Source organism: Triticum aestivum, chromosome 5D (genome assembly GCF_018294505.1).
Source record: "Triticum aestivum cultivar Chinese Spring chromosome 5D, IWGSC CS RefSeq v2.1, whole genome shotgun sequence".
NCBI classification, from domain to species: domain Eukaryota; kingdom Viridiplantae; phylum Streptophyta; class Magnoliopsida; order Poales; family Poaceae; genus Triticum; species Triticum aestivum.
The window spans coordinates 430,724,881-430,796,969 of record NC_057808.1 but is presented as its reverse complement, the minus strand read 5'-3'; positions in this window follow the sequence as shown (position 1 = coordinate 430,796,969).

The window sequence follows — 72,089 nt, the reverse complement described above, 5'->3', positions numbered from 1 at the left end:
CGCAACGCCCTCCACAACTAGTAGTTGAAGCCGAGGATGACCTGTCCGTACCCGAGCCAGTTCAACCACGTCGTCCTACGCCTCAACGCTGCACTCCAACTTAGACACCGTCCACCGCATCGTAGTTGTTCCTACTACGGCGTCCTTTGCCACCTCGGATCCCCTCCGCTGACATATGGCCGTGGCAACACAGTCAACAATTTGGCCATGGGTTCGTCCAAGGCTGCACCCTCCTCCAAAACATCGGTTCCCCCGGTAAAAAGAAGAAAATCGCCGCGACATCTAGAGGACACAACACTGGCAACCGGAAAATGGTACTCCTCTTCCCTTATTCATGCAAATCTTATGTGTATGCTTGCACGGTATTCATCCCACAGAAGACACTAGTTGACCACTTCTTCATGATACTAGATGTTCCTAGTAACTCGCGCACAAGGTTTCTCCTCATATACTATTTCACCTTAGCTAGAGGTCCGTCGTCCCCCTAGATTTCAATTCCGGGTCAGTTGATTCCCAATTAAAGGAAGCATTCTCCGGCGTAACAGGCGCTAGTCCGCCTATTACGCTGGGGAAGCAGTGCCTCAGTGTTTATCTTAGGGGTGTGTGGGGCCTAGAGCTATTGGCACCTAATCTGGAGGTCGGCTGGGATTAAAGGGATGGCCGAGGGACGCTGCCAAGCAGGGAGGTGGTGTGAGGTCGAGGGGAGGGTGGGGCGGCGGAGGCAGGGGTCTGGGCCGGTGGTCGTTGGCGGTTCGAGAAAGATCATCAACAATGACTGGCGGGAGGTAGAAGACGCCCATCTGCCCATTCCTTATAGATCGGACGATTCATAAAAAAATTGACTGACCTATTTATTTTCAGTCAACTATTATTTTGATAGGACCACATGTGGGGGGTGCTGGAGGAGTACCTACATTTCCTAGCCATCCCTTTGCTCATGTATTACAAAATCATACGGAGTAGAATCTAATTTTATTTTTCCATGCAATGTTGTTGAGCTATCATATGTCTCCTGTCATTTATTTTTCAGCCACCTGCTATCTGCTACTTTTACAGTGCACAAGTTCTAGACACACTTCACCCATACTCACTAGAAGCAGAAATGAAAAGGGAGAAGTCACTCCAGCTTTGTACGCGGCTAGGCCTGACATGTTTCAGCACTTTAAAGGGTGTAGAGTCAGGCGATGGAGACGGTAAACGTAGCTCTTGAGTTGATGATCTCGCTCGCTGAGAACCACCATCCCAGGTGCTTGCTTTAACTTCACGGTGTCATATGTGGTTGCATGTTACATATGGTGTCTAGCTTGTATTTGAAAGGCTGAAGTCGGTCTTTATTAAGATAAGTAAGATATTTTTTACATGAACCACCATCCCAGGAGCACCAGAAGACAAATAGCTAGTCAGGGCACTGGCCGAGCCAGTGACAAGCCCAGCACAGACTGGCATCACCTGGAACACAACTAAAAAGCCACGATGGTGGCGAAGCAGCCCGCCTCCCACCAGGCTCTCAGGTCCTAGATGATCATGCTCACCACTCCAGCCGGATGTCTAGCTTGTATTGCTTCCAATTTGGTTAAATTGCATCTTCTTAGCTTACACATTATACCTTTGAAATATGACATGCCTTCCTGTTTTTGGTACATTCTAGTACATCTGTCTATTAATCATGTTCTTAGATCAAACTAATGTTCTTGTGTATCCCTCATCAATCACTTATGATGAGGCAGTCAGGCCAGTGGACTACTGTGAGTAAAGATCCTCATTTAAAGAATGCAGCGTCAGCCTCCCCACATGATTCTCAAGAAACAGAAAGGCTAGATGAAGATAGTCAACATAGCTCTGTATTTTATTACAGCAATTCCCCTACACGAGCATCGCAGGTGCTTGCTCTAACATGGTAGCGTGATATGTAGTTGCATGTTGCATATGGTGTCTAGATTGTAATTCTTCCAATCTGGTTAAATTGCATGTACTATTCTTCTTAGTTTATACATTATACCTGTTAATGTGACATGTCTTCCTATTTTTAGTACATAGTACATCTGTCTATTAAGCATGTCCTTACATAAAACTACTATTTTTTTGTATCCCGCATGAATCAATATGACGAGACACCTTTAGTATATGCAGTGCGATATTAGTTGCATCTTTCATATAATTTATAGCATGCACTCCTTCTAATTTGTTGAAATGCCTTTTATGATGGGATGCTTTTAACTTGGCAGAGTCATATTGGTTGCATCTTTTATGTGATGTCTAGCATGCATTGCTTCTTATTTATTGAAATGGCTTCTACTTAGTTTACACAAATAGTTGTGAATATGCCATGCCGTCCTGTTTTTCATACATATTCCATCCTGGTATCATGTGTTTGCCTTACATAAAAGTAGTGATTGTCAGTATCATGCACGAACGTGTTCTAAAGAGTGAATTTTATTGCTGTTTCTTCTCGGTTTTACTTGACTATTCAAAATCAATAAAGTGGAAGGAAGTTAGCAAGGCAGCGGATAAAGGTGCTCCTTCCAAATGGATGGACTCTGCAGATTCTCCTCCTCCAACCCCCCAAGATGACTTGCAAGACAACACATGCATAGACACTCCACGTAGCTGTGTTGATGATGAGCACGTCTCCCCTAGTGCACCATCACAGGTGCTCCATCTAACTTGGCACTGTTGTATGTGGTTGCATGTTATGTATGCTGTCTAGCTTGTATTGCTTCTAATTTTGTTGAATTCCATCTGCTTACTTTACACATTATACTTGTGGATAAGACATGTGTTCCTGTTTCTAGAACATACATTATCTGTCTATCACACCATGTTCTTACATCAAAGTACAACTGTTGTGTAACCAGCAACAATCATTTATCATAAGACACATTTGACTTGGGAGTGTGATATAGGTTACATCCCGCATTCTTTTCTAGCTTGTAATACTTCTAATTTGTTGAAATGGCACTTATGACAAGACAATTTTAACTTGGTAGAGTGATATTCGTTGCATCTTTCATATGGTGTCTAGCTTGCATTGCATCTAATTTGTTGAAATGCCTTCTCCTTAGTTTACACATCATAGCTGTGAATATGCAATGATGTCCTTTTTTGTCACACATTCAATCGTCCTATCATGAGGTCACCTTACATTAAAATAGTGCTTGTCAGCATCCTGCATCAGTGAGTTCTGAAAATCGAATTTTTATTCGGTTTTCTTGTGGGTTTGAATTGACAAGGCAATAAAACTAAGAAGTAGGAAGGAAAAACATAAGGCAGGGACTGATGGCGGTGTTCCGGCAAAATCGGCATCCCAGGTGCTTTCTCTAGCTTGGCAGTGTGATATTGTCTTGCATGTTGCATACGGTGTCTAGCTTGCATTGCTTCTTATTTGTAGAAATGGCTTCTACTTAGTTTACACAAATAGTTGTGAATATGCCATGACGTCCTGTTTTTATACATATTCCATCCTGGTATCATGTGTTTGCCTTACATCAAAGTACTGATTGTCAGTACCATGCACGAATGAGTTCTGAAGAATGAATTTTATTGCTCTTTCTTGTCGGTTTTACTTGACAATTCAAAATCAATAAAGCGGAAGGAAGTTAGCAAGGCAGCGGATAAAGGTGCTCCTTCCAGACGGAGGGCCTCTATATATTCTACTCCTCCAACCCCCCAAGATGACTTGCAAGACAACACATGCATAGACACTCCACGTAGCTGTGTTGATGATGAGCACGTCTCCCCTAGTGCACCATCACAGGTGCTCCATCTAACTTGGCACTGTTGTATGTGGTTGCATGTTATGTATGCTGTCTAGCTTGTATTGCTTCTAATTTTGTTGAATTCCATCTGCTTACTTTACACATTATACTTGTGGATAAGACATGTGTTCCTGTTTCTAGAACATACATTATCTGTCTATCACACCATGTTCTTACATCAAAGTACAACTGTTGTGTAACCTGCAACAATCATTTATCATAAGACACATTTGACTTGGGAGTGTGATATAGGTTACATCTCGCATTCTTTTCTAGCTTGTAATACTTCTAATTTGTTGAAATGGCACTTATGACAAGACAATTTTAACTTGGTAGAGTGATATTCGTTGCATCTTTCATATGGTGTCTAGCTTGCATTGCATCTAATTTGTTGAAATGCCTTCTCCTTAGTTTACACATCATAGCTGTGAATATGCAATGATGTCCTCTTTTGTTACACATTCAAACGTCCTATCATGCAGTCGCCTTACATTAAAATAATGCTCGTCAACATCCTGCATGATGAGTTCTGAAAAGCGAATTTTTATTCGGTTTTCTTGTGGGTTTGAATTGACAAGGCAATAAAACTAAGAAGTAGGAAGGAAAAAAATAAGGCAGGGATTTATGGCGGTGTTCCGGCGAAACCGGCATCCCAGGTGCTTTCTCTATCTTGGCAGTGTGATATTGTATTGCATGTTGCATACGGTGTTTAGCTTGCATTTCTTCTTATTTGTTGAAATGGCTGCCGCTTAGTTTACACAAACAGTTGTGAATATGCCATGTCATCATGTTTTTCGTAAATATTCCATCCTGGTATCATGTGTTTGCCTTACATCAAAGTAGTAATTGTCAGTATCAGGCACGAATGAATTCTGAAGAGTGAATTTTATTTTGCTTTTTCTTGTCGGTTTTACTTGACAAGTGAAAATCAATAAAGCGGAAGGAAGTTAGCAAGGCAGGGATAAAGGTGATCCTTCCAGACAGAGGGCCTCTAGAGATTCTACTCCTCCAACCCCCCCCCCCCAAGATGATTTGCAAGACAACGCATGCATAGACACTCAATGTAGCTCTGTTGATGATGAGCACGTCTCCCCTAGTGCACCATCACAGGTGCTCCCTCTAACATGGCACTGTTATATGTGATTGCATGTTATGTATGATGTCTAGCTTGTATTGCTTCTAATTTTGTTGAATTCCATCTGCTTAGTTTACACATTATACTTGTGAATAAGACACATGTTCCTATTTCTAGAACATACAATATCTATCTATCACACCATGTTCTTACATCAAAGTACTATTGTTGTGTAACCTGCAACAATCATTTATCATAAGACACGTTTGACTTGCGAGTGTCATGTAGGTTACATATCGCATTCTTTTCTAGCTTGTACTACTTCTAATTTGTTGAAATGGCACTTATGACGAGACAGTTTTAACTTGGTAGAGTGATATTCGTTGCATCTTTCATATGGTGTCTAGCTTACATTGCATCTAATTTGTTGAAATGCCTTATCCTGAGTTTACACAACATAGTTGTGAATATGCAATGCTGTCCTTTTTGTTACAGATTCAATCGTCCTATCATGCGGTTGCCTTACATTAAAGTAGTGCTCGTCAGCATCCTGCATCAATGTGTTCTGAAAAGCAATTTTTTCATTTTTCTTCTGGGTTTGAATTGACAAGGCAATAAAACCAAGAAGCAGGAAGGAAAAAAATAAGGCAGGGATTGATGGCAGTCTTCTGGCGAAACCGGCATCCTAGGTGCTTTCTCTAGCTATGCAGTGTGAAATTTTCTTGCATGTTGCACACAGTGTGTAGGTTGCATTGCTTCTTATTTGTTGAAATGGCTTCTGCTTAGTTTACACAAACACTTGTGAATATGCCATGTCGCCCTGTTTTTCATACATATTCCATCCTGGTATCATGTGTTTGCCTTACATCTCGCATTCTTTTCTAGCTTGTACCACTTCTAATTTGTTGAAATGGCACTTATGATGAGATAGTTTTGACTTGGTAGAGTGATATTCGTTGCACCTTTCATATGGTGTCGAACTTTTGTTGCTTCTAATTTGTTAAATTGCATTCTCCGTAGTTTACACATCATAAGCTGTGAATATGCAATGGCACTACGACGAGACACCTTTAACTTGGTAGTGTGATGTTTTTTTGAGTGTGATGTCGTTTGCATCTTGCAAATGATTTATTTCTTATACTGCTTCACATTTGTTTAAATGCCGGTTATGACGAGACATAGTTAACTTGGCAGAGCGATATTTGTAGCATCTTTCATATGGTGTCTACCTTCCAGTGCATTGCTTCTAATTTAGTGAAATGTCTTCTGCTTAGTTTACACATCATAGATCTTGTTATCTCATGCCGTCCTGTTTTTTGTACATATTACATCCTCCTATCATGTGGTTTTCTAACATCAAAGTTCAGTTCGTCTGTATCACGCAGCAATTTGTTCTGAAGAACTAAATTGTTATTCCTTTTTCTTGTCGGCTTGACTTAACATGGCACAGAGAAAGAGGAAGGAACACATAATGACATAGGGTGGTGTTAGTACTAAGGACACACTGAAAGGGAAACGGAAGAATCCTGCAGATTCTGCTAGTACTGATGGTGCAATAGAAGGTCAAAGTCCAGCGGAAAATTGTACAGACGGGTATCCCATGCTACACGAGCTGCAGAACAAGCCAAACAGAAACCAATGGCTGCCACCAAACAAGCAGAGACAGCCCTAGTTGTTGCAACACCTTCCACAGTACCACCAGCTGCACGAGTTACTCGTTTGTCAACTCAGCTAGCAGCATGTTCCCAAGCTCCCTTGCCACTTGACACTACTTCCGAAGCACTCTTGACACAAGACGAGTTGGCAAGATCAGATGAACTTTGTGAGCTTCAACAACAAGAAGGTAGTTGATGGAGTCAAGTTACAGTTGCATGCTTCTTTATATGTGGTATCACAGTTTGATGTACACTAACACTTCCTATGTTCGTTGTTGGACTAGCACCTAGGCGCAAGAGGAAACAAGCATCAGGGATAATGCTTCATAGGTTAACTAAATCTAGAGGAGGAAGAATGGAGATCCGTTTTGAGGCGGGTTTAAAAAGGCCACGTGATGCTACAGAGTCAGCCAAGTTAGTATGAGAGACAGCGGTTGCCGTTAGGTGTCATGTACGTATCCTCCCAACATGGATTCAGTACAGGAATGACAAAGACAAAACCCAGTTCAACACCTTCCTCGACCATTTATCTGTAAGTATGGTTATGTATGGAAACTAGTAATATCGTCTTGCTTTGTCCCATACTTTCTAGGTTACTGGTAATGAGACTCCCATAATTTTCAACAGATGAGGTTCAAGTTGGACAGCCAAGATGGTGCAACCAGACAAGCTTGCACCCATGTTTTCAAGTCTGCACTGCAACAGTATCGGTATAACTTGAGGAAAACTCACTTTGAAGGCAAGGCTAACAGTGAACTTGCCCAAACATCTCAAGTGGAAAATATATTGGATGAAGACTGGAGAGGCCTTGTTAAACATTCTGATCCAAAGTATCAGGTACATTATATATATGTGATCAGATCTGTAAGTGCATGTAGTGCTACCCCTAGTTGGTTTTGGAGTATTGACGACAAACTTGGTTGAGGGACTAATGTGTTTGTGAGAATTGCAGGATAACACAGGTAGTAGTCCCACGTTGATTCGGTTTACCCACTAGAGATGACCCCTAAAAATGTCTGAAGACATTGAAGACATTGGTGGTCTGTAAACAGATTCACATTGAAGACTATGACACGAGAAGACATCGCATGAAGACTATGGAGTGCAAAGACATAGTTGTTTCGTAGTTTCCTTTTCTTCTTTGTTGATTCATAGGAACCAACGTACTGTTAAGTGGGGTCCAAGTGAACAAAGTCAGAGTGACTGAAGTGATGCTCAACCAAATCCTATGTCTTCGAGCGAAGACAATGAGAGCAAACCTTATCCAGAGCTAGATGAGTCAGCTTTACTTGTAGCCCAAGTCAAGCTGCGGCGTGTCTTTGAAATCTGGCCGTTGGACACGTGTCAGTTCCTTAGTGACCCAGGGTCATTTCGGAAAAATCAGGTCGAGTTTCCTCCTGGCTATAAATAGCCCACCCCTACACCATAAATTGGTGGCTGCTCAGAGTTAGTGCACGGCTTTTTTCGTTTGAGAGCAACCCACCTCCGAAGCATTTGAGAGAGAGATCCTTGCGAGGACAAAACCCAAGACACCTAGAGCCAAAGAGTGTTAGGCATCACTGAAGTGTTTCGCTACTAGGGAAAACCTTATACATAGAACTTTAGCTATAGCGCTAGACAAAACAGGGCGCTATAGCTATTTAGTAGTAGCGTTTTTAAATAAACCGCGCTACTACTACTACTTTAGCAGTAGCGCGTTCTTCCAAAGCACGCTGCTGCTATATTTGTACTGGTGCAGATGGCTAGCCCCACTTAGCAGTAGCGCGTACCACTGACAAGCGCTACTGCTACAGAACGTAGCAGTAGCGCGTTTCTCTAAAACGCGGTACTACTTACTTACCTTATCCTGGAGCGGTTCACCCTCTCACACTCACTCCCTCTCACTCGCTCTCGCCCGCGCCTACATCGTCCGCCGCTGCCGCGCAGCTCCTCGCCGAGGTACTCCCTCCTCCCCCTCCTCCTCCGGCCGCCCTCCTCCCATCGCCCCTCTCCCTCCTCCTCCACCGGCCGCCCCCTCCCTCCTCCTCCTCCGGCAGCCCCCTCCCCCTCCACCCCGCCCCTCCCTCCTCCTCCTCCGGCTGCCCCCACCCCCTCGTCCCCCCGCCCCCTCCCTCCTCCTCCTCCGGCCGCCCCCTCCCTCTTTTTTTGTTCTGTTTTTCACTTTAGTTTTTTACTATTGTATAATGTAGTTTTTTTACTGTTTTTAGTAAGTGTTTAAAATAATTAGTAAGTAAATTAATAAACTAGTTGAACTAGTTTAGTTTTAGTAAGAACTAGTTGAATTAATAGAACTAATGTATTTTTAGTAAGAAAATTAATATAACTAGTTGAATTAGTTTATTTTTAGAAAGAACTAGTTTATTTCTATTTATAGTAAGTTTATATTTAGTAAGGACTAGTTGAATTAATAGAACTAGTTGAACATGTCACATTTGTTGTTATTTTTTCAGTTTAAGCAATTATTCCCGCATTGACGTCGATGATGCCTATCCCGCATCCTCGCCGTCGATACCCGTCGTTCGCTAGGGTTTTAGTTGTATTAGTGATGTTATATGTATGATACTATTCGGGATGTATTACTGATAACTTATAGGGTTTTTGTTTTTGCAGAAATCAAGGAGCCCCTCCATCATCCTCGCGGTCGTCCCCGTCATCGACCCCCTCCGACCTCGAGGTGAGACTAGCCAAATCTCCATGTCAATATGAGTCCTATAAGATATGATGTAGATAAACTTGTGTTGCTCAAATAGGATATGTGGTTGCCCAAGTGGCCGGTCATGTTTAGGTTACACCTTTGAGTGGCCTATGTTTTGCCAGAGTGTTGATTAATTTCCGTTCCGGAAAATTTCAGAAGCTCGATATGTCCTGTTTTAGCAAAGGTCACGCTGGAATTTTCCGTGAATTTTGGCATGACTTGTGCTAGAATATGTAGGAAATATCGAGTGGCCTGGATTTTCTAGAAAGATAATTAAATGATATTTCGGGTTGACTCTAAGTCTGTCGTGTCTCCACCATATATGAGTGGACAAAGAATCCCGACTGTTGTCGTGGAGGTAGCTTCTCCTTCGTTCCCGTGTGCTAGACAATTTGGTGTAATGCACTCGGGAACGAAAGGAGGAGCTACCATCACCGACGGTAGAATCTATACACCACGTGAGCTGAGAGTTTTCAATAAAAGACTCGACAGACCAATAGTCAACTCGTGATGAATAATGAACAAGCTGAGAGTTTTAATTGTACAAGTTTAATCTTTGAATTATGAACATAGGAAATGTCGTCGGACGAAGAATGTCCGGGGAAGTACTCCTGGTGTGGCGACAACCGGGGTTTCTGCGACAGGCCTCACCTGGACGAAGGTCGGCGCTTCAGCATTAAGCTCGAGGAGGCCTTCGATTGTGATATGGTAAGCTACAACGCAAAGTGTTTTTTCGTAATTAAGCTCGACTTCTACTACTTCAACGTGTAATTTTCGTCTTTTACAATTTGACTAGCTTATCCCATGCCATGCAAGGCGCTATGTCTTGGAGAGGATGGGTTTTGAAGATCATGAGAGGAATGAAACAAAGAAAATTAACCTAAGGACCCATCATGGTATGGATTTTGAGGTAAATCTATACAATTCTGAGAGCGTATCCCATTTTGGTTGCCCGGGTTGGGAAGCACTTTGCAAGATGTATGATTTTCAAGAGGGTATGTTTGTCACCGTGGATCTTGGTGATCCTGACATCGACCAAGACAATTTGGACATTTGGGTCCTTGTTGATACGCTTCCAATTCTATCGCTATGTGAGTTCCTCAAACATAGTTATTAAGTAATTTATATTGTTTATTTCAAAATAGTTGATAGCTTATTTCCATTGATAGCTTACTTTCATTCTTCAAAGAATGTGTGGAACATGGTAGACAGAACCAACTACACCGATGGCTCTGAGTTAACTTATTAGGAGAAAAATCATTTGGTCGCATATTGTACTTATCTTGAGAATTACAATGCATTTTATCGAACTCCTCCAAATTATGGTCAATACGTGCCACTAGTGCACATGTTGAACCACGATAACTTCCAAGGAGATATCCTGGTAAGATTTTTTACTATTACGACATCCGTGCAACTTTTGCATACTTCTAAAACTAGTACATCATTGCTAACTACGAAGTTATTACTATGTTTTTCAACAGAGAATCCCGATGGATTGTGTGCCTCATTTGATGTATCAGAATGGTCTCGTTGATGTTTTGAACATACAGCCAGGTCATCCTACGAATCTCACCTGTACGTACCAGATTTCTAAAACCGGTGAAAACATGCTAATCTTAGAATGGAAAAAATGTATGGAAAGTCGTAAGGAGGTTCTTGGAAGCAACATTGTGCGAAAGGTAAGAATTGGAGACAGGATAATCTCCATTCTCCATAATGGAGAGTCAGGGGCTATCTTGTTTTATGCTATTTTACCTCAGATAATATAGTAGGTCCTAAGAGAATGTAGCAGGTCCTGTGAGGTACAATATGTTTATGAGAGTTGATGATGATGAGTAGTTGTGATTATGTCTAGTGACAAACTTGTATGTGATGTCTCATTGATGAAAACGATGATCATGAGGAGGTGTTCTATGACAATGATGTATTATGATGATAAGTTGTTAATGATATGATGATGATGACGATGATGATATATTATATCAATGGGATAAAGAACCGCTGATTAGTATCAAGTGGATGTCCATCCTCTTGAAACTAGTCCACGGTTCTTTCTCCCAGTGATGTAATAACTCATTATGATGTAAAATCATTCTCTAAATTGCTGCGGTATGAAAACTTGTATAAAGGTGTATGAATACAACATGAAATGAAAAAGAAATACGGAATAATAGTAGTAGCGCGTGCTAGGAGAAGCGCTACTACTAATTAACAGTAGCGCTCATTGTATAAAGCGCTGCTACTAAGTCGACATAGCAGTAGCGTGGTCCAACCCACGCTACTGCTAACCTTTAGCTGTAGCGCCTTACTAGTAGCGCCGCACCATGCGCTACTGATAGGCTTTAAACACGCGCTACTGCTAGGGTTTTCCCTAGTAGTGTTTCTGTCGGCGTGATCTGAAGACTTATTACACTTGAGGATTGTGAATCCTCCGGCCGGTTAGGAGTCGCGTTCTGAGCATCCAAGAGTCATTGTGGATTGCTAGTGAACGAAGTCTGTGAAGGTTTGGAAGTATATCTTGAAGACTTACCAAAGTGATTGGGCGAGGACTAGGTGTCCTTAGTTCAAGGGGAATAAGGTGAAGAAGCAGTTTTCTGAGTTAAATCTCAGCCTCCCTAACCAGACGTACAGTTGTCACAACAACTTGAACTGGTCCAACAAATCCTTGTCCTCACCAAGCAACTGGTTCTATCTCTTACCTCTCCTTACTTACAGTTTGTCTTTGTGAAGTCATTGCCTGCTTGCATGATCTTATTGGCTTCACTATGTGAAGACTGCTATTGTCATACTATATATCTTCCATCCTGATCCATACTACCTAGCTGCTAATAGTCTTCGTGCTTTCACTTCATTGCTTACTTTACTATGGCTTGTCTACTGTAGTCTACCTTCCGCTGCATATCAATAGGTTCATTTCTATTGTTTGTCTTTGAAACTCCCATGTTTGGAAGACGTTGATAAAAATCGCGTATTCACCCCCCCTCTAGTCGATAACTAGCACTTTCAATTGGTATTAGAGCAAGGTGCTCCCTTGTTCTGTGTGATTCGGTTTAACCACCTAGAGTTTTAGCCATGTCGACTCCAGGGATAATCAAAGTCTTCGCTGCGTGCCCTGTCTTTGATGGCACTGATTACCCCTACTGGAAGAATAAGATGCGTATGCATCTTGAAGCCATTGATGTCGACCTCTGGTATGTCGTCAAGAACGGCATTCCCAAGGCCGGTGAAGGTCTCAATCCTGCTGATGTCATGAAGTTCATTCAACTCGATTCGACAGCCAAGAACATCATCTGTGGTCATTTGACCAAAGGACAGTATGGTCGTGTGAGTGCTATGGAAACTTCGAAGCTAGTCTAGGACTAGCTCTCCAAGGTCAACGAAGGCGTCTCAACCCAGAGAGACTCAAGGATCAGTGTTCTTCGCAACCTCTTCAACCGCTTCAAGAGAAATGACAATGAGAATGTCCATCTCACATTTGATCGCCTCACTGATATCACAAATGAGCTTCACGCACTCGGCGCCACTGAGAGCACGAAGCATGAAATCGTTAAGACACTTCTGAGATTGCTTGACAGCTCATTTGACACCCTCGCCCTGATGATTCAAGAACGCTCTAACTTCAAGACTCTCGATCCGTCTGACATTCTTGAGAGGCTCAACACACATGAGTTCCAGCAATCTGAAAAAAGAGATATCTATGGTCCTAACTATGGCCGAACTCGTACTTTGAAGGCAAAGGTCGTTTCCTCTTCTGAAGAAGAATCTGACAGCTGCTCTGAGGATCCTGAAGACATTCGAAAGGAGCTTGCTATGCTTGTGTAGAAGTTCCAGAAGTTCACCAAGAACAAAGGCTTCAGAAAGTCTTCAAGATCCAGCTCAAGAAATGATGAAGCTTCCCCTCATGATCACAAGAAGAGAAGATGCCACAAGTGCAAGAAACCTGGTCACTACATCTCTGAGTGTCCACAGTGGGACAATGAGACCAAGAAGGACGAAGAGCAAGGAATATGATTCTGATGACAAGAAGAAGAAGAAATCCTCAAAGTCTTCTTCCAAGTCTTCGTCCAAGTCTTCATCATACAAGAAGAGCTCACCCGGCAAGGCTCTGTGTTTGTTGGCAAGGAAATGGATTCAGAGGAGGAGTGTGCATCTGAGGAGGGAGAGGTCGAGTCTGAAGAGGAATCTGATTCAGGCGTGGCAAGCCTGGCTCTAGCGTCAGCATACGTCGCCAAGTCCATCTTCAACACTAAAGACAATGGCCTCGTCACCAACACTGATGCTAATGCTGAGGATGACTCTGCACCCACCTACTGCTTCATGGCATGCGGTGCCAAGGTCAACTCACGTGATGCTTACTTTGAGACATCAAGTGAAGATGACTCTGAATGTGAATCCAAACCTAGCTACAAAACAAATGCTAAAATTGCAACTGAACAACAAAATGCTATGGAACATATTCAAAAACTGTTAGACAAAAGCGATGACCTGTTGGACGCGGAGATGACCCGATCTTAGTCCTTAATTGAAGACATAAAAAATCTTCATGCTAAGTACGAGGAACTCGAAAGTCGTCATGAGATGCTCTCAACTACACATGAAAAGCTCTCCTATGATTATCTTCAAAGGAAGCAAGAGCTTGAGAACTTGAGATCAGCTCATGAAGATCTTCAGAAGGAGAACGAGTCACTCCACGCTCAACAGATCAGTTTCGCTCAGGAACGATTTGAACCACCATGCCTAAAACGTCTTGAGCGTGATAACGTTGTCTCTATAGCTGAATGTTCTACTGTTGCTACTGTTGGAATATCTTCAACTGTTGATGTGGTAACTAACCCCTCTACTAAGAATACCACTACTATTGCTGATGAGAACGCCAAGTTGAAAACATTGCTTGAGACAGGAATGTAAAAAATTCTCAAAGGGCATCAAACACTATGTGATGTCCTCAAAAAGCAGATTTTGAACCGAATCCCTAGGAAAGAGGGTGTTCGGTTCGAGAGGAAAATCAATGTTGATGGTTCCTACTGGAAGCCTGAGAAGTACCCCAAAACCACATGGGTTGCTGCAAAGGAACCTTCAGTGGATCCGTCTACCTTGTCTGGCTTCACTTGTGCTAACCCAATTATCATTGATGAATCCTTTGATGCAAACTATAAATTGTTTAAGAATCAGAATGGTGAAGTGTTTGCCAGGTATGTTTGTACTAACTATAGGAATGGGCCACCTTTGAAGCAGATCTGGGTACCCAAAAGTTGTCTTGAGAATCTTCAGGTGAATGTCATCATGACACCACCAGGGAAGAAGACAAACCCCAGACCAAAGGCTTCATACAGACAGAGGACTCACCACAGTCACCCTAACGCCAATGTTTTGCAGGGAAATCATACTCGGACTTATGAATATAAGCGTGTTTCTTCAAACCGATATGTTCATAAGACAAAGAACTATAGAGCTTATTCTTATGAGTATTATTCACCTCCTGCAAGGCTATTTGCTAGGGCTCCATAGCCGAAGTTCTCAGATGCTACACTTAGACTCATTGCTTCAAAGCCACCCCTGAAAATGTGGGTGGTTAAGAAAACTTAACTCTCTTTTGCAAGGGAAGGTCTCGAGCCGGAAATCAAAGGCGTCTGATGCTTATGCTGGGGACCTTAAACATCTTGTGGGGCGCAAGATAAAATGCCCAAATTGTCTTACTATGTATTTTGTTCCTGGTTTCCTTGACAGTCATCCTATCTACCCTAACCAGGATCTGAACTTTGATAATATGCTTGTCCGTCAAATGTTTATGCTTCACATTTCCCATGGTGAAGCCTATCCCCCTAACTGCACTATAGGGTACGATACCAAAGGCTTCTGAGTGGATTATGGACAGTGGATGCACTAACCACATGACTGGTGATCGAAGTCTTCTCATGGACTCAACCTTACGTCCATCTGACAAGAGTCACATCACATTTGCTGACACTGGTTAAAGCAAGGTATTGGGTCTAGGTAGAGTTGCAATCTTAAAGGATTAGCACATGGATAAAGTGATGCTTGTCTAATCATCCCTTGGTTTCTACTTACTGTCTGTCTCAATGCTTTGTGACTTGAACATGATTGTGATATTTGGCAAATATCGTTGCCTTGTGCTTATGGAGTCTGACAAATCTCTAGTCTTTGAAGGATATCGAAAGGACGATTTGTACATGGTAGATTTCTCAACAGGACCACAGCTGGCCGTATGTCTTCTAGCAAAAGCTTCAGAGTGCTGGCTCTGGCATCGGAGGCTAGGGCATGTTGGCATGAGGAACTTTTACACTCTCACGAAGAAGAAACACGTCGTAAGCATCGAAGGCGTCAAGTCCAAGAAGGATCATCTGGGTGGTGCCTGCGAAGGTGGAAAGATGACAAGGGCCCAGCATCCCTCGAAGACAATCATGACAACATCTCAACCCTTTGAGCTGCTTCACATGGACTTATTTGGACCTACTCACTACTCTACTCTTACTACACATGGGTGCATATAATCCTTTACAAGAATGAAGTGCAGGATGTCTTCAAATGATTTGCCAACCGTGCCATGAAAAACTATGGCAGCAAGATCAAGCACATCAGAAGTGACAATGGCACAGAGTTCAAGAACACAGGCCTCGACACTCATCTTGATACATTGGGCATCACTCATGAGTTCTCACCTCCATACACACCTCAGCAGAATGGCATCGTAGAGCGCAAGAACAGAACACTCATTGAGATGGCTCGGACGATGCTTGATGAGTACAAGACTGCAAGGAATTTCTGGCCTGAAGCCATTGATACTGCATGCCACATCATCAACCGTGTTTATCTTAACAAGCTTCTAAAGAAGACATCCTATGAGCTTCTAACTAGTAAGAAGCCAAACGTCAGTTACTTCAGAGTATTTGGTGCCAGGTGCTGGATCAAGGATCCACATCACACTTCAAAATTTGCACCGAAATCACATGAATGATTTATGCTTGGTTACGGAAAGGATTCACACTCCTACAAAGTCTTCAACCTCTTTCACTATAAAGTGGTTGAAAATGTGGATGTGCGGTTCGATGAGACTAACGGCTCGCAAAGAGAGCACCTTCCAAATGTGCTAGACGAAGTCCCACCTAGTGAATCGATCAAGCTTATGGGAACTAGAGAAATCATACCTTCAGAGGCACAGGCTGAAGAGGAACTTATCATTTCTGTGCCTAATCAACCTGAAGACACTGCTCAGCCTGCAGCCAATGCTGAAGAGGAAGACAATGGTCAGCAAGGCCAAAATCTTCGTCCAGTTCATCCTCGTGTCTTAAATGAAGTACAGATTGAGAAGATAATTGATAGCATCAATGCACCTGGTCCACTCACTCGTTCAAGAGCAACACAGCTAGCAAATTTCTGTGGGCACTTTGCATTTGTCTCTATATCTGAACCCAAGAAAGTTGCTGAAGCCTTCATGGAACCTGAATGGACTCAAGGTATGCAAGAACAACTTCAACAGTTCGAGCTGAACAATGTGTGGGAATTAGTCAAGCGTCCTGACCCTCACAAGCACAATATCATTGGCACCAAATGGATCTATCGCAACAAACAAGATGAGCATGATAAGTTGTCAGAAACAAGGCTCATCTCGTTGCTCAAGGACACACTCAAGTTGAAGGGATTGACTTCGATGAAACATTTGCTCAAATGGCTAGTCCTGAAGCCATTCGCATACTGCTAGCCTATGCCAACCATCACAATATCCTCCTGTATCAAATGGATGTGAAGAGTGCCTTTCTTAATGGCAAGATTGAAGAAGAAGTGTATGTTGCACAACCACCTGGCTTTGAAGATCCAAAACATCCTGATATGGTATACAAGCTCAACAAGGCACTGTATGGCCTCAAACAAGCCCCTCGTGCTTGGTATGACACACTCAAAGACTTCCTGAAGAGCAAAGGCTTCAAACCTGGTTCCCTAGATCCCACTCTCTTCACTAAGACATACGATGGTGAACTGTGTGTGTGCCAGATCTATGTGGATGACATTATCTTCGGCTGCACTGACAAGAGATACAGTGATGAGTTTGGGCACATGATGCAAGAGCAATATCATATGTCCATGATGGGTGAGCTGAAGTTCTTCCTTGGTCTTCAAATCCGTCAGCAGGGCAACGACATCTTCATATCTCAAGAGAAATACCTCAAAATTGCCTGAAGAAGTTTGGAATGCAAGACTGCAAAGGTTACACGACGCCAATGCCAACCAAAGGTCAATTGGTTCCCGACGACAACGGTAAATAGTTTGAACAAAAGGTATACCGCTCCATGATTGGTTCTTTACTTTATTTACGTGCATCTAGGCTAGATATCATGCTTAGCGTTTGCATGTGTGCCCGATTCCAAGCGGCACCAAAGGAATCGCATCACTTAGTTCTGAAGTGAATTCTTCGATATTTGGCTTACACCCCAACACTAGGACTATGGTATCCAAAGGGCTCAGAGTTTGATCTAGTTGGATTCTCAGATGCTGATTATGATAGTGACAAGGTTGATCGCAAGTCTACATCAGGCACATGTCACTTTCTCAAACGATCTCTTGTTTGTTGGTCTTCAAACAAGCAGAACTGCGTATCTCTCTCCACTGCAGAATTTGAATACATTGCTGCTGGATCTTGCTGTGCTCATCCTCTATGGATGAAGCAAACTCTCAAGGACTATGGCATCCATCTGAAGCAAGTGCCACTATACAGTGACAATGAAAGCGCCATCAAGATTGCCAACAACCTAGTTCAGCACTCGAACACAAAGCACATTCAGATTCGTCATCACTTTCTCAGAGATCATGTCATGAAGGAAGATATTGATATCATTCACGTCAACACTGAAGAGCAATTGGCTCATATCTTCACAAAGCCCTAGGAAGAGAAAAGGTTTTGCTAGTTGCGGTGTGAGCTAAATATCTTAGAATCCTCGAATGTCCTGTGATTGGACACACATCCTAAATCTTATGCATGTTGATGACTTAGATGTGCAACACACGAAGTAAAGTATATCTTCAATAAATGAAGACATACACTCTAAGTGTGAATACATTAATACGGAATTTGACTTCGGAGCGCCACGATAATTGTGCGTCGTGTCTGGGTCTAATACTTCCTATACGGTGGGTAACGCCACCACCAAACTCTTGTTTGAAGTGTTTTTATTGGTGTGACATTTGCATAATCTTCGCATTTGGTTTGTCTTCAACATTGATTTGACTTCATGTTTATCTTCACGATGTTGATTTAGTATCATACTGATATATACATATATTTGTGTTTTGTCCTCTACAGCATTCACTTATAGCTATGTCTTCATGTTTAAATCTTTTGATCTAAGTGAATGTGATTGGACCCTAACCCCCTCTATGCTTCTACCTCAGATTCTATCTATCCAAATCATATCATTCTATCGAAACCTATCAATTGTCTTCTCTGAATCCTTGTCAGCAGATGACACAGAGACAAAAGTTGAATCTTTTTTAATGCTATATCCTTATTGCCTGAAACCCGGAGAAGCCGGAACGACCACCCGACAATCCAGGTGTGTGTGGGAACATGGAACAACTTCCAATATTTTGCATGCACGCCATGTGTCCTTCAGATGTGAACCGCCAAGGGCATCTGCATAATTATGCTGTGCTGTCCCTTTCCTTATAAATACTCAACTCACCGCGGCCACAATCTCTTCTTCCACCTCTCTACCTCGCACAAACCCTAGAGCCTCCGCTAGCTCGTGACGATGCCGGAGACGAAGCGGTTAGCTGCCGCGGACCTCGTCCTCTCCGCCACCGCCGTAGGTGTCTTCTGTCGCCAAGTTAGTGCGCGGGAGATTGAACTGCTCGGCCTTTTCTAGCAGTTCGTCAAGGGTAATTAAAACTTACTTTTTACTGCCTTTTTGATCCGTCAGATCCATCCACTTCAACCAAAAGTGGTTTCTAAATTTCCATCTTGTTATGCATCTCATGCCAACTATATTCACTTATGCTTCGCAACTAGTTAGATTCCTCACTTGTACTTATTCGTGGATTCGTACAAATCTGGAATGAACTCTCTCCAAATAAGTGAATGTCTTTGCACTATGAGGTCAATGTCTTCAAACTGATTTATCTTCAAAATCTTCTGAGAATGCATATGACCCCTTCCCCTTCCCTCGCACCTCTAATGCTGTCACAGGTACATGTCCGTGGGAGAATCCCTTGGTTCTCATAGTCTGCGTTCATTTGCAGAGTTCTTACAATGACACATCAATTCTCCTAAAGCTAGTTCCTGTCTGACCAGCAGAAGGAAGCCATTCACAGTCTTGAAGCCATTCAGCTTGAATATAATGGCCACTAAGAAATCAGCTAGAAGGGGCGGCAGGTAGCGCCGTGGGGATACAACCAAGGACTTGACACCAGATCTCTTTGAAATGTACAAGACAGATCCTGAAGAGAATTACAATCAGCGCAAGACCCGAATCCAATGGATTCGAAGATATTGGGCAGAAGAGTGGTTCAAGAACAGATTTGTAACTGCTGAATATGCTGAAACAAATGCAATCAAGCCCCATGGGGATATATTATATATAGAGGTCTGTAGCCCAAGTCCCAGTCTGAAGCCATTGCTCAAGGCTTCTACCCATGCATGGTCTGAGGGCCACAGCCAGAAAATGCCGACCCATCATCTCTGTTATGGTGTCGTGACGAAAATCTCTTCAAACGCAATTTTCAGTTTGCGAAGGAGACCGCGGCTAAGAACAAGAAGGCATTTGGACTCGACTTCAACCCTGGTCTATCTGCTCCAAGGGCTGATGGCACCCGTGGTGCCAATCCAAATGTCATCGGCCCCTTCTATAACCTCGATGGCCTTCTCACTCACATAGATGTATAGGGGGCCACCGTGGAGCACTCAGCTGATGACGTAGATTCTGATGAAGTGCCAGCTCCACCTAAGCAGTGATGATCTCCAGCTGCCAGTGGACATCAGTGTCACCTTCCACGGATCCATTTCTAATGAGTTAGCCTTGGCTCAGAAGATTGTTGAGCTAAAGAACAAAATTGATTATGAAAAGGCTCACTTCAAGAAGAACATGGCCCAACTCAGCGTGGCCGATGTTCAAAGCTCCAAGGAAACGCTGCATGAGCTCAAAGAACAGTTTCACGAGAAACGTGAAGAAGCAAAAGGTTCAAGAGATCGGATGAAATACTTCGCAGAGAAATGTGTTCAAGCACACAATGAGGCCGAAAAGCGAAAGGCTCTTGGGCGTCTAGGCATCGACCCCAAGATGGCTGCCAAATAGAAGAAGAAGCCTGTTGTGGCCCAAGCTGAAGCATCAAGGCAGGAAGCACCTCGCATTGTCTTTTCCTGCCAGCATGACAGGCTCGAAGCCTAAGGTCCCCACAGCAGCTTCAGAACTCAAGAAGACAAGGGCAGCTGAAGCCGAGGCGAAGAAGCGCAAGCACAAGAATGTTTCTGATGATGCTCCATCAAAGAAGAAACTGAAAAAGGCTTCAAAGAAAGAGCGTGCTGCGGCCTCTGAGCCTCTTGTTGTCGAGCCCATCTTTGTTGCTTGTCCTGCCTCCACCAACCGAGAGCGTCAACTTGTGATCCACGAGCCTGCTTTCACAGAGGCTCCTAAAAATGAAGAAGTACCAGCTGTTGACCCCGTCACAGCTGAAGACATTGGTCGTCAAGACAATGTAGAAGATGATGAAGTCCTTCCTCAACTTGAGAACCCACCGGTATCATTGCCCGTTCTTACGAACAGCGAACTCATCAGCATTGGTAGTCCTCTGACGCCAATTGCTCAGGATGATTTGTGGGCTGATCGCTCCCAGCAAGACACCCCCGTTCATGATGAAACTCCCAGCACTCCTACACCTCAAGTCACCACTCCGGTGCTTGACGACGACTACATGGTGCAGACCACTCTAGCACAAAGGCGTCGCCCGCATTCCGCAGGCTTTGCAATGGCCCTAGGCCACAAGTCACCATGTCGAGAATTCCAGAAGGAGAAGTGCAACAAAGCTTAGTAGCACGCCAAGTGTTTCCTGAAGCCACTCCTACTGCAAATGTCTCCGAGTCTGAAGCAAAAGCTGCTAAAGACATTCCGGCTGCATCAGCCGAAGAAAATCAAGAACCAAGATAAGTGGCAGAAAGGGTTTCCACACCCCCTGCCACTGAAGAAGTCATTCTCGAGGAGAATGTGTCTGTGCCCGACCCTTCGGTCATTGAAGACACGGAGGTTGAAACCACTGAGGCTGCCACCAACAACGATACTGAAGCCAATGACGTTGTCATGGCTAAAGATAATGTGGAGCTTGAAGCCAATGTTGTGCCTGAAGCTCATGTGCAACCTGAAGCCACATTGAATGCTGAAGCCACTGTTCCATCACCAAGGCCCCACACCATAGAATAGGACTTCGATCATGGACAGTTGGTCACTATGAAATGGCAAATCATGGTTTCTCCCACTGCTCCCGGACCACAATATGACTACCATGTGGAGCAGAGGCCTCAGGTCTAGAAGCCGAAACCAAGGCTGCCAAAGGCTTCCAGGTGCTGCTACTTCGTCAGGACCCTTCAATGTCAACAGTTTCAGAGCCCACAACACCTTCTTTGATAGCGCCAAGAATCCATACTCGAAGCCAAAGATCTCTTCTGATCGCTTCTGGAGCAATCAGCAGCGCTGCTACTACTCCTGTATTCTCTACAATCAAGGGCGAATCTTTCCACGCATGCGCCTTGATTGTGAAGCCATTACTGGGCCGCCCTGTCTTGAAGAAGCCCTTGACTGTTTTAGGGAAGTTCGTCTTCTGCCATTTGTCACAGACAAGGAGCACTGGAATGAAGGCTTCTGCTGCAGTTCTATGCCACTCTTCACATTCGTGGCTACAACAGGGATCCAAAGACTTGGATCCTTGAGTGGATGACAGGTGATTGATACGTCTCCAATGTATCTATAATTTTTGATTGCTCCATGCTATATTATCTACTGTTTTGGACATTATTGGGCTTTATTATTCACTTTTATATTATTTTTGGGACTAATCTATTAACCGGAGGCCCAGCCCAGAATTGCTGTTTTTTGCCTATTTCAGAGTTTCGTAGAAAAGGAACATCAAACGGAGTCCAAACAGAATGAAACCTTCGGGAACGTGATTTTTAGGATGATTATGATCCGGGAGACTTGGACCCTACGTCAAGAAACAAAGGAGGAGGCCACGAGGTAGGGGGCGTGCCTACCCCCCAGGGCGCGCCCTCACCCTCGTGGGCCCCTTGTTGCTCCACCGACGTACTCCTTCCTCCTATATATACCTACGTACCCCCAAACGATCAGATACGGAGCCAAAAACCTAATTCCACCGCCGCAACCTTCTGTACCCACGAGATCCCATCTTGGGGCCTGTTCCGGAGCTCCGCCTTAGAGGGCATCCATCACGGAGGGCTTCTACATCAACACCATAGCCTCTCCGATGAAGTGTGAGCACTTTCCTTCAGACCTTCGGGTCCATAGTTAGTAGCTAGATGGCTTCTTCTCTCTTTCTGGATCTCAATACAATGTTCTCCCCCTCTCTCGTGGAGATCTACTCGATGTAATCTTCTTTTTGCGGTGTGTTTGTTGAGACCGATGAATTGTGGGTTTATGATCAAGATTATCTATGAACAATATTTAATTCTTCTCTGAATTCTTTTATGTATGATTGGTTATCTTTGCAAGTCTCTTCGAATTATCAGTTTGGTTTTGGCCTACTAGATTGATCTTTCTTGCAATGGGAGAAGTGCTTAGCTTTGGGTTCAATCTTGCGGTGTCCTTTCCCAGTGACAGTAGGGGCAGCAAGGCACGTATTGTATTGTTGCCATCGAGCATAACAAGATGTGTTTTTTTATCATATTGCATGAATTTATCCCTCTACATCATGTCATCTTGCTTAAGACATTACTCTATTTTCATGAACTTAATACTCTAGATGCATGCTGGATAGCGGTCGATGAGTGGAGTAATAGTAGTAGATGCAGGCAGGAGTCGGTCTACTTGTCTCGGACGTGATGCCTATATACATGATCATACCTAGATATTCTCATAACTATGCTCAATTCTGTCAATTGCTCAACAGTAATTCGTTCACCCACCATAAAATACTTATGCTCTTGAGAGAAGCCACTATAGAAATCTATGGCCCCCGGGTCTATCTTCATCATATTAATCTTCCAACACTTAGTTATTTTCTTTGCTTTTTCTTTGCTTGGAGACATGAAAATGGTGATATTAGAGTCATGCTAGTTGAGTAGTTGTGAATTTGAGAAACACTTGTGTTAAAGTTTGTGATTCCCGTAGCATGCACGTATGGTGAATCGTTATGTGATGAAGTCGGAGCATGATTTATTTATTGATTGTCTTCCTTATGAGTGGCGGTCGGGGACGAGCGATGGTCTTTTCGTACCAATCTATCCCCCTAGGAGCATGCGCGTAATACTTTGCTTTGATAACTTGTAGATTTTTGCAATAAGTATATGAGTTCTTTATGACTAATGTTGAGTCCATGGATTATACGCACTCTTCTTCCTTCCACCATTGCTAGCCTCTCTAATACCGCGCACTTTTTGCCGGTATCATACACCCACAATAAACCTTCCTCAAAACAGCCACCATACCTACCTATCATGGCATTTCCATAGCCATTCCGAGATATATTGCCATGCAACTCTCCGCCGTTCCGGTTATTATGACACGCTCCATCATTGTCATATTGCTTTGCATGATCATGTAGTTGACATCGTATTTGTGGCAAAGCCACTGTTCATAATTCTTTCATACATGTTACTCTTGATTCATTGCATATCCCGGTACACCGCCAGAGGCATTCATATAGATTCATATTTTGTACTAAGTATCGAGCTGTAATTGGTGAGTTGTAAGAAAATAAAAGTGTGATGATCATCATTTTAAGAGCATTGTCCCAAGTGAGGAAAAGGATGATGGAGACTATGATTCCCCCACAAGTCGGGATGAGACTCCGGACAGAAAATAAATAAATAAAAAGAGGCCATAAAAAAGAGAAAAGGCCCAAATAAAAAAAATGAGAGAAAAAGAGAGAAGGGACATTGTTACTATCCTTTTACCACACTTGTGCTTCCAAGTAGCACCATGATCTTCATGATAGAGAGTCTCTCATTTTTGTCACTTTCATATACTAGTGGGAATTTTTCATTATAGAACTTGGCTTGCATATTCCAATGATGGGCTTCCTCAAAATGCCCTAGGTCTTCGTGAGCAAGCGAGTTGGATGCACACCCACTTAGTTTCCTTTGTTGAGCTTTCATATACTTATAGCTCTAGTCCATCCGTTGCATGGCAATCCCTACTCACTCACATTGATATCTACTGATGGGCTTCTACATAGCCTATTGGTACACCTAGTTGATGTGAGACTATCTTCTCCCTTTTTGTCTTCTCCACAACCACCATTCTATTCCACATATAGTGCTATGTCCATGGCTCACGCTCATGTATTGCGTGAAGATTGAAAAAGTTTTGAAAATGTCAAAAGTATGAAACAATTGCTTGGCTTGTCATCCGGGTTGTTCATGATTTAAATACTTTTTTTGGTGAAGATAGAGCATAGCCAGACTATATGATTTTGTAGGGATAACTTTCTTTGGCCATGTTATTTTGAGAAGACATGATTGCTTTGTTAGTATGCTTAAAGTATTATTATTTTTATGTCAATATTAAACATTTGTCTTGAATATTTCGGATCTGAATATTCATACCAGAATTAAGAAGAATTGCATTGAAATTATGCCAAGTAGCACTCCGCATCAAAAATTCTGTTTTTTATCATTTACCTACTCGAGGACGAGCAGGAATTAAGCTTGGGGATGCTTGATACGTCTCCAACGTATCTATAATTTTTGATTGCTCCATGCTATATTATCTACTGTTTTGGACATTATTGGGATTTATTATTAACTTTTATATTATTTTTGGGACTAACCTATTAACCGGAGGCCCAACCCAGAATTGTTGTTTTTTGCCTATTTCAGAGTTTCGCAGAAAAGGAATATCAAACGGATTCCAAACGGAATGAAACCTTCGGGAACGTGATTTTTAGGAAGATTATGATCCGGGAGTCTTGGACCCTACGTCAAGGAACCAAGGAGGAGGCCACGAGGTAGAGGGGCGCGCCTACCCCCCAGGGCGCGCCCTCCACCCTCGTGGGCCCCCTGTTGCTCCATCGACGTACTCCTTCCTCCTATATATACCTACGTACCCCCAAACGATCAGATACGGAGCCAAAAACCTAATTCCACCGCCGCAACCTTCTGTACCCACGAGATCCCATCTTGGGGCCTGTTCCGGAGCTCCGCCAGAGAGGGCATCCATCATGGAGGGCTTCTACATCAACACCATAGCCTCTCCGATGAAGTGTGAGTAGTTTACTTCAGACCTTCGGGTCCATAGTTAGTAGCTAGATGGCTTCTTCTCTCTTTTTGGATCTCAATACAATGTTCTCCCCCTCTCTCATGGAGATCTATTCGATGTAATCTTCTTTTTGCGGTATGTTTGTTGAGACCGATGAATTGTGGGTTTATGATCAAGATTATCTCTGAACATTATTTGAATCTTCTCTGAATTCTTTTATGTATGATTGGTTATCTTTGCAAGTCTCTTCGAATTATCAGTTTGGTTTGGCCTACTTGATTGATCTTTCTTGCAATGGGAGAAGTGCTTAGCTTTGGGTTCAATCTTGCGGTGTCCTTTCCCAGTGACAGTAGGGGCACCAAGGCACGTATTGTATTGTCGCCATCGAGGATAACAAGATGGGGTTTTCATCATATTGCATGAATTTATCCCTCTACATAATGTCATCTTGCTTAAGGCATTACTCTGTTTTCATGAACTTAATACTCTAGATGCATCCTGGATAGCGGTCGATGAGTGGAGTAATAGTAGTAGATGTAGGCAGGAGTCGGTCTACTTGTCTCGGACGTGATGCCTATATACATGATCATACCTAGATATTCTCATAACTATGCTCAATTCTGTCAATTGCTCAACAGTAATTCGTTCACCCACCGTAAAATACTTATGCTCTTGAGAGAAGCCACTAGTGAAATCTATGGCCCCCGGGTGTATCTTCATCATATTAATCTTCCAACACTTAGTTATTTTCTTTGCTTTTATTTTACTTTGCATCTTTATAATAAAAATACCAAAAATATTATCCTATCATATCTATCAGATCTCACTCTCGCAAGTGGCCGTTAAGGGATTGACAACCCCTTATCGCGTTGGTTGCGAGGAATTATTTGTTTTGTGTAGGTATCAGGTACTCGTAGCCTCCTACTGGATTGATACCTTGGTTCTCAAAAACTGAGGGAAATACTTACGCTAATTTGTTGCATAACCCTTTCCTCTTCAAGAGAAAACCAACGCAACGCTTAAGAGGTAGCAAGAAGGATTTCTGGCGCCGTTGCCGGGGAAGTCTACGCAAAAGTCAACATACCAAGTACCCATCACAATCCCTTATCTCCCGCATTACATTATTTGCTATTTGCCTCTCGTTTTCCTCTCCCCCACTTCACCCTTGCCGTTTTATTCGCCATACTTTTCCGTTCACCTCTTTTTTTGCTTGCTTTTTGTTTGCTCGTGTGTTGGATTGCTTGTTTGTCACGATGGCTCAAGATAATACCAAATGATGTGACTTTACCAATACCAAAAATAATGATTTCCTTAGCACTCTGATTGCTCCCCTTACCGATACTGAATCTTGTGAAATCAATGCTGCTATGTTGAATCTTGTCATGAAAGATCAATTCGCCGGCCTTCCTAGTGAAGATGCCGCCACTCATCTAAATAGCTTCGTTGATTTGTGTGATATGCAAAAGAAGAAAGATGTTGATAATGATATTGTTAGATTGAAGCTATTTCCTTTTTCGCTTGCAGATCGTGCTAAAGCTTGGTTTTCGTCTTTACCTAAAAATAGTATTGAGTCTTGGAACAAGTGCAAAGATGCTTTTATCTCTAAGTATTTTTCTCCCGCTAAGATCATCTCTCTTAGAAACGATATTATGAATTTTAAGCAACTTGATCATGAACATGTTGCACAAGCTTGGGAGAGGATGAAATTAATGATACGTAATGGCCCTACTCATGGTTTGAATTTATGGATGATTGTACAAAAATTCTATGCGGGATTGAATTTTGCTTCTAGAAATCTTTTAGATTCAGCCGCGGGAGGCACTTTTATGGAAATCACTTTAGGAGAAGCTACTAAACTCCTAGATAATATTATGGTTAATTATTCTCAATGGCACACTGAAAGATCTACTAATAAAAAAGTGCATGCGATAGAAGAAATTAATGTTTTGAGTGGAAAGATGGATGAACTTATGAAATTATTTACTAGTAAGAGTGTTTCTTCTGATCCTAATGATATGCCTTTGTCCACTTTGATTGAGAATAATAATGAATCTATGGATGTGAATTTTGTTTGTAGGAATAATTTTGGTAACAACGCGTATAGGGGAAACTTTAATCTTATGCCTTTTCCTAATAATTCCTCTAATAATTATGCTAATTCTTACAACTACTCTTATGGAAATTTTAATAAGATGCCCTCTGAATTTGAGACTAGTGTTAAAGAGTTTATGAATTCACAAAGGAATTTCAATGCTTTGCTCGAAGAGAAATTGCTTAAAGTTGATGAATTGGCTAGGAACGTTGATAGAATTTCTCTTGATGTTGATTCTTTAAAACTTAGATCTATTCCTCCTAAGCATGATATCAATGAGTGTCTCAAAGCTATGAAAATTTCCATTGATGAGTGCAAAGAAAGAACCGCTAGAATGCGTGCTAAGAAAGATTGCTTTATAAAAGCGTGTTTTTCAAATTTCTATGAAAATAAAGATGAAGATCTAAAAGTTATTGATGTGTCCCCTATTAAATCTTTTTTTTGCAATATGAATCTTTATAATGATGAGACTGAATATGATCCACCTTTACCTAGAAGGCGTTCCAAAAATTCAGTGTTTTTAGATCTTGATTCTAAAATTGACAAAAGTGGGATTGAAGAAATCAAAACCCTAGACGTTAAACCCACTATTATGGATTACAAGGAATTTAATTATGAAAATTCCTCTTTGATAGATTGTATTTCCTTGTTGCAATCCGTGCTAAATTCTCCTCATGCTTATAGTCAAAATAAAGCGTTTACTAAACATATCGTTGATGCCTTGATGCAATCTTATGAAGAAAAGCTTGAGTTGGAAGTTTCTATCCCTAGAAAACTTTATGATGAGTGGGAACCTACTATTAAAAATAAAATTAAGGATCATGAGTTCTATGATTTATGTGATTTGGGTGCTAGTGTTTCCACTATTCCCAAAACTTTGTGCGATTCGCTAGATTTCCGTGATTTTGATGATTGCTCTCTAAACTTGCACCTTGCGGATTCCACTATTAAGAAACCTATGGGAAGAATTAATGATGTTCTTATTGTTGCAAATAGGAATTATGTGCCCGTAGATTTTATCGTTCTTGATATAGGTTGCAATCCTTCATGTCCTATTATTCTTGGTAGACCTTTCCTTAGAACAATTGGTGCAATTATTGATATGAAGGAAGGGAATATTAGATTCCAATCCATTAAATAAAGGCATGGAACATTTCCCTGGGAAGAAAATAAAATTACCATATGAATGCCTACCAAAGATTGCAATACCCAGATCTATCCTTGCTTTTATGCCTAGCTAGGGGCCTTAAACGATAGCGCTTGTTGGGAGGCAAGCCAATTTTATTTTTAGTTTTTAGCTTTTACTTCTGTTTAGGAATAAATATTTGGTCTAGCCTCTGGTTAGATGTGTTTTTGTGTTTAATTAGTGTTTGTGCCAAGTTAAACCTATAGGATCTTCTTGGATGATAGTTATTTCATCTTGCAGAAATTTCCAGAAATGTTCAAAAAAATAATTGTTACAAATCACCAGAACGTGATAAAATAGTGATTCCAATTTCTGCTGATCAATAAAAAAATTTTCTAGGTCTTCCTATTTTGGCTGAATTTTTGGAGTTTCAGAAGTTTGCGTTAGTTACAGATTACTACAGACTGTTCTGTTTTTGACAGATTCTGTTTTTCGTGTGTTGTTTGCTTATTTTGATGAATATATGGCTAGTAAAATAGTTTATAAACCATAGAGAAGTTGGAATACAGTAGGTTTAACACCAATATAAATAAATAATGAGTTCATTACAGTACCTTGAAGTGGTCTTTTGTTTTCTTTCGCTAACGGAGCTCACGAGATTTTCTGTTAAGTTTTGTGTTGTGAAGTTTTCAAGTTTTGGGTGAAAGATTTTGATGGATTATGGAACAAGGAGTGGAAAGAGCCTAAGCTTGGGGATGCCCATGGCACCCCCAAGATAATGTAAGGACACCATAAAGCCAAAGCTTGGGGATGCTCCGGAAGGCATCCCCTCTTTCGTCTACTTCCATTGGTAACTTTACTTGGAGCTATATCTTTATGCACCACATGATATGTGTTTTGCTTGGAGCGTCTTGTATGATTTGAGTCTTTGATTTTTAGTTTACCACAATCATCCTTGCTGTACACACCTTTTGAGAGAGCCATACGTGATTTGGAATTTGTTAGAATAATCTATGTGCTTCGCTTATATCTTTTGAGCTATATAGTTTTGCTCTAGTGCTTCACTTATACCTTTTAGAGCACGGTGGTGGATTTGTTTTATAGAAACTATTGATCTCTCATGCTTCGCTTAGATCATTTTGAGAGTCTTAAATAGCATGGTAATTTTCTTAATTAATCCTAATATTCTAAGCATACAAGATTCGTAAGAATTCTTATGAGTGTGTTGAATACTATGAGAAGTTGATCCTTGATAATTGTTTGGAGACATGAAGATGGTGATATTAGAGTCATGCTAGTTGAGTACTTGTGAATTTGAGAAATATTTGTGTTAAAGTTTGTGATTCCCGTAGCATGCACGTATGGTGAACCGTTATGTGATGAAGTTGGAGCATGATTTATTTATTGATTGTCTTCCTTAGGAGTGGCGGTCGGGGAAGAGCGATGGTCTTTTCCTACCAATCTATCCCCCTAGGAGCATGCGCGCAATAATTTGCTTTGATAACTTGTAGATTTTTGCAATAAGTATATGAGTTCTTTATGACTAATGTTGAGTCCATGGATTATACGCACTCTTCTTCCTTCCACCATTGCTAGCCTCTCTAATACCGCGCACTTTTCGCCGGTATCATACACCCACCATAAACCTTCCTCAAAACAGCCACCATACCTACCTATCATGGCATTTCCATAGCCATTCCGAGATATATTGCCATGCAACTCTCCGCCGTTCCGTTTATTATGACACACTCCATCATTGTCATATTGCTTTGCATGATCATGTAGTTGACATCGTATTTGTGGCAAAGCCACCATTCATAATTCTTTCATACAGGTCACTCTTGATTCATTGCATATCCCGGTACACCGCCAGAGGCATTCATATACAGTCATATTTTGTTCTAAGTATCGCGTTGTAATTGCTGAGTTGTAAGAAAATAGAAGTGTGATGATCATCATTTTTAGAGCATTGTCCCAAGTGAGGAAAAGGATGATGGAGACCATGATTCCCCCAGAAGTCGGGATGAGACTCCGGACAAAAAAAAGAGGCCATAAAAAACAGAGAAAAGGCCCAAATAAAAATGAGAGAAAAAGAGAGAAGGGACAATATGTTACTATCCTTTTACAACACTTGTGCTTCAAAGTAGCACCATGATCTTCATTATAGAGAGTCTCTCATTTTTCTCACTTTCATATACTAGTGGGAATTTTTCATTATAGAACTTGGCTTGCATATTCCAATGATGGGCTTCCTCAAAATGCCTTAGGTCTTCGTGAGCAAGCGAGTTGGATGCACACCCACTTAGTTTCCTTTGTTGAGCTTTCATATACTTATAGCTCTAGTGCATCCGTTGCATGGCAATCCCTACTCACTCACATTGATATCTATTGATGGGCATCTCCATAGCCTGTTGATACGCCTAGTTGATGTGAGACTATCTTCTCCCTTTTTGTCTTCTCCACAACCACCATTCTATTCCACATATAGTGCTATATCCATGGCTCACGCTCATGTATTGCGTGAAGATTGAATTTTTTTTGAAAATGTCAAAAGTATGAAACAATTGCTTGGCTTGTCATCGGGGTTGTGCATGATTTAAATACTTTGTGTGGTGAAGATAGAGCATAGCCAGACTATAAGATTTTGTAGGGATAACTTTCTTTGGCCATGTTATTTTGAGAAGACATGATTGCTTTCTTAGTATGCTTAAAATATTATTATTTTTATGTCAATATTAAACTTTTGTCTTGAATCTTTCGGATCTGAATATTCATACCACAATTAAGAAGAAATACATCGAAATTATGCCAAGTAGCACTCCACATCAAAAATTCTGATTTTTATCATTTACCTACTCGAGGACGAGCAGGAATTAAGCTTGGGGATGCTTGATACATCTCCAACGTATCTATAATTTTTGATTGCTCCATGCTATATTATCTACTGTTTTGGACATTATTGGGCTTTATTATTCACTTTTATATTATTTTTGGGACTAACCTATTAACCGGAGGCCCAGACTAGAATTGTTGTTTTTTGCCTATTTCAGAGTTTCGCAGAAAAGGAATATCAAACGGAGTCCAAACGGAATGAAATCTTCGGGAACGTGATTTTTAGGAAGATTATGATCCGGGAGTCTTGGACCCTACGTCAAGGAACAAAGGAGGAGGCCACGAGGTAGGGGGGCGCGCCTACCCCCCAGGGCGCGCCCTCCACCCTCGTGGGCCCCCTGTTGCTCCACCGAAGTACTCCTTCCTCCTATATATACCTACGTACCACCAAACGATCAGATACGGAGCCAAAAACCTAATTCCACCACCGCAACCTTCTGTACCCATGAGATCCCATCTTGGGGCCTATTTCGGAGCTCCGCCGGAGAGGGCATCCATCACGGAGGGCTTCTACATCAACACCATAGCCTCTCCGATGAAGTGTGAGTAGTTTACTTCAGACCTTCGGGTCCATAGTTAGTAGCTAGATGGCTTCTTCTCTCTTTTTGGATCTCAATACAATGTTCTCCCCCTCTCTCGTGGATATCTATTCGATGTAATCTTCTTTTTGCGGTGTGTTTGTTGAGACCGAAGAATTGTCGGTTTATGATCAAGATTATCTATGAACAATATTTGAATCTTCTCTGAATTCTTTTATGTATCATTGGTTATCTTTGCAATTCTCTTCGAATTATCAGTTTGGTTTGGCCTACTAGATTGATCTTTCTTGCAATGGGAGAAGTGCTTAGCTTTGGGTTCAATCTTGCGGTGTCCTTTCCCAGTGACAGTAGGGGCAGCAAGGCACGTATTGTATTGTTGCCATAGAGGATAACAAGATGGGGTTTTTATCATATTGCATGAATTTATCCCTCTACATCATGTCATCTTGCTTAAGGCATTAATCTGTTTTCATGAACTTGATACTCTAGATGCATGCTGGATAGCGGTCGATGAGTGGAGTAATAGTAGTAAATGCAGGCAGGAGTCGGTCTACTTGTCTCGGACGTGATGCCTATATACATGATCATACCTAGATATTCTCATAATTATGCTCAGTTCTGTCAATTGCTCAACAGTAATTCGTTCACCCACCGTAAAATACTTATGCTCTTGAGAGAAGCCACTAGTGAAATCTATGGCCCCCGGGTGTATCTTCATCATATTAATCTTCCAACACTTAGTTATTTTCTTTGCTTTTATTTTACTTTGCATCTTTATCATAAAAATACCAAAAATATTATCCTATCATATCTATCAGATCTCACTCTCGCAAGTGGCCGTGAAGGGATTGACAACCCCTTATCGCGTTGGTTGCGAGGATTTATTTGTTTTGTGTAGGTACGAGGGACTAACGCGTAGCCTCCTACTGGATTAATACCTTGTATCTCAAAAACTGAGGGAAATACTTACGCTACTTTGCTGCATCACCCTTTACTCTTCAAGGGAAAACCAACGCAGTGCCCAAGAGGTAGGAGTGATGTGCACCATGAAGCCAAAGCTCAACACATTATTGAGCTTACTTCCCTGCCCACTCCAGGTGAACTCTATGAGCCTGGTTGTCAGCTACACCAAAATGAACTGCAGAGTATCTTCCAGCGGCCTGAACCAGATATGAGTCAGATGCTCAGCATGATGAAGCCATTGCCTCCAGATGCTGATTATCCCAAGGAATTATTTGTCAAGGACCTTGAGTACCAGCCCCGCATAGTCTATCACATTCTGAGGCGTACTCTATGGCCCATCAAGGGACACTCAGCTGAAGCCAAACTTGAAGGAGCCATGAAGACTTTGGTGTTCTATATTGTCAATGGCATCAGATTCAACTCTGGGGATTTCTTCATCCGACAAGTTGCTGCATGTGGGATTGATCTGTTTGGCTTGAAGTTTTATGCTCCATGGGTGATGCGCCTAATCAAGCTTCACTCTTCTGTCGGCTATCAGCCCTCAGCGCGCAACCATCTTGTCTTCTTGCCTGAGGTTGACATGTCCGTCGAAGCCATCTACCCTGAGCCTGCCAAGGAGCTACTTTATCTTCATAATGTTGATCACCAAAGCTTCTCGCAACCAATGGAGGGAGTTCTTGATGCAACTTGAGTCTATCCTCTCGCTGGAAATATGCGTGTGCCTCATCGTGCACACACCGAAGCCACTGAAAGCACCATTGCTCAAAGGCATCGGAAGCGATCTCGTGTACTCAATGACCGAGAGCTTCTTGTGGCCTTACATCAGAAACAGGATAGGCACCATGACTGGCTAAAGTGTCAGATGCAGAGCATATTGGTGGATGTCAATCGCATTCGCAACCTTGCCACCAATAACTCATTCGTAGCTCATGAAGCCTGTCGGCGGTCTTGGAAGAGTCTCACATTGCTATGCTCCGAAGACGATCTTCGCGAAGATGGCTTCACACAGGCACTACTAGGAAAAGGGCTATAGATAATATGGACACTAATGGCGCACCAGACATGCGGTGCGCCACTACTATATAGCAGTGGCGCACCGTGTGTTGGTACGCCATTAGTGTGATAGACACTAATGGCGCACCACAACCATGATGCGCCACTACTAACAATTTTTTTCCAAAAATACTAATGGCGCACCAGGGCACAGTGCGCCATTACTAGTTTTAACTAGTAATGGCGCACCAGTCACCCCGTGCGCCACTACTATCATTTTTTTTGCAAAACTACTAATGGGACACCGCCAGCTGGTGCGCCATTAGTAACCAGGGTTACTAATGGCGCATTTGTGGGTGGTGCGCCATTAGTAACCTGGGACCAGCTAGATATTTTGGACAGCCACCTACAGACTCACTTTCCCCACTTCATTCTCTCCACCTCCTCCTCCAAGCTTGTCTCTGCTGCCTCCTCCTCCTCACCTCATTTGCACCATAGATTCATCCAAATTAAGTGGTTAAATTACCTTTTTTGATAGGTAAGTAAGGGGAAAGCTTTCTTTATGTTGTAGATCTACTTTTTCTCCCTCCAACAACGTGCACATGCACTTTTTATGGCCTAGCTAGATCTATGTATGTTTGTGGTGTTGCATATATGTTTGTGTTTGCAGGTACCGGTATTTGAAATGCGATAGTTGCCAATATTTTGCCGGAATGTTGATTCATTTCCGTCTCGGCGAGAATTTTGGCACTAAGCATTCTTTTTGGTCCTATTTTTAGGCAAAGTCATGCCAAATTTTTTCTTGGTTCTAAAATATCATTTTGCTCTACCCCGCAGGCGACCATGGTCTGCACGATGACCGAAGGCATCGTGAATAGGTTTTTGAGCTCCGCGAAGGCCGAGATGCTTCAAAAGAACGAGACGGAGATAAGATGTCCGTGTCGAAGATGCAAGCTGAGGAGCCTTATGGACCCGGATTCCGTACAGGTGTGGGACCACTTGCTCTTGCGTGGTTTCATGGATGGCTATCGGTGGCAAGGTGATGAAGATGATTATCAAGTCGTCCATGGGGGCCGGGCAAGAAAATAGGAAGGGCAGCAAGACAACCGCGGTGAGGGCGGGCGAGAAGACGAAGAATCTCCAGGACATCATCACGAAGTAGATGTAATACACAGTCATCATGTAGAAGATGCCGGACATGATGATGAGGAAGATGAGAGAGCAGGCGAAGGGCATGATCATGAAGATGAAGAAGCCGGAGCAGACGACGATGGACCATCGATGGGCTGGGTGCAGGACCCTCATATTCAAGAGCTGCTTCTCAAGCAGACGGATAACGCAAGAGCTGCCGCCCGAGAGAAAGCCAAGCTGGATCAACTGGAGATAGACGCGGTTACTCCATTGTATGAAGGATGCAGGCCCGAGGATACCCGCCTGAAAGTAACGGTCATGGTTCTGGAGATGAAGGTAAAACACAAAATGACCGACGCATGCTTCGACGAGAACATGTCATTCTGGCACGAACGTCTTCCCAAGGGGAACAAGTGCCCGACCAGGTTCGAGGAGGCGAAGAAAATCGTGTGTCCTCTGGATTTACCGCACGTGAAATACCATGTCTGCATGAATAATTGCATCATTTATCGGGACGAGCACGCGGAGTCTACCATATGTCCGGTGTGCGGCGTCACTCGATACAAGAAGAGGAAGAAAGCTCCTCGAAAAGTGGTGTGGTACTTTCCGATCACTCCTCGTCTGCAGCGGTATTTCGCGGACCCTAAGGTAGCAAAGCTCCTGCGTTGGCACGCGGATAGGGAGGAGAAGAAGCGAGAATATGACGCAAATGATCCGGAGATAAATAAAAAGACAAGATGCTGAGTCACCCTAAGGATGGGAGCTAGTGGCAAGTGTTGAACTTCGAACACACAGAATTTGGGAACGATCCAAGGAACATCGTGCTGGGCGCGAGCACCGATGGAGTCAATCCGTTTGGCAGCCAGAGAAGCACACATAGCACCTGGCCTGTGTTTGTGTGGATGTACAACAATCCCCCTGGTTGTGCATGAAGAGGAAGTACATTCACATGAGTATGCTAATTGAAGGGCCGAAACAACCAGGGAACGACATCAATCTGTATCTAGGGCTGCTGAAAGAGGAGGTAGACACGCTGTGGCAAATGCCAGCCAATACATGGTATGCCGCTGAGAAAGAATATTTGCCTATGAGAGCCGCACTGCTCATGACGGTGCAGGCTATCTCGGTTACGGATATGTCGCGGGGCAGGTGGTCCACGGATTTTCTGGATGCGTCAGGTGCATGGATGACACAACGTATCGCCAGCTAGATAGAGATCCCGGGTCTTTGAAAACCGTGTTCATGGGACATCGAAGGTGGCTTCGCGATGATGACTCATGGAGGAAACGCAAGGATCTGTTCGATGGTGAAACCGAAACCCGAAGACGCCCGCGTACGAGGAGCGGCGAGGAAATAGACGAGCTGTTGAAAAATTGGAAAGATTGCCCACTGCCGGGAAAGAAGCAAAAGGCGCCAGAGCCGGGAAAGAAGCGAAAGGCGCCAGAGCCGCTGCTGAAGGTATGGAAAACGAGGTCTATTTTTTGGGACTTGCCGTACTGGAAGATCCACCGTGTGCCTCACAGCCTTGATGTCATGCATATCACGAAGAACGTGTGCGAGAGTCTGCTTGGTACCCTGCTCAACATGCCAGAGAGGACAGGGCCGAAAGCAAGGGCAGACTTGAAATCAATGGGCATCAGGGAGGAGCTTCACGCTAATGATGATGAGGCGAAGCAGGACACGGAAAGTTGTCGCAAAGGCAAAAAGGCCAAGAAGACCAGAAATGACTTCCCTCCCGCGTGCTTCACACTAAGTCAGGAGGAGATCGATCAGTTTTTCACCTGCCTCATAGGAGTAAAACTTCCTTACGGTTACACGGGGAAGATAAGCAGATACCTAGACTCAGCGAAGCAGAAGTTCATTGGGATGAAGTCTCACGAATGTCACGTGCTGATGACGCAGATACTTCCAGTTGCAATCTATGGGATCATGGACGTGCACGTCCGTGAAACGCTATTTGGCCTATGCAACTTTTTCGACGTCATCTCTCGGAAGTCGGTTGGCGTGAGGAAACTTAGAAGGCTACAGGAAGAGATCGTGGTGATACTATGCGAGCTTGAGATGTACTTCCCGCCCGCATTCTTCGACGTTATGGTGCATCTGCTGGTCCATATCATGGAGGATATCATCCAACTCGGGCCGACGTTCCTGCACAGCATGATGCTGTTTGAAAGGATGAATGGTGTCATCAAAAGATACGTTCGCAACATGTCACGTCCACAGGGAAGCATAGCCAGGGGCTTTCTGACCGAAGAGTGCATCTCCTACTGCACGAAATATCTAGGCATCGAGAACCCCGTTGGTCTGCCCGTCAACAGGCACCTCGGCAAGCTTGCTGGATGGGGTCACTGTGAGGGTCGCCGCGAAATGCATGTCGACTTCGAGGGTCGACTCGCCGACTTTGAAAGAGCAAACCTAGTCGCACTACAACACATAGACGTGGTCGATCCTTGGGTGGTAGAGCACAAAACCTTCATTGAGAAGACGTACAATGACCGAGACCAACAGAGGACGGACAGAGATATAATCAAAGAGCACAACTCATGTTTCACGTGTCGATTCAAGCAGAAGCTTCTGTCGTACCCTTTACATGAGGATTCTTTCGCGGAAGAACAACTCATATTCGCCTTCTCACAGGGCGCCGAGCACAACCTGATGACGTATGAGGCGTACGTTATCAACGGCTACACATTCTACACCGAGGGAAAGGACATGAAGAGCGATGGTTATCAGAACAGCGGGGTAACGATGGAATCCTACACCGGTAACGACAAGGACAGATACTACGGAAGGATCGAAGAGATCTGGGAGCTGAGCTACGCTGGAGAGAAGGTCCCGATGTTCCATGTCAGATGGGCCAAGAGCGTCCTAAAAGAAGACCGGTATTTCACCACCATGGTTATACCTGAAGCCAAATCCAAGACCGCGGGCGCAAACGTCACCGCGAAAAATGAGCCATGGGTACTGGCTTCCCAAGTGGACCAATGCTTCTTCATTACCGACCCGTCAAAGTCCAATCGTGTTGTCGTGAGGAGAGGCAAAAGGAAGATCATCGGAATGGATGGAGTCGCCAATGAGCAAGACTTCGACAAGTACGGTGACCCGAAGATGGAACATGACGACGACGATGAAGTACCAGCATACACCACAAGAAGAAGCGGGATGACCCTACCTAAAGGACGTCCGTTCAAGAGAAGAACTCCATTTACGAAAAATAAGGGCAAGAAGATTGTGAACAGATAGCTAGCTAAGATCGATTGTATTTAAATTGTAGCCTTCATTTCTCGATTGTATTTCGACAAATGTTTTCATATTCATAAATGTTTTACCAATTCACAAATGAATGCAACTAAACCAATTCACAAATGAATGCAACTAAATTGTAGCCTACATTTCTCGATTGTATTTCGACAAGAAGAAGCAGGACCACCCTTTCCCCCTCGCCCCCCGCGCCAGATCCCCCTCCATCTCGATCGCACGCTATCCCCCCTCGCCAAATCCCCCACGCCGCCGACGACCCCCTGCACCCTCCCCGCTCCACCGCCGCCGACGACCCCCCGCACCCTCCCCTGCTCCACCGCCGCCGCCGAACCCCCGCACCCTGCCCCGCTCAACCGCCGCCGCCGACCCCCCGCACCCTCCCCATCTCGATTGCGGCCCCTCCGTCCACTCCAGGAGCTGTGCCTCCTCCGTCTGCATCGGGTACGCCAACGGGTCGGCCGGGATTGCCACTGCATATAATTTTTTTATCTGAACTATTAAATGAATGATACATATGAAAAAATAAAAATTATATCCCGGAAGTTTACTTAAATGATAAGTACTTAAATGTAATAATTTATTTAGTTAATAAGAATTCACAAATGAAGGATAATAATTTATTTAGTTAATATTAATTTGCAAATTGAACCAAATACTAATGGCGCACCGCTAGGGGGTGCGCCATTGCTATCCAAAAAAAAGGTTACTAATGGCGCACCGCCAGGAGGTGCGCCATTGCTATAAAAAAAATTACTAATGGCGCACCGCTAGGGGGTGCGCTATTGCTAACCCTCCCCCCCACTAAAATCCCCAATCTCACATTTCTCTCTCAGCCCCCCCACTGCCTCACCTCACCCGCGCCGCCACCATGCTCGCCGTCTCTGGCCGTCCTCGCTGCCCCCGCCGCCGACCCCCACCGCCCCCGCCGCACCCGACCACCACCGCCCCCAACGCCCCGGCGCCTCGCTGCCCGTCGCCCCACCGCCCCCGACGCCCCCGACCCCCACCAGACCGCCGCCGTCCCCAAATCTCTCTCTCGCTCCCAGCGGCGGCTGCCTCGTCGGAGCTGCCCCTCGATGGTGGCTAGCCTCGTCGGACGCGCTCCTCGACAGCGGCGCGAGCCTCCCCGCGTCCCCAAATCTCTCTCTCCCTCCCTCCCTCTCTCCCCTGCTCATCCCCATGCCTCCACGGGGCGGCGACCTAGGGTTAGGTGTAGGAGCTCGCCGCCGCCGCCCCGTCGTGTCGCTACTGCTGCTTCGTGCGGCCACCGTTCACGCGTGCTCGCGCGCACCCGCGCTCCCGTGCTCTGCACCCTCGGCAACCTCTGCCCAGACACCGCCGATGAGGCCAAGGCGCGCGTCCTCTCCCTCGTCCCCGGCAGCAGGGTCGACAAGATGATAGCCTAGTTACTGATAGCCTAGTTTGGTGATATGTTTAATCTTTAGATTATCTCCTTCTATGCTATGATCATAAGATATCAGTGTCAATCTCAAATGTATGGAGCTAATTAAACCTTGTTGCTATGCTGTCTTGGAGAAAAATGTAGTGGCTGCTGTTGTTAACTTGGGTTGGTGTAGTAGCCTGCTACTTCCTGAAGCCAATCTCAGGCCTGATGAAAATAGTAGATTCAGTTGACAGCAAATGACAGTATGTGTTTAAGTTGGAACGGGGAAATCATCCAACACCTAGCCCAATATTACCTTCACCTTTTTCTGATTTACGACACGAGGCAGCGACCAGTAGAATATTTCTGCAGATAATTGCCGTGTAATTTGGTCGAAAATTTGTTTGTTGTTACTTACTTTGTGTAATTCGTCTGTAAGGGATTCTTGCTGAACTGGAGTACAGTCCTGTGGGGTTCATCACCAGCTGTTACAGAGTGATTCAGTGATAGAGACCAGAACAGGTGGGGTTCATCATCCACTTACTTATAACTAAAGAATGGTTTCTTTATGTGCCCTTCATACTTGTTTTGTTAACTTTTGCCATAGAACTTACATATATACTCCCTCTTGTACCACCTGTGTTTGTGTTAGTCTGCTAGATAACTTGTTTCACTTGTTTTTATGCAAGGAAAACTTCTGCTTGACTGTTAAGTTGCACAATCTGTACTTGCTCTGTTGGAAGCTGATTATACCAGAGAAGTATTCAATTATACAGATTTTACTTTCCTGCTTGTGGCACCTAGTTGTTGCCTTCTTTCCTGCTTGCACACCCTCAGATTTTCAGTATGCATTGTTTGTATGTATGTAACCTCGACTCACAAACTATATAAGCTATACAGCGAAATGGAAGGAGTTTACTTGCTAATGAATAGTGATCTTGTTCATTTTGTGTATCTAGTGAGCATAGCAAATTCCTCTCTGTACCTCATAAAGGAGCAGTATGCATCTAGTGTAGGCTTGTATACTTGTATAGTTTCAAATGTCTCCTGTTATGGGTCATGGACTTTATGCCATGGCCACATTGGTTTTCTGTTTGCCCTCAATTTGGCCTGGAAAATGATGGTCTACTAGCTGGCAAGATGTTTTTTGAGAAACACAGTACCAGCATGTCGATAATGAATTTGGCAGCAGTGTGAGGCAGCAGTGTGTGGCGCAATTCCTTCATTGGATAATGATTTTGCAGGTACCCCGAGAGGCCCTTGAGTTTGCCGGAATGTCGATTAACTTCCGTTCCGGCAAATTCGGGTACTCCATATGTCCTATTTTCAGCAAAGGTCATGCTGAAATTTTCCGTGAATTTTAGCATGACTTTGCTAAAAATAGGACATATGGGGTACTTGCGACTAATGCATGGGTCGGGGTATCTTAGTACTTAATTAAGTAGGAGCAGCTGCCCCTTTATTCTTGCTGCATTAAACCATAGATGGCAATAGAGCCAAGTGATTAGGCCCAACTTAGAATTCTCCTTCCCTTTTCTTGATAGCGTATATTATTAGAAGATACCCATATATATCAGTCAACCTAGGGTGCCTCGGCATCGATAAACCCTAAATGATGAAAACTTAACTTAGCATTTAGGGTGCCTCAGCGTCGACAAACCCTAAATTATAAAACCTTGGCTTTTAGGGTGCCTCGGTGTCGATAAAAACCTAAATGATGAAAGCTTAGGCTTTTAGGGTGCCTCTGCGCCGACAAACCCTAAATGATAAAAGCTTAGCTTTTAGGATTCCTCGGTGTCGACAAACCCTAAATGATGGGACCATTATCTTGTTCCTTGACAATAACCAACTTTTTGACCAAATGTTTTTCCTATTTAGAGCGAAACATGGCCCACAACGATGAGGCTGGCGGTTCGGGCGGCAAGGCATTCTGGGAGCTGTCCCAGGAGATGGAGGAAGAACCTCACTGCTATGAGGACGCCGCGGAAGACACCGATTCTGACTACACAACCCCTAGTGGCGTCGGGGATGACACCACTGATGGTGCCGCCGAGGATGCCGCCACTGATGATGGCAGCGCACGCATAGATGGCAGCCAACCGAAGAGGCAACGGAAGGACTGGCGCCCGAACATGATCGGCACCGTCAAGGAGGAATTTACTGAAGTGAACTCCGACGGGGATCCAACGGCGCCCAAAGAATTATATAAGGGTACTCGGTTCAGCTTGGGTGCATTCTCCGGAGCACCGTCTCGATCAACACTGAGAACCTAAGGCATAAGGACCGAGGGAATTTGTGCAACCTCCTCTTCACGAAGCTGCACGAACGATAGAAGTTCCCCGCTGACTTTGCAAACACACGCCTCTCAGGGAATAAAGTGAACAGTGCCGCCCTCACGAAGATGAGCACGACCCTGTCTACTTGGAGAAGCGCAGTGAAGAGAATGATTAACAAAGGTGATAGTTATGAGAAGATGAAGGCGAAAAATCCTTCGATCAGCGAAGATGACTACAAGGAGTTCAAGATAATTGCGAGTGCGGCGCATCCAAGGAATCAAGTCAGTGGGGGAAAGAGATGCGGGACTTGAACTTAGGGGTCCACAAACTCGGTCCCGGCGGTTAGAGAGTGGCGGAACCTATATGGGACAAGGAGGACACAGAGTGTGCCCATCAAGGCCTACCGCCCCGCTTCGAGAAATACCGTGACAAGCAGACCAGGAACTATGGCAGGGCCCGGTACAAGGAGGACCCGGTAACAAAGGAGCTTACCACGGATCCGAAGACCAAGGCGCTTGAGCATGTTCTGGTAAGGAATACACCGCCACGTAATTAGCTCCATATGGTTGCATTCTAATTAATGAAGCCAAATTTCTAAATGGTTCACATTCCTTCCGCAGGAGACTGAAAGCAGTAGCGCGGGGGCGTCTCAGAGCTCCCCTTGGGACAGCACTCTAAATAGGGCGTTGAACATAATGAAAAACAAGGATAAGCTCAGTAAGCCGTCGTCGGCTGGTCGTGTGGCCGGCAAAGGCTTGTCCACAAAATGGTCGTCATACTATAACGCTGGTGGGCGAAAGGAGAAAAATACCAGCTCGGAAAGCCAGTCGTGCGAGGTTCAAGAACTCAAGGCACAAGTGGCGCGGATTCCGGAGATTGTCCAAGAGCAAGTGCAACAACATATGGAAACGACGCTCACCGCCATTGTGCCTACCTTGATTCAGGGGCTGCAGACGTGGATTGCGGGCGGCCAACAGGGGCCGCCCCCGGTTCCCAGCTTCACGGCCAGCAACTCGCACAACGCGCAGGCGGCGCCATTGGTGTCTCCGACGGAGGCGGTATTGGTGTCTCCGGCGCCGGCACGGGCATTGGAGCTTAATGCACCAGGGTGTACGCCGGCCGGCACCTCGGGAGCAACCGGCCCCTCCGTCAGTTGCACGCCTGCCATTGGCGGTGCCTCGACATTAGCCGAGCTCGACGCCATCACCGTAACTAAGCCTCTCGGCCGATGACTTCATCTCCTTGCCTTTGACTGGGCATCCCTGATGCCCTACATGTTTTCGCAGGGCGCCGCCGACGTTCCATGCACTCTCCTGCACTTCATGGGCGGCGAGTTGATCGATGTCGCCAAGGGCAGAATCGTTCAACCGGGCAACCCCGTGTTGCACGGTAATCCGATGCCAACCACCATGTATAGGGTTGAACTGGTTCGGGTGCTGCCAGGTTGCAACAAGTTGTTACCTCCGATTCGACCCGCTGGGGCCGACGAAGATGATGTGATGACCCTCAGCGCATGCGTAAGCTGGCCCCTGCTTTGGCCGAAGGGCCAGATTCGTTTGGGGGCGGGGGACACCACCCCACAGACAACACCGCCAGTCGTGCTGGCGCCAAGCCATGGCAAGACCGCCGCAACGCTACCGGACATGCCGGACATCCCTATGGCACAGGATCCGGACATGCATATGGCACAGGATCCGGACAACGACGACAACGACGACGGTACATTTACCAACGTCGATAAGTACTTTGCCGAACATGGGTACGGTGACGAATTCTCCGGGCCTCCTTCTCAAGAACCCAACCCTGAAAAAGACGACCGCGATCTAGCTGGTACCACGGAGAAACCCAATTGCAACAGGCGTCGTCTGGCGTTCAGTTCTCAGGAGACGCCTCCAGCTGCCGCGTTCACCGAGCCTCAGATAGCCAAGGTGCGGAATATTATCAGCCCCAACACACTCAAGAAGGCGGTCTCTGAGCAGAAAACTCGATCCCATTACAGCAGATGAGGAAGAAGGGACGGAAACGAAAGAATAACAAGGGTAGTGCGAGCCAGCCGGCACCGAGTACGATCTATGCTCAGGACGGGCCACCTTCACCTAAGGATATCTCGAGGAGGGTGCATGAGGCGGGTAGGCCGATGCTACCGACTAATCTGCTCAATGCTGCAACCGGTGCTATGCGGAGTCTGCATGACAATGTTCTTTCTTTGGAGAATCAGCGTCTCTCCGAGAATGATGTGGGATACCCGGTTTTCGTGGCCAAGGTGCCAGAGGGCAAGGGCTTTGTGGATAGCGCCATCGCGGGTACGATCATCCTGCGGTTTGATGACATCTTCACTATGTTTAACCTTCATCCGCTGCACTACACCTTCGTTCGGCTATTTTCGCTGAGTATGGAGATTCGAATCATTAGAGACAAGACCCCGGACATCGTGATAGTCGACCCCTTCCACATGTGTGCCAAGATCTTGGGCAGCCCTGGGGACCGGCAAGTCGCGAGTTCATACCTCGAAGGCGTCATTCTAGCAAACTCAGATAAGGATAACTTCCTCGTGCCTTACTTTCCCGAGTAAGTCATCCCCGCACCGCCCCGTAACATATGATTTCTTAGATTTCGATTGTTCTTTTTTTCTAACATTCCGTGTTTTCTGCAGTGACACACATTGCACACTCATCCTCTTAAGCCCGAAATATTCCATGGCCACATATTTCGACCCGGACCGTCAGTCGAAGAAAGACTACACAAATATCAAGAAAGTTCTTCATGATGTTCTCCCCGGCTACGCCAGATCTGGAGGCACCTTCAGCAGGCCAGTTTGTAGGTACGGCAAGCACTTCTTCAGCCACAATACGACGTTCCCCTGCGTCAAGTAGCCGCCTGGCGGTCAGAAGGATGCCTACTACGCCCTCCATCACATGCGGGCGATCGTACGAGACCATAATCACCTTCTGGTACCAAATAATCTCAAAGATTGGGCCGCACGCTTGTCGGCAATCCAGGACGCGGACATCAGACAAGAATTCTTTCGCATCCAGTCGGAGTTTACGGAAATCATCCATCAAGATGTCCCTCGTACCTCGGGGCAGTTCTATCTGAGATAACAACCGTCCAACAGTGAGAGAGAAACAACGCTACAAATGCAGGCTGACAACGCCCGCGATTTCATGACCATCACGAAAGACGGCGGCTTCATCCACGCTCCGGTCCCTGAGTCGAGTCGAAAGTAGTGATGCTATGTAGTTCTGAAATGTCTATTGGCTCATGTTGTAATATTAAACTTTAATGAACTTGTATGTTGTAACACCCACGATGCGGCTATATCTCGCACCTGTCGAGGCACGACTTAGAGTCATAACCGCATTGTGGTTTTGTCGCAAGAAGGGTCATCTTCACACAATCCCATGTAATGAACAAGAATGGGATAAAGAGTTGGCTTACAATCGCCACTTCACACAATACATAAATAAATCATACATCAATCAGAGTACGCACATAGGTCCGACTACGGATCCAAAAGAAAAGAAGACAACCCCAAATGCTAGATCCCTGATCGTCCCAACTGGGCACCACTACTGATCAACATGAAAAGAAACATAGTAACGACCAAGGTCCTCGTCGAACTCCCACTTGAGCTCGGTTGCGTCATCTGCACTGGTATCATCGGCACCTGCAACTGTTTGGAAGTATCTGCGAGTCACGAGGACTCAGCAATCTCACACCCGCGAGATCAAAACTATTTAAGCTTATAGGAAAGGATGGTGTAATGAGGTGGAGCTGCAGCAGGCACTAAGCATATATGGTGGCTAACATACGCAAAAGAGAGCGAGAAGAGAAGCAACGGAACGGTCGTCAACTAGTAATGATCAAGAAGTGATCCTGAACTCCTGCTTACGTCAAACATAACCCAAGAACCGTGTTCACATCCCGGACTCCGCCGGAAAGAGACCATCACAGCTACACATGCGGTTGATGCGTTTTAATTAGGGTCAAGTGTCAAGTTCTCTACAACCGGATATTAACAAATTCCCATCTGCCTCATAACCGCGGGCACGGTTTTCGAAAGATAATAACCTGCAGGGGTGTCCCAACTTAGCCCATTATAAGCTCTCACGGTCAACGAAGGATAAACCTTCTCCCAGGAAGACCTGATCAGTCTCGAAATCCCGGTTTACAAGACATTTCGACAATGGTAAAACAAGACCAGCAAAGCCGCCCGAATGTGCCGACAAATTCCGATAGGAGCTGCACATATCTCGTTCTCAGGGCACACCGGATTGTCCAAGCTTCTGATAGGCGAGCCCAGAGTTGCCCCTGGTGGACACCTGCGACTGACAGGTTGGACCAATACTCAGAGGAGCACTGGCCCGGAGGTTTAAATAAAGATGACCCTCGGGCTCGTGAAAACCCGGGGGAAAAGGCTTAGGTGGCAAATGGTAAAACCATGGTTGGGCCTTGCTGGAGGAGTTTTATTCAAGGCGAACTGTCAAGGGCGTCCCATGAATCACCCAACCGCGTAAGGAACGCAAACTCAAGGAACATAATACCGGTATGACGGAAACTAGGGCGGCAAGAGTGGAACAAAACACCAGGCATAAGGCCGAGCCTTCCACCCTTTACCAAATATATAGATGCATTAATTAAATAAGAGATATTGTGATAATCCAAAAATATCCATGTTCCAACATGGAACCAACTTCAACTTCACCTGCAACTAGCAACGCTGTAAGAAGGGCTGAGCAAAAGCGGTAACTTAGCCAAACAACGGTTTGCTAGCAAAGGATGGTTAGAGGCTTGACATGGCGAATATGGGAGGCAGGATATAGCAAGTGGTAGGTAGCGCAGCATGGCAATAGAACAAATAACTAGCAAACAAAGATAGAAGTGATTTCGAGGGTATGGTCATCTTGCCTGCAAGGTTCTCAGAGTTGTCGAAAGCTTGATCGTCATAAGCGTACTCGACAAGTTCCTCGTTCACGAACTCGTCTCCCGGCTCTACCCAAAACAAGAACACAAGCAATGGAACCACAATCAATCACGGGAAATGCACAAGCAACATGATGCAATACATGAATGATATGCAAGATATGATATGCGATGCATATGTGTGCTCCGGAAGGAATATGATGAACAAGGCAGTAACTTGGCAAACCAAGCATTCCACTGGAAAGATGAGATGATTTCGGTTGAAATCGATATAAAGATCACCGGAAACGGATGCACGGTTTGCAATGGCAAGCAAAACAAGAATGACACGAATCTGCGATTAACAGCATGATAGCACTTAGAATACATCACATAACTATGCCACAGCACTCCAACAGCGCAACAAAGCATACGGTAGTAATCCACAGGAGATGCTTGGCAAAAGATGAACACTGAGCTACGGCTAGATCACAACATAGTAGGTTCAAACAAGCATGGCAAAAGTGCAAAATATATCAGGTTCACAGACTTAAGATAGCAAAACAAGGCATGGCATGAATCCACTGAATGCAAGGAACAAAAGTCCCTTACTGACCACGAGCCAAAAAGGACCAGAAGACATGATGGCAACCATGTAAACATAGCAAGTTTCGTTAACAAATTTCAGACAGCAGAAAACAGAGCATGGCAGAAACAGTAATATGAAGTCACCTTGGTGAGCTTGATGCACTCACCACAAAGCAATGCATGACAAAACAAGCATACCTACAGCAAGAAGGCATGTTTATGAAGCTATCCATGGCAAGAGCAAGTTCATAGCATGTATGAAACAACTACAACAACCTTGGCAAAATTGAATAACACGTAAACAATTTGCCAGAAATATTTTATAGCAAAAGTAGGGCAAGATTGAGTCATTCTATGGCACTGCATAATTGCAAACAAGGGAATGAATGGATGAACTACAACAATATCTACAAAACATCCTTACTGAACATTACCAAAAAAGCATGGATCTCTCTGTAGACATATGGATACATAGCAACAAAATAACAGCAGTCACAGACTTGGTAAAATTACTAAGTCCCTGAAAACAGAAACATCACGAAACCTAGTTTGCATGCTTGTGCTAGTCACCACAGAGACCATAAAAAATACATGGCATACACCTCTGTAAAGATGGCATGGCATATATCAAAACACATGTAGAGCTGATGCCCATAAGATGCACAGATCAAGTGAAACAAAAATAAAAAAACGCAAAGTACTGATAAGTAACAACAGATAACAGCAACTAGCACTCTTGGACCAGAGATTTGGGCATCAAGATGGACTCAAATGAACATGGCATAATGGAACAAAATGAAGAGCATCACGAGGCGAACGTTTCGATATATTACACGCACGAAACGGAGCTATATGCAGAGAGTTATGATGCGATGAACATGAGAATGTATTGTAAAAGTTTCAGGACTTGGAGATTATCGGGGGGGAGAAGAGGTCAACCCTTGCCAGATCCAGATCGGGCTCGAGCTCGGGCCGGCTCGGGCTCGCCGGAGCTCGGGCGCTGGGGAAGAGGAGGCGTTCGGGCGGCGGCCGGAGGGAGAGGGTGAGGAGGAGCGCCAGTGGGGAGGCGGCACTGGCGAAGGGTGGAGGAGCTCGACGGGGCCCTCGTGCGCGGGGAGGCGCGGTGCACCGGCGTCGGCGGCTGGGCGCCATGGGCTCGCGGCCGGACGGTGAGGCAGGTACGGCGGAGGACGGCGGAGGCGCGGGGGAGCTGGAGGGAGACGGCGGCGGCGCGCGGGAGGAGGAGTCGCGGGCGCGCGGGCGAGGAGACGGGCCGGCGGGGGCGGCGTACGGGCCCGGCGGGCCGCGGGCGGCACGGGGTACGGCTGCCACGTGTCACGCTGTGACTGGCTCAGTGCTGCGGCGGCTGGTTCGTCCGGCGCCGGGCGGACACGTCCGGCGGCGCGGAGGGAGCGGGGCTAGGGTTTGGACCCGGGATTTCGGAGGGGAAGGTGTTTATATAGGTAGAGGGAGCTAGGAGACTCCAAATGGAGCACGGTTTTCGCCCACACGATCGTGATCGAACGACCTAGAGCATGGCGGTGACTTAGGGGGTTTTGGGCTGTTTCGAGGGGTTTTTTGTTGTAACACACAAAAGGACTTTGCGGTTACCCCGTTAACCGTTGGAGTAACAAACGACCTCCAAATGGCACGAAACTTGACAGGTGGTCTACCGGTGGTATACCAAGGCCACTTGGCAAGCCTCGCTCCATTCCGAGAACGTTCAACACCCGCTCACGAAACGAAACAAGAGGGGTGCGCCGGAGGAAGTGGGAGTGCCGGATTGCAAAACGGACAACGGGGAAAATGCTCGGATGCGAGAGACGAACACGTATGCAAATGAGATGCACATGATGACATGATATGAGATGCATGACATGAACAAAATGCAAAATGGAAAACAAAACCTGACCACGGAGGGAATATCATAACACATAGCCGAAAATGGCAAGAGTTGGAGTTACAAATATGGAAAGTTACATCCGGGGTGTTACAACACTCCACCACTACGAGAGGATCTCGTCCCGAGATCTAGGACTGAAAGAACTCCGGATATTCTGAACGGAGGTGGTCCTCGCGTTCCCAGGTGGCTTCTCGGTCGGAATGGTGCGACCACTTCACTTTCAAAAATTTGATTGACTTGTTGCGAGTCTTGCGCTCAGTTTCTTGAAGAATAGCAACGGGGTGCTCATGATAAGACAGATCTTCTTGGAGATCAATCTCTTCGAAGTTGATGGTGTGCTCAGGCGTCTTGAAGCACTTGCGAAGCTGTGACACGTGGAACACATCGTGCACGTTCGCGAAGTTGGAAGGAAGCTCAAGTTGATAGGCGAGGTCGCCTCTTTTGCCAATGATTTTGAAAGGACTCACGTATCTAGGGGCAAGCTTCCCTTTGATACCGAAGCGACGAGTGCCTTTCATTGGAGAGACGCGGAGGTAGACATGGTCTCCGATCTCTAAAGCCACATCATGGTGCTTACTATCATAGTACCTCTTCTGGCGCGATTGCGCGGCTTTGAGATTTTCATGGATGACTTTACACATTTCTTCAGCCTCTGTGATTAAGTCATTGCCAAGAAGTTGGCGTTCACCAGTCTCTGACCAATTGAGAGGAGTACGACAATTTCTGCCATAGAGGATCTCGAATGGGGCCGTGCCCGAACTTGCTTGGAAGCTGTTGTTGTAGGAGAACTCGGCATATGGAATACAATCTTCCCATTTCATGCCAAAGGAAATGACACAAGCCCTGAGCATATCTTCAAGGATTTGATTGACTCACTCGACCTGGCCACTAGTTTGAGGATGGAAAGCTGTGCTGAAGCGAATGTTGGTACCCATGGCCTTCTGGAAGGAGTCCCAGAACTTAGATGTGAAGATGCTTCCACGATCTGAAGAAATCAATTGTGGAATGTCGTGCAAGGAGACAATCCTGGAGGTGTATAGCTCTGCCAACTGAGCTGCTGTAATGGATTCTTTGATTGGAAGAAAATGAGCCACTTTAGTAAGCTTGTCGATGACAACGAAGATAGCATCATTTCCACGCTTGGACTTGGGAAATCCCACGAAGTCCATTTCGATATGATCAAACTTCCATTCTGGGATAGCAAGAGGTTGGAGGAGAGCACCTGGTCGTTGGTGTTCTGCTTTCACTCTTCGACAAACATCACATTCATTCACGAATTGAGCGATTTCCTGCTTCATTCGAGTCCACCAATACGACTGCTTGAGGTCATGGTACATATCCGTACTTCCAGGATGAATGGAAAGAAGAGAATTGTGCGCCTCGTTCATTATGACCTTCCTTAGATCACCTTTAGGAACCACAATCCGGTCCTCGAAGAATAAAGTGTCTCTGTCATCAATGCGATAGCACTTGTATTTGGAAAGACCCTTGTCGATACCACGTTTCACCTTCTTCACCATGGTATCCAGGAGTTGTGCCTCACGAATTTGATCTTCCAAAGTAGGAGAGACTATGAGGTTGGCAAGAAAGCCTTGATCAGGAACAACTTGGAGATTCAGCTTGCGGAAAACTTCACAAAGATCCGGTTGGAATGGCTTGAGAATTAATCTGTTGCAATAAGCCTTCCTGCTCAAAGCATCTGCAATGACATTGGCTTTTCCTGGAGTATATTCAATACTCGGATTGTACTCTTGAATCATTTCGACCCATCGAGTCTGCCTGAGGGTCATCTTCACACAATCCCATTTAATGAACAAGAATGGGATAAAGAGTTGGCTTACAATCGCCACTACACACAATACATAAATAAATCATACATCAATCAAAGTACACACATAGGTCCGACTACAGATCCAAAAGAAAAGAAGACAACCCCAAATGCTAGATCCCTGATCGTCCCAACTGGGCACCACTACTGATCAACATGAAAAGAAACATAGTAACGAGCAAGGTCCTCGTCGAACTCCCACTTGAGCTCGGTTGCGTCATCTGCACTGGTATCATCGGCACCTGGAACTGTTTGGAAGTATTTGTGAGTCACGAGGACTCAGCAATCTCACACCCGCGAGATCAAAAATATTTAAGCTTATAGGAAAGGATGGTGTAATGAGGTGGAGCTGCAGCAGGCACTAAGCATATATGGTGGCTAACATATGCAAAAGAGAGCGAGAACAGAAGCAACGGAACGGTCGTCAACTAGTAATGATCAAGAAGTGATCCTGAACTCCTACTTACGTCAAACATAACCCAAGAACTTTGTTCACTTCCCGGACTCTGCCGGAAAGAGACCATCACGGCTACACACGCGGTTGATGCGTTTTAATTAGGGTCAGGTGCCAAGTTTTCTACAACCGGATATTAACAAATTCCCATCTGCCTCATAACCGCGGGCACGGCTTTCGAAAGATAATACCCTGGAGGGGTGTCCCAACTTAGCCCATTATAAGCTCTCATGGTCAACGAACAATAAACCTTCTCCCAGGAAGACCCGATCAGTCTCGGAATCCCGGTTTACAAGACATTTCGACAATGGTAAAACAAGACCAGCAAACCCGCCTGAATGTGCCGACAAATCCCGATAGGAGCTGCACATATCTCGTTCTCAGGGCACACCGGATTGTCCAAGCTTCCGATAGGCGAGCGCACAGTTGCCCCTGGTGGCCACCGGCGACTGGCAGGTTGGACCAATACTCAGAGGAGCACTGGCCCGGGGGTTTAAATAAAGATGACCCTCGGGCTCGCAAAAACCCGGGGGAAAAGGCTTAGGTGGCAACTGGTAAAACCAAGGTTGGGCCTCACTGGAGGAGTTTTATTCAAGGCGAACTGTCAAGGGGGTCCCATAAATCACCCAACCGCGTAAGGAACGCAAACTCAAGGAACATAATACCGGTATGACGGAAACTAGGGCGGCAAGAGTGGAACAAAACACCAGGCATAAGGCCGAGCCTTCCACCCTTTACCAAATATATAGATGCATTAATTCAATAAGAGATATTGTGATAATCCAAAAATATCCATGTTCCAACATGGAACCAACTTCAACTTCACCTGCAACTAGCAACGCTGTTAGAAGGGCTGAGCAAAAGCGGTAACTTAGCCAAACAACGGTTTTCTAGGAAAGGATGGTTAGAGGCTTGACATGGCAAATATGGGAGGCATGATATAGCAAGTGGTAGGTAGCGCAGCATGGCAATAGAACGAATAACTAGCAAAGCAAAGATAGAAGTGATTTCGAGGGTATGGTCATCTTGCCTACAAGGTTCTCAAAGTTGTCGAAATCTTGATCCTCGTAAGCGTACTCGACAAGTTCCTCATTCACGAACTTGTCTCCCGGCTCTACCCAAAACAAGAACACAAGCAACGAAACCACAATCAATCACGGGAAATGCACAAGCAACATGATGCAATACATGAATGATATGCAAGATATGATATCCGATGCATATGCGTGCTCCGGAAGAATATGATGAACAAGGCAGTAACTTGGCAAACAAAGCATGCCGCTGGAAAGATGAGATGATTTCGGTTGAAATCGATATAAAGATCACCGGAAACGGATGCACGGTTTGCAAATGGCAAGCAAAACAAGAATGACACGAATCTGCGATTAACAGCATGATAGCACTTAGAATACATCACGTAACTATGCTACAGCACTCCAACAGCACAACAAAGCATATGGTAGTAATCCACAGGAGATGCTTGGCAAAAGATGAACACTGAGGTATGGCTAGATGACAACACAGCAGGTTCAAACAAGCATGGCCAAAGTGCAAAAAATATCAGGTACACAGACTTGGTGAAATTACTGGACATAGCTCAAACAGCATCAGGTAGCAGTGTTCAGAGCAAGAAAACAACATGCTACAGGAACTTAACATAGAAAAACAAGGCATGGCATGAATCCACTGAATGCAAAGAACAAAAGTCCCTTACTGACCATGAGCCAAAAAGGACCAGAAGATATGATGGCAACCATGTAAACATAGCAAGTTTCGTTAACAAATTTTAGACAGCAGAAAACAGAGCATGGCAGAGACTGTAATATGAAGGCACCTTGGTGAGCTTGATTGACTCAACACAAAGCAATGCATGACAAAACAAGCATACCTACAGCAAGAAGGCATGTTTATGAAGCTATCCATGGCAAGAGCAAGTTCATAGCATGTATGAAACAACTACAACAACCTTGGAAAAATTGAATAACACGTAAACAATTTGGCAGAAATATTTTATAGCAAAAGTAGAGCAAGATTGAGTCATGCTATGGCACGTCATAATTGCAAAAAAGGGAATGAATGGATCAACTACAACAATATCTACAAAACATACTTATTGAACATCACCAAAATAAGCATGGATCTCTCTGTAGACATATGGATACATAGCACCAAAAAAACAGCAGTCACAGACTTGGTAAACTTACTAAGTCCCTGAAAACAGAAACATCACGAAGCCTAGTTTGCATGCTTGTGCTAGTCACCACAGGGATCACAAAAAATACATGGCATATACCTCTGTAAAGATGGCATGGCATGCACCAAAACACATGTAGAGCTCATGCCCATAAGATGCACAGATCAAATGCAACAAAAATAACAAAACCCTAAGTACTGATAAGTAACAGCAGATAATAGCAACTAGCACTCTTGCACCAGAGATTTTGGCATCAAGATGCACTCAAATGAACATGGCATAATGGAACAAAATGAAGAGCATCACGAGGCGAACGTTTCTATATATTACACGCACGAAACGAAGCTATATGCAGAGAGTTATGATGTGATGAACATGAGCATGTATTGTAAAAGTTTCAGGACTTGGAGATTATCGGGGGGGAGAAGAGGTCAACCCTTGCCAGATCCAGATCGGGCTCGAGCTCAGGCCAGCACGGGCTCGCCGGAGCTCGGGGCGCTGGGGAAGAGGAGGCGTTCGGGCGGCGGCCGGAGGGAGAGGGCGAGGAGGAGCGCCGGTGGGGAGGCGGCACCGGCGAACGGCGGAGGAGCTCGACGGGGCCCTCGGGCGCGGGGAGGCGCGGTGCGCCGCCATCGGCGGCGGTGCGCAGAGGGCCCGCGGCCGGACGGCGAGGCGGGAACGGCGGTGGCCGGCGGAGGCGCGGGGGCGCTGGAGGGAGACGGCGGCGGCGCGCGGGAGGAGGAGGAGCGGGCGCGCGGGCGAGGAGACGAGCCGGCGGGGGCGGCGTACGGGCCCAGCGGGCCACGGGCGGCGCAGGGTACGGCTGCCACGTGTCGCGCTTTGCCTGGCTGAGGGCGGCGGCGGTTGGTTCGTCCCGCGCCAGGCGGACACGTCCGGCGGTGCGGAGGGAGCGGGGCTAGGGTTTGGACCCGGGATTTCGGAGGGGAAGGTGTTTATATAGGTAGAGGGAGCTAGGAGACTCCAAATGGAGCACGGTGTTCTCCCACACGATCGTGATCGAACGACCTAGACAATGGCGGTAACTTAGGGGGGTTTTGGGCTGGTTGGAGGGGGGTATTGGAGCAACACACAAAAGGACTTTGCGGTTACCCGGTTAACCGTTGGAGTACCAAACGACCTCCAAATGGCACGAAACTTGACAGGTGGTCTACCGATGGTATACGAAGGCCACTTGGCAAGCCTCGCTCCATTCCGAGAATGTTCAACGCCCGCTCACGAAACAAAACAAGAGGGGTGCGCCAGAGGAGGTGGGAGTGCCGGATTGCAAAACGGACAACGGGGAAAATGCTCGGATGCAAGAGACGAACATGTATGCAAATGAGATGCACATGATGACATGATATGAGATGCATGACATGAACAAAATGCAAAACGGAAAACAAAACCCGACCACAGAGGGAATATCATAACACATAGCCGAAAATGGCAAGAGTTGGACTTACAAATATGGAAAGTTACATCCGGGGTGTTACATATGTCTCTTTGGTTTGGACAGTCGTTCAACTTATATGTAATCGATGCTATTTATTAGTAGGACCATGAATCGTTCTATTAATGTGTTGCTTTTCTCTTCAGATCCTTTTGTTGCATACTTATATATTGCTTATGTATTGTCTGTGAATTGATACTAACGTTTTGCTTGGCTAGTGCATAGAGATGCCATCGTATGTCGTGTACAAGGGTAAGGTTCCCGGAGTCTACGACGACTGGGAGGAGTGTCGGAGACAGGTTCATCGTTTCAGCGGTAACAGTTACAAAGGGTACACCAGTAGGGCGGAGGCGGAAGCTAGATACACGCGCTATGTAGCGGGAGAGAGGAGGGAGCGGAGGAGGAACCGGATGAAGACCAGTTTCATCGCGATGATGCTAATCGTGATGATCGCAGCTCTCTTCTATGTGATGGTAGTTTAGATGACCGATATCGACTTGTAATGTGAAGACAAACTCGCTACTCGTGGTCTCGAGACTTGTAATGTTCCAACTTTGTTCGGTCATTTAAATTCGGAGACTAATATGATGAATTGTATTCGGAGACTAATCTTCTATTGTATTCGATAAATCTGCTGTTTTTATGTTGTGCTGTCTATATTCTGTGCAGTAATATGTTTTGTAACCTGTGCAAATATCAGAAAAGAAAAAATCCCTAATATTCATACTTGTGGCGCACCACCCAACACTTTAGTGGCGCACTTCAAAATGCACACTAGTGGCGCATCATCAACAAGTGCGCCATTAGTAAGCCAGAGCACATGGTTAAATATGGCCCCCTGGGAGGCATACTAATGGCGCACTATATGGTATGCTAATGGCGCACTCCCTGGTGCGCCATTAGTATCTGGTATACTAATGGTGCACCTGTGGTGCACCATTAGTAAAAAAATTTAATGGTGTGATGCTAGTGGCGCACCTGTAGTGCGCCATTAGTAGGCAAAACAGGTGCGCCACTAGCAGGCCTTTTCCTAGTAGTGAGGGTTTCAAATTTGATTCCAAGCCTCCCTAGAATGCAACCTTGCGTCGGACTCCTTCCAGAGAAGACTCTTTGTATTCATCTTCGGCTGCAACTGTTGTTGCGAGAGTCGTCGATGAAGAAGATGATGACACTTCACCAACCATGGCTTCACCTCGTCTCGACACAGCACCAGGCCCCTCTGCACCACCGAACTCCAACATCGAACCTGCAGCTTCATCTACTCCTGATGGGAACGAGTAGATGCTCTATGTCTTCAAACCTTTTTGTTCCTTACTGACAAAATGGGGAGAAGCATATAAGTTGATAGTCTTCAAGCGGGTCCATATGGGTGGTTCCTATTTTTTGCCAAGTGGTTACAACTCTCGTTTTTGATACATTTGGTTGTTTGGGTTGTAACACTTAAACTTGATGGTCGTCGGCTACGTTTTCTGATACTCTATGATGCGATGATAAATTCCGCATGAAGTCATTCCGCAGACGTCCATTTTTCGTTATATCTTTATAACACCTAAATGTTGCATGAGCTGAAGAGGATCTCCACAAGTAAAACCTGCCATGTGCATTTGCATTCAAGAGCAAACTACTTATATGCACATCTTCAGGCGGAGCCTTTTGCTACTTATGAAGACATTGCCTTAAATCCTTAAACTTTCACATACTTTTATCTCCGTTGAAAACTTCAACCAGTTTGTCATCAATCACCAAAAAGGGGGAGATTGTAAGTGCATCTAGAGCCACCCCTAGTTGGTTTTGGAGTATTGACGACAAACTTGGTTGAGGGACTAATGTGTTTGTGAGAATTACAGGATAACACAGATAGTACTCCCATGTTGATTCAGTTTACCTACCAAAGATGACCCCTAAAAATTTATGAAGACATTGAAGACATTGGTGGTCTGTGAACAGATTCACATTGAAGACTATGACACGAGAAGACATCGCATGAAGACTATGGAGTGCGAAGACATTGTTGTTTCGTAGTTTCCTTTTCTTCTTTGTTGAGTTTTGTAGTTTCCTTTTCTTCTTTGTTGAGTCATAGGAACAACCATACTGTTAAGTGTGGTCCAAGTTAACAAAGTCAGAGTGACTGAAGTGATGATCAACCAAATCCTATGTCTTTCAGCGAAGACAATGAGAGCAAACCTTATCCAGAGCTGGATGAGTCAGCTTTACTTGTAGCCCAAGTCAAGCTGCCGCGTGTGTTTGAAATCTGACCATTGGACACGTGTCAGTTCCTTAGTGGCCCAGGGTCATTTCAGACAAATCAGGTCGGGTTGCCTCCTGGCTATAAATAGCCCACCCCCTACACCATAATTTGGTGGCTGCTCAGAGTTAGTGCACGGCTTTTGTTGTTTGAGAGCAACCCGCCTCCGAAGCATTTGAGAGAGAGATCCTTGCGAGGACAAAGCCCAAAACACCCAGAGCCAAAGAGTGTGAGGCATCACTAAAGTCTTTCTGTCCGCGTGATCTGAAGACTTATTATAGTTGAGGACTGTGAATCCTCCAGCCGGTTAGGCCTCGCGTTCTGAGCATCGAAGAGTCATTGTCGATTGCCAGTGAACGAAGTCTGTGATGGTTTGGATGTCTACCTTGAAGACATACCAGAGTGATTGGGCGAGGACTAAGTGTCCTTAGCTCAAGGGGAATAAGGTTAAGACGCGGTCTTCTGAGTTGAATCTCAGCCTCCCTAACTAGACGTACAGTTGTCACAGCAACTGGAACTAGTCCAACAAATCCTTGTCATCGCCAAGCAACTGGTTCTATCTCTTACCTCTCCTTACTTACAGTTTGTCTTCGTGAAGTCATTGCCTGCTTGCATGATCTGATTGGCTTCACTGTGTGAAGACTGCTATTGTTTGGCTTCATACTATCTTCCGTCCTGATCCATACTACCTAGCTGCTAATAGTCTTCGTGCTTTCACTTCATTGCTTAGTTGACTATGGCTTGTCTAGTGTAGTCTACCTTCCGCTGTATATCAATAGGTTCATTTCTATTGTTTGTCTTCAAAACTCCCATGTTTTGAAGACGTTGATAAAAATCACCTATTCACCCCCTCTAGTCGATAACTAGCACTTTCAAGATCACATGGTTAACTCCTATTTACGCATGTGCCTCACAAATCTATCTTCTTTTAGGTGAACTATTCAAAGAACATGGCCAATCGTACAAAAGTGAAATTCCAACAGATGACAGGATCTCGTAGCTATATTGCATACTGCGAGGGTCTTGTAATTAGCCTTTGTTTCACTCTATATTGACTTTTTCCATATTATCAGATCTATATTGACTTTTTCCAAATGCAAAAGAAAGCCCACAAGGACCAAAAAGTACCTGAACCAAATGCTTTGGAAATCTTCAAGGACTGTCACACCAGCAAGACGAAGGGCATGACTACACCAGTCAAAACCACTGTTGTAAGTCCTTAATCCTCATGCCTTTTAACTACTACTTACTCTGACTTATGCATTGAACTGCATGGTTTGCAGCTAATGTCTATTACTCTTTTCAATTTTATACACAATTGTCTTAGCGTATCATTGCACCTTACAAGGTTTAAAAGACAGGAGTGATGTTCCTTTCATCTTGATCTGTAATCTAGTTCCGTGCTGGACTTGCCCACACAATGTTACAATTGCCTGTTTGTCTGTTCTCAGTTGTTTTGTGATATGAATGATGTCATACTATGCTTACCGTATTATAAAATTTGTCTCTTTATCCTCGGCTGTCAATACAATGTGAAGAAATAGATAATAAATTAGCCATGGTACATGGTCATATGTTTGGAACTTGGTTTTATTATGTACTTTGCAGTAAATTACAACTAATATTTTACATGGGTTCACCAGAATTAGTTATGTATATAGACCAAAGCTATTTTTTTTTATTTTGTTGCCTCCTTAATATCTTCTGTTCAGGTACTACTAATGTAAAAACTCAACTTTTCAGCAAGCTATGGAGAAATGGTGGAACTGCCACCTTCTAGAGGTGACGTGGAAACTATAACCGCAATGTCACCTCTTGTTGCACTGGGTCAGTCCCTCTCCACTAAGAGTGCCAAAAGCACGTTCTTGTGTAATACTGGGTTGGTTGTTAAGGCAATCTCGTCCAAACTGCCTCATGATCAAGATATGCAAGCTCAAAACAATGTTATATCTGTGCTCCAGACACAAGTCCATTCCCTAACAGAGACCCTTGTGAAACCAGGACAGACATTATTCGATGTCGTCAAGATATGCATGGTTTTGAAACCAGACTATCATACATTTGCTATGTTGTTCAGGATCCTAGGAGAAATGAAGGCAAAGGTTATGGTGCTCCATCAGACAATACGACATGAAAACGTAACAGTCAGGTCAAATGAACTGAGCTTCTGAACTTCTGGTCATGCATTTATCTGCTAGACTGTTAATTTTTATGCCAACCGCCCTTTTGTTTTATGGTTGTAATTTGTCTTGTTGCGATACAAAATTTGTTCTTCACATGCAGGCACCGGCTGAAGAAAACAGCAATCCATTTTTGTATAGTGTAGGGTGTTCCCTATATTTGCACTGGTGGCGAACTTTGATGCCCACTGGATGTAATTTATGCAATCGCCTTAATAGCCTAGCGTTAGTTTCGGGCTTATTGATTTCCTAGTCTTCTTTTTCCCTGGTTTGCTAGTGGCCGCAACAACCATGGGCCATATACAGACCGTGCTAACCTTCACCCTGCTACAGGTCGTAGGATCCATGGGCCTCCTATGGGCCGTCGGATAAATCGGCCTCCAACGGGCCGTAGAATTGGCGGGCCTCAGGACGTCGGATAAATTGGTCCACATGGGCCATAAACGGGCGTAATTGGTATCGGCCATTAACAAACTGGAGGACAACAAAGGCTTAATTCTGTTATAGGCATAACAGGTCGTTAGTGGGCCAAAATATAGGGGAACCTGCGAGTAACGGGCCGGAATTAATTGAGGGCCGGAAAGGAGCCCAAGAATGTATGGGTCGTTAGTAGGCCGAAAGCTAACACGGGCTAGAAACAGCCCATGTGAATCATGGGTTGTTAATGGGTACAAAGAAATTTACTGTTCATTATGGGCTAGAGTCACCGTGGGCCACTAAATGGCATAAAGATACGAAAGGCCTCATATGGGCCGAACGACGTCGTTGGCCATACATGGGCCAAAAGTCAAACGGGCTGGTGTTGTATTTGACGGCCCACATGAAGTTGTTGGGCCGATTTCGGGAAGTCCCTAACGGGCCGTGAGTTACCGGGCCGTAAAATGGGCTATTTGCAAATAGACCGTTAACAGGCTTTTCATGGGCTGGCCCGCTAAGTTTTGGCCAAGTCAAACGGGTCGGCCTTTGTAAGCTAAATGGGCCAGTCGTGGGTCATCGCACATGTCGACATATCATAGGCGCCTATCTGACCCAATGACGAGCTGACACATGTTTCCTTCGGCAAATGAGAATTTTACACGTGGAAAATCCCCATTGGTCCGGGCTGTTAACGGGTTATCGGATCCAAAACCAGACCCGATAGCTTAACGGCGACCCGTTAGGGTGGATGTCACGTGTCGGTTACCCTTGACGAAAGCACTTCCATGACGCGTCTTTTATCATCATGGAAGTGAACACTTCCGTGATGATAATTTTGGTATTGTCATGGAACACTTCTATGACAGCACAGGTATGATTATCTTGATTCTGTCATAAAATTGTCATGGATGTACATACATGACAGAAAAGGTGACCTACTGTGACAAACACGTATCATCATGGAAGTGTATTTTTTGTAGTGAAACCCTGCTCCTGCTGTGGTGGATTGATTTGGAGGAACACAAAGAGGCGATGAGCTCAAGCCCAGCAAGGCTGCCTCGGGGAGAGCAACATGCACGTACAAGTGTTGTGGGATATAAACTTCCCACCATTTGCTATGTTGCCTCGGGCCTCCTTTTATAGGTAAAGGGGTGACCAAGGTGGCAAAACAGTCATTTTAGTATGATTAGATAACTAAGAGTGCTATCATAACTAACTCTGAGAGTTAGGACAAAGTGCATTAAATGCACTGCTAGGTGTCATGCTGACGTTGAAGCCCGGCAAGCATGTCGTGCCGCTTATCCATCTTCTCCTTATTGGCGTGACACGCCATCAGGACGGGTGTTAATAAAGATAATATCTTCTCCAGCAAGTTGCCACGTGTCTAAAGATCCACCTAGCCATTTGAGAGCTTAACACCACAATTATTTGTGACATGTGTGTGATGAGGTGGAGCGGTGGAGCCTTGGCGGGGATCTGCCGGTACCGAACCTGCTGGGTTCTGAGTCTTGGAATCTTGCTTTGGCCTTGCTAGCCTCGGAGACCCCGTCGAGGGGGTATGGCCTTGTCAACAGGCGCGATCTCGACCATGTAGGGCTCACCCTCCCGGCAAGGGAGACCCTCCTGAAGGCTCCCATGGCCACCTTGACCTTTTTGTTCTTGAGATTGATATGTTCGGCAAGGCCAGTTTGCCCCGAAGGCTGCTCAAGTCTGTGCACAAGTCAGGGAAAACAAACACCCCTATTTGTGTACACCGATAGGAGCCCCGGGGCCTAAGCCACACGTGTCACGGGCGTTGTTGGCTTAGGCCCAAACAGTCCACAGACACGCTGCAAAAATCTGGTGCCCACGCATAAATGACTTTGCTGACCCGTCAATCACACGTGCATTCCAGGCAGTTACTACAGGTCGTGGAATCGTGGATTTGCAGCAGTTGCTGGGTAGTGCGCCTATTAAAGCGGTTTTGCAGGGGGAACAGTGGAGAGCTAGGCCCCTCGTGTGGTCCCAATAAAAAAGGGCAATCGCGAAGGAGCACCGACCATTCACACCCTTCACCCCTTCCGCTTCGTCTTTCTTGCGACAGAAACGGCCTTCACCGCCACCATCCTTCTCCATACCACGCTAGATCTCTGCTACTTCTTGAGCTTGCGTTGATGTTTCCCTTGAAGAGGAAAGGGTGATGCAGCAAAGTAGATATAAGTATTTTCCTCAGATGAGAACCAAGGTGTCAATCTAGTAGGACACACAAGCAAGTCTCCAATCTATGCACCTGCACAAACTAACAAACACTTGCACTCAACGCGAAAAAGGGGTTGCCAATCCCTTCACGGTCTCGAGCAAGTGTTAGATCTAATAGAGATAGGTATAAAAGATTACTAGAATGTAAAACAAAGTAAAAACAAATAAATTGCAGCAAGGTATTGTTGGGTTTTTTGGTTTATAGATTTGAAAATTTATGATGGAAAATAGACCCGGGGGCCATAGGTTTCACTAGAGGCTTCTCTCTTGAAAGAAAACATACGGTGGGTGAACAAATTACTGTCGAGTAATTGATAGAAAAGCGCACAGTTCTGACAATATCCAAGGCAATGATTATGAATATAGGCATCACCTCTGTGTCAAGTATGCCTAAACAATTCTTCATCTACTACTATTACCCCACACATCGACCGACTCCTGCCTATATCTAGAGTATTAAGTTCATAAGAATAGAGCAACTCTTGAAGTAAGATCACACGATGTAGAGGGATAAACTCAAGCAATATGCTGAAAACCCCATCTTTTTACCCTTGATGGCAACAATACAATACGTGCCTCGCTACCTCTACTACTTCACTAGGTGAGGACACCGCAAGATTGAACACAAAACTAAGCACCTCTCCCATTGCAAGAAGAACCAATCTAGTTGGCTAAACCAAACCAATAATTCGAACAGAAATAGAAAGATATTTAATCATGCCTAAAAGGTTTCAGAAAAGACTCAAATAATATTCGTAGATAATCTAATCATAAATCCACAATTCATTGGATCTCGACAAACACACCACAAAAGAATATTACATCGGATAGAACTCCAAGAACATTGAGGAGAACATTGTATCTAAGATCAAAGAGAGAGAAGAAGCCATCTAGCTACTAGCTACAGACCCATAGTTTTGTGGTACATAAACTACTCACGCTTCATCGGAAGGGCAATAGAGTTGATGTAGATGCCCTCCGTGATCGAATCCCCCTCTGGCAGGGTGCCGGAAAAGGCCCCAACATGGGATCTAATGGGAATAGAGGCTTGCGGTGGCGGAGAAGTATTTTGGTGGATGCTTCTGTTGGTTTGGCAATATTTGGGTATTTATAGCAAAAGAATTAGGGTTGGAGGAGTCCCGGGGGTCCTACAAGCCAGGGAGGCGCCCCCTAGGGTGCGGCCCGAGGACTTGTGGGGTCCCTCGGGACTCTTCTGCCCCCCCCTCCAATCTCCGTGGATGTCTTCTGGTCCAAGGAAAATCACCATAAAGTTTTATTTCATTTGGACTCTGTTTGATATTCCTTTTCTGTAAAAGTCAAAATCAAGGAAAAAAAGAAACTAGCACTGGGCTCTAGTTTAATAGGTTAGTCCCAAAAATAACATAAAATAGCATATTAATGCATATAAAACATCCAAAACAGATAATATAATAGCATCGAACAATCAAAAATTATAGATACGTTGGAGACGTATCAATATCTCCCCTTCCTTTGCCCGAAGAAATAGCGCGCAAGAAGAGCGTCGTAAAGGGAAAGCAAGTGGCCAAGCCTGAGGACCCGAGAGCAGAGGAGAGGAAGAAAGAGGCGGAGGAGTTGGCTCAACGGCGTGTCGTGGGAAACCACGGCCACCTATGGGACCAAGAGTCCCTTGCTGGTTCGGCGGGGGGAAGTCACGTTGCACAAAGAGCAGAGGGGCGTCGAACAGCGTGGCAGGGATCACGCAGGCAATCTTTACGCAGGTTCAGGCCGCCGTGAGGCGTAAAACCCTACTCCTGCTTTGGTGGATTGATGGTCTAAAAATGGTGGTTAGCGCAACACGCTTGCCCGGCAGGGTTGCCTCGGGGCAGAATGGCTACGTGCGTATGAATGTGTGAGTGGTGGATTAGCTACCTCAGGGTCCAACCCTTTCTACGTTTGCCTTGGGCCTCCTTTCATAGACAAAGGGGTCACAACAATGGCAAATCAGTCATTATGCACTAATTAGATAGCAAAAAGTGCTATCATACCTAACTCTGCGGGCTGACAGAGTGCATTAAATACGCCTCTTAATGTCACGTCATAGCTTGCCCGGCAGGCCCTGCCGGGCCATTTTGCCAGCTTCACATCCGCACGCTCGACACGTCGCAGGACGGGTGTTGCCTGTAGGTATTTCCTGTAGAAACTGGCTGCCATGGGGCCAACAGCAGCCACTTAGTCACTTTGGGGCTTGAAACCACATTGATCGATGACATGCGTCATGATGAGGTGGTGTGGTGAGGTGGTTTTGCCTTCGCGAGTCCCGGCAAGCCTGCCGAGACAACCTGGAGGCTCGCTTCCAGGTTTGACCCCGTCCTCGCCAGGCTCGCTTGCCCGACAAGGGAGGTTTCTTCCTTAGTGAAATCTTGCTCGTCTGGCTAGTCTTGGCCTTCTTGAGCTGCATGCTGGTCCTTCGAAGAACTGGTTCCTTGTACTCTGCTCTGGCCTTGGCACTGTGGTTTTGCTCCCGTGCCTATGCACAGTCTGTGCAATGGACCCAGGGTTTGTTGCACCCGACAGAAGCCCCCGGGCTTGACACGAATGCGTTGCCGGGCATCATCGGGGTAGGCCCTAATAAGTGCACAGGCAGGGGCGTAGAAGCAGCTGGCCCCATGAGATCTTCTTTGCTTCTTCATTAATCTTGAACCCGGGCCAGTTTCCGGTCTTTCCGCGTGTCGTGTAAATCCAATCGTGTTGGGGCCAGTCTTGTAATGGTTTGTGAATGACTTTAATGCATGGGGGAGTAAACGCCAACTCACTCTTCCCACCGTGCCCTTGTCCTCGGCCATGTATGCGGCATGCATCACACGGGGTAGGTAACGGAGGCGCGTGGTGCGGAAGAGCATCAAGTCGGGGGGCTGGTCTTCTTGAATTGGTGGTGGTGGGCGGCGGACGCCCGTTTGAGGGAGCGACTCTTTCCCCCGATCTGCCTATAAAAGGAGGGGCAGGGGAGGAGTGTAGGCATTCATGCCCACATCCTTCCTCCTCCATCCTCTGCATTCTGCTGGTTATGCTGAAGATGAGAGCCTAGGGCCAGGCCCCAGGCAGTAGCTTGAAGTTGGTGATACGTCTCCAACGTATCTATAATTTTTGATTGCTCCATACTATATTATCTACTGTTTTGGACATTATTGGTCTTTATTATTCACTTTTATATTATTTTTGGGACTAACCTATTAACCGGAGGCCCAGCCCAGAATTGCTATTTTTTGCCTATTTCAGAGTTCCGCAGAAAAGGAATATCAAACGGAGTCCTAACGGAATGAAACCTTCGGGAACGTGATTTTTAGGAAGATTACGATCCGGGAGACTTGAACCTACGTCAAGAAAAAAAGGAGGAGGCCACGAGGTAGGGGGCGCGCCTACCCCCAGGGCGCGCCCTCCACCCTCGTGGGCCCCCTGTTGCTCCACCGACGTACTCCTTCCTCCTATATATACCTACGTACCCCCAAACGATAAAATGTGGAGCGAAAAACCTAATTCCACCGCCGCAACCTTCTGTACCCACGAGATCCCATCTTGGGGCCTGTTCCGGAGCTCCGCCGGAGAGGGCATCCATCACGGAGGGCTTCTACATCAACACCATAGCCTCTCCGATGAAGTATGAGTAGTTTACTTCAGACCTTCGGGTCCATAGTTAGTAGCTAGATGGCTTCTTCTCTCGTTTTGGATCTCAATACAATGTTCTCCCCCTCTCTCGTGGAGATCTATTCGATGTAATCTTCTTTTTGCGGTGTGTTTGTTGAGACCGATGAATTGTGGTTTTATGATCAAGATTATCTATGAACAATATTTGAATCTTCTCTGAATTCTTTTATGTATGATTGGTTATCTTTGCAAGTCTCTTCGAATTATCAGTTTGGTTTGGCCTACTAGATTGATCTTTCTTGCAATGGGAGAAGTGCTTAGCTTTGGGTTCAATCTTGCGGTGTCCTTTCCCAGTGACAGTAGGGGCAGCAAGGCACGTATTGTATTGTTGCCATCGAGGATAACAAGATGGGGTTTTTATCATATTGCATGAATTTATCCCTCTACATCATGTCATCTTGCTTAAGGCGTTACTCTGTTTTCATGAACTTAATACTCTAGATGCATGCTGGATAGCGGTCGATGAGTGGAGTAATAGTAGTAGATGCAGGTAGGAATCGGTCTAATTGTCTGGGACGTGATGCCTATATACATGATCATACCTAGATATTCTCATAACTATGCTCAATTCTGTCAATTGCTCAACAGTAATTCGTTCACCCACCGTAAAATACTTATGCTCTTGAGAGAAGCCACTAGTGAAATCTAGGGCCCCTAGATCTATCTTCATCATATTAATCTTCCAATACTTAGTTATTTTCTTTTCTTTTAGTTTGCTTTTATTTTACTTTGCATCTTTATCACAAAAATACCAAAAAATTTATCCTATCATATCTATCAGATCTCACTCTCGTAAGTGACCGTGAAGCGATTGACAACCCCTTATCACGTTGGTTGTGAGGATTTATTTGTTTTGTGTAGGTGTGAGGGACTCGCACGTAGCCTCCTGCTGGATTGATACCGTGGTTCTCAAAAACTGAGGGAAATACTTAATCTACTTTGCTGCATCACCCTTTCCTCTTCAAGGGAAAACCAACGCAGTGCTCAAGAGGTAGCAAGAAGGATTTCTGGTGCCGTTGCCGGGGAGGTCTAAGCAAAAGTCAACATACCAAGTACCCATCACAATCCCTTATGTCCCGCATTACATTATTTGCCATTCGCCTCTCGTTTTCCTCTCCCCCAGATCACCCTTGCCGTTTTGTTCGCCCTCTCTTTTCTGTTCACCTCTTTTTTTTCGCTTGCTTTTTGTTTGCTCGTGTGTTGGATTGCTTGTTTGTCACGATGGCTCAAGATAATACCAAATTATGTGACTTTACCAATACCAGCAATAATGATTTCCCTAGCACTCCGATTGCTCCCCTTACCGATACTGAATCTTGTGAAATCGATGCTGCTTTGTTGAATCTTGTCATGAAAGATCAATTCGCCGGCCTTCCTAGTGAAGATACTGCTACTCATCTAAATAGCTTCGTTGATTTGTGTGATATGCAAAAGAAGAAAGATGTATAATGATATTGTTAAATTGAAGCTATTTCCTTTTTCGCTTAGAGATCATGCTAAAGCTTGGTTTTCGTCTTTGCCTAAAAATAGTATTGATTCTTGGAACAAGTGCAAAGATGCTTTTATCTCTAAGTATTTTCCTCCCGCTAAGATCATCTCTCTTAGAAACGATATTATGAATTTTAAGGAACTTGATCATGAACATGTTGCACAAGCCTGGGAGTGGATGAAATTAATGATACGTAATTTCCCTACTCATGGTTTGAATTTGTGGATGATCATACAGAAATTTTATGCCGGATTGAATTTTGCTTCTAGCAATCTTTTAGATTCGGCCGCAGGAGGCACTTTTATGGAAATCATTTTCGGAGAAGCTACTAAACTCCTAGATAATATTATGGTTAATTATTCTCAATGGCACACTGAAAGATCTACTAATAGAAAAGTGCATGCGGTAGAAGAAATTAATGTTTTGAGTGGAAAGATGGATGAACTTATGAAATTATTTGCTAGTAAGAGTGTTTCTTCTGATCCTAATGATATGCCTTTGTCCACTTTGATTGAGAATAATAATGAATCTATGGATGTGAATTTTGTTGGTAGGAATAATTTTGGTAACAACGCGTATAGGGAAACTTTAATCCTAGGCCTTATCCTAGTAATTCCTCTAATAATTATGGTCATTCATACAACAACTCTTATGGAAATTTTAATAAGATGCCCTCTGCATTTGAGACTAGTGTTAAAGATTTTATGAATTCACAAAAGAATTTCAATGCTTTGCTTGAAGAGAAATTGCTTAAAGTTGATGAATTGGCTAGGAACGTTGATAGAATTTCTCTTGATGTTGATTCTTTCAAACTTAGATCTATTCCTCCTAAGCATGATATCAATGAGTCTCTCAAAGCCATGAGAATTTCCATTGATGAGTGCAAAGAAACAACCGCTAGAATGCGTGCTAAGAAAGATTGCTTTATAAAAGCGTGTTCTTGAAATTTCTATGAAAATAAAGATGAAGATCTAAAAGTTACTGATGTGTCCCCTATTAAATCTTTGTTTTGCAATATGAATCTTGATAATGATTGGACTGAATATGATCCACATTTACCTAGAAGGCATTCCAAAAATTCGGAGTTTTTAGATCTTGATGCTAAAATTGACAAAAGTGGGATTGAAGAAATCAAAACCCTAGATGTTAAACCCACTATTATGGATTTCAAGGAATTTAATTATGATAATTTCTCTTTGATAGATTGTATTTCCTTGTTGCAATCCGTGCTAAATTCTCCTCATGCTTATAGTCAAAATAAAGCGTTTACTAAACATATCGTTGATGGCATGATGCAATCTTATGAAGAAAAGCTTGAGTTGGAAGTTTCTATCCCTAGAAAACTTTATGATGAGTGGGAACCTACTATTAAAATTAAGATTAAGGATCATGAGTTCAATTCTTTATGTGATTTTGGTGCTAGTGTCTCCACTATTCCCAAAACTTTGTGCGATTCGCTAGATTTCCGTAATTTTGATGATTGCTCTCTAAACTTGCACCTTGCGGATTCCACTATTAAGAAACCTATGGGAAGAATTGATGATGTTCTTATTGTTGCAAATAGGAATTATGTGCCCGTAGATTTTATCGTTCTTGATATAGATTGCAATCCTTCATGTCCTATTATTCTTGGTAGACCTTTCCTTAAAACGATTGGTGTAATTATTGATATGAAGGAAGGGAATATTAGATTCCAATTTCCATTAAAGAAAGGCATGGAACATTTCCCTAGGAATAAAATAAAATTACCATCTGAATCTATTATGAGAGCCACTTATGGATTGCCTACCAAAGATGGCAATACCTAGATCTATCCTTGCTTTTATGCCTAGCTAGGGGCGTTAAACGATAGCGCTTGTTGGGAGGCAACCCAATTTTATTTATTTTTTTACTTTTTACTTCTGTTTTGGAATAAATATTTGTTCTAGCCTCTGTTTAGATGTGTTTTTGTGTTTTAATTAGTGTTTGTGCCAAGTTAAACCTATAGGATCTTCTTGCATGATAGTTATTTGATCTTGCAGAAATTTCCAGAAACTTTCTGTTCACGAAAATAATTGTTAAAAATCACCAGAACGTGATAAAATTGTGATTCCAATTTCTGCTGATCAATAAACAAATTGTCTAGGTCTCCTATTTTGTCTGATTTTTTGGAGTTCCAGAAGCTTGCGTTAGTTACAGATTACTACAGACTGTTCTGTTTTTGACAGATTCTTTTTTTCGTGTGTTGTTTGCTTATTTTGATGAATCTATGGCTAGTAAAATATTTTATAAACCATGGAGAAGTTGGAATACAGTAGGTTTAACACCAATATAAATAAATAATGAGTTCATTACAGTACCTTGAAGTGGTCTTTTGTTTTCTTTCGCTAACGGAGCTCACGAGATTTTCTGTTAAGTTTTGTGTTGTGAAGCTTTCAAGTTTTGGGTGAAAGATTTTGATGGATTATGGAACAAGGAGTGGCAAGAGCCTAAGCTTGGGGATGCCCATGGCACCCCCAATATAATCTAAGGACACCATAAAGCCAAAGCTTGGGGATGCCCCGGAAGGCATCCCCTCTTTCTTCTACTTCCATCGGTAACATTACTTGGAGCTATATTTTTGTTCACCACATGATATGTGTTTTGCTTGGAGCGTCTTGTATGATTTGAGTCTTTGATTTTTAGTTTACCACAATCATCCATGCTGTACACACCTTTTGAGAGAGCCATACATGATTGGGAATTTGTTAGAATACTCTATGTGCTTCGCTTATATCTTTTGAGCTATATAGTTTTGCTCTAGTGCATCACTTATATCTTTTAGAGCACGGTGGTGGATTTGTTTTACAGAAACTATTGATCTCTCATGCTTCACTTAGATCATTTTGAGAGTCTTAAATAGCATGGTAATTTGCTTAAATAATCCTAATATGCTAAGCATACAAGATTTGTAAGAATTCTTATGAGTGTGTTGAATACTATGAGAAGTTTGATGCTTGATAATTGTTTTGAGACATGAAGATGGTGATATTAGAGTCATGCTAGTTGAGTAGTTGTGAATTGGAGAAATACTTGTGTTAAAGTTTGTGATTCCCGTAGCATGCACGTATGGTGAACCGTTATGTGATGAAGTCAGAGCATGATTTATTCATTGATTGTCTTCCTTATGAGTGGCGGTAGGGGACGAGCGATAGTCTTCTCCTACCAATCTATCCCCCTAGGAGCATGCGCGTAATACTTTGCTTTGATAACTTTTAGATTTTTCCAATAAGTATATGAGTTCTTTATGACAAATGTTGAGTCCATGGATTATACGCACTCTTCTTCCTTCCACCATTTCTAGCCTCTCTAATACCGCGCACTTTTCGCCGGTATCATACACCCACCATAAACCTTCCTAAAAACAGCCACCATACCTACCTATCATGGCATTTTCATAGCCATTCCGAGATATATTGCCATGCAACTTTCCACCGTTCCGTTTATTATGACACCCTCCATCATTGTCATATTGCTTTGCATGATCATGTAGTTGACATCGTATTTGTGCCAAAGCCACCGTTCGTAATTCTTTCATACATGTCACTCTTGATTCATTGCATATCCCGGTACACCGCCGGAGGCATTCATATAGAGTCATATTTTGTTCTAAGTATCGAGTTGTAATTGTTGAGTTGTAAGAAAATAAAAGTGTGATGATCATCATTTTTAGAGCATTGTCCCAAGTGAGGAAAAGGATGATGGAGACTATGATTCCCCAACAAGTCGGGATGAGACTCCAACGAAAAAAAAAGAGGCCATAAAAAAAGAGAAAAGGCCCAAATAAAAAAAAGAGTGAAAAAGAGAGAAGGGACAATGTTACTATCCTTTTACCACACTTGTGCTTCAAGGTAGCACCATGATCTTGATGATAGAGAGTCTCTCATTTTTATCACTTTCATATACTAGTGGGAATTTTTCATTATAGAACATGGCTTGCATATTCGAATGATGGGCTTCCTCAAAATGCCCTAGGTCTTCGTGAGCAAGCGAGTTGGATGCACACCCACTTAGTTTCCTTTGTTGAGCTTTCATATACTTATAGCTCTAGTGCATCCGTTGCATGGCAATCCCTACTCACTCACATTGATATCTATTGATGGGCATCTCCATAGCCCTTTGATATGCCTAGTTGATGTGAGACTATCTTCTCCCTTTTTGTCTTCTACACAACCACCATTCTATTCCACATATAGTGCTATGTCCATGGCTCACGCTCATGTATTGCGTGAAGATTGAAAAGGTTTTGA